We start from the raw sequence: 53,352 nt of genomic DNA on the forward strand, positions 1-53,352 counted from the left end.
AATTTACCTGACAAACAACTTCCCAGAGCAAAGCTTAAAAGCCAATTTTTACATTAAGTTTTTTCTTCATGTTTTTTGTAAGATGATATGAAGAAAACAAACAAACTGATTTTATCATCAGCTTTTGTAAGATTTCTTAAGACTGTTTAAAAACTAACATGTTCAACCAAACCAAACTATGTATTTGACTTTAGGGAGGTTGAATTGACTCAACCAGGATGTTAGTGGTGTCTAAAAGTTATTTTATCCTCACCCCAGAAAGAAACATGGTGTGTTTTTAGTTAATGTTTATTTTTTCATGGAAAAAAATAAGTTCCAAGAGCTCTACATACCAGATATATTAAAAACATAGTTTACAAGTTGTTGGTAAATCAGTTTGTCTCTGAAGAATTGCTTGTCTTTGGAAGGTATCTTTCTGTAACTCTTTCAGAGTGTTAACTAACCATGGGGTTGTTGAGCTTAGTTACCCTGAAAGTTACTTTTATGTTCTGAGCTGCAGAATAATTTGCAGAGGAAGCATATGAACAGTGGTGACTGCTGACATTTTGAACATGGTACATCATTTGTGCTAAGGCATTTCCCTGTTAGTTACCCCATTAGAAATGTTTAGTGTTGATAATCACAGTAGCATTCACTGACGGCAGGTTGGCTCATGGTGATGCCCTGTAACACACAGTTAGAACTGCTCAACAAAGACCTAGATGAGAATTTGTATTTTGGACTTCAAAATCTGGTTTTAATTTAGCCTATTTAGAAAGAGGTCAAGAGAATATTTTTCATTGCTCTCCATGGAGAAGAGGGATAGATCAACCAGTTCCTTAAAATGAACTAACAATGTGCTTTAACTGAGTCAGAAGTCACTGCCCATATTCTTCTGATTTGGCAATCCACCGTGCCCCATGGGCTTTCAGATCATGTACAAAGAATTATGAAACAAGAAAAACTGTGGGCACAGCTCCATGTTCTTCCTGGCATTCTTAGAGAGCAATGGGAGTGTCTAAGAGGATTCAGTAAATGCAGACTTTTCCACAGAAACAACACAGACAATTTCTCCATGCAGACAAGTCATAGCTTCTTTGCATGATACCTCACAGAGACATTTCCTCTGACTTTTGTCACAGCCCTCTTTCCTAGCACAATATATAGCACAGGAGCCCAACACCTCTCACTTTCTATGTCTCTCAGGAGGAAATCCACCTCAACCTGAGATCGATCAGGAAGACTGACTTGATAAGGAAGCTGACTCACACAAGACCAACACCTGGAGCTCGTACTGTGACCTGGTCTCTTATCACAACCACCAGTTTCAAAAAAGAGCTAAACAGGTGGCACCAGGTAATAAGGTGGGATGAATCCCAAACACTGATGGTCAGTCCCAGCAGTGCTGTTGCCCTTGTACTCTATCCAACCTGTACTTTGTTTACAAAAGCCTACATGTTGGCAAGTATTTTTATTTTTCAGATTCCCCACTAATTATTGGAAATTAGATATTAATGGGATGAATTTTGAGGAAACAAAGAAGATATTACTATACTTCCTTCTGTATGTCAGCTTAAAGCCTCAAAGTACATGCCACACATTAATCTTTTTACAAGTTTTATATGAGGAACAGAGACAAGTAAGCATTTATTGTAGTCTGTGAACTACATAGATACTGAATCCTTGTGTGGTTTACATGAAAAGAATTTGGAGCAACATTTTTAATGTTAAAAGCTACAAGGCAGTAAATCTGCTCATTCTTCCCCTTTATGGTATAAAAATCCAAAGCTCCATCCTAGCAGTTTACCTTATGCATCAGCTCAAGCATATAAAAAAATTTGATTCTGCTCTTTTTTCTGAGGTTCTATATCAGCAATTATCTTATGTGTGTTTATCTTATGCATTGTGTATCCCCTAGATAAATGAAAGGTGGCAGAAAGGTAGAAATTTTTTCAGCTACTCTGGAACTCTGCAAATGATAAAACAGGCAGGTCAAGCATTTTATCTCTTATCCTAGGATAAGAGTTAAGTAGTCTTCTGTCACTAATCAAATAATGATACTGATGAACAGTGATGAGCTGCTGCATCGTGCATCCAAAATAACAAAAGGTATAGGAACCAACCTATTACGATAATCACCTTATAGTCACTCAGTCATCATATTTCACAGCTAGGAAATTTAATACATGTAATTGCCTATGGGCTCCTGCAGTTGTTCTATATCTTCTGACTGCTCCCATAAATAGAAATGACCTGCAAGGCAGCTTCTCTGACATGAAAGTTTCTGAGCAGACCACATCCTCCATCATCTGCCTGTTGTCCTTTTAGCCATGCTGCCTTGCCCAGTCTCTGTATATGTTCCAACAAAAATTCATAGATCGTTTTCTTATGAGGAGTTGGAATAGGATTTTGGCAAAGCAAGCAAGGACAACAGCATGAGTTTTGGATGTGCTGAAGAGGAGAGTAATGGCAGAAATGCTGCACTGGAAAAAATTTCCTGCCCTCAGGGAATTTTTAGGACTTCAAAACCTCTCACATTCTGCACTAGGTCAGAGCCATCTTTCAGATGTGGGGACCCATCAGATAGAAAAACAACAAAACAAATAGTAGACTGGTTATTAAGACACTCACCCAAGTAGTACAAAATCTGGCATCAAGTTTATGCTTGCAAGCTGCTCCAGCTCTGGATTTTGTCACCTCAACAGGCCATGGAGCAATATGGCTGTTGGCCGGGATTCAGTGACTTCAGGTTGTTTGTCAGCTCTGGAGAAGCTTGAAAGAAAAAGTCATGGAGATGATGTGTTGGCATCTAACCTTGTTCTGAAAATTGTCTGGCTGACACAACTGTATTGAGACACCACTGAAAGCAAATTCAGACTCTGCAAAATTATTTAATTTCATGGATCTGACTAATTCATTAGAAAAAAAAAAAAGGAAAAGAAAGAAAAAGAAAAAAAAAGCCAACACCAAAAAAACCACCGAATCCGAAATAAGTTTTATTAATTTTTTTCTGACCAACTTTATCCATGCCCTTTTCCTCCTAGCTAGTCAAAAGCACTTTGTACAGACATTTTCTGGCCAGTATGACATCTCTTGTCATTCTTCCCAACCTCACAAACACAGCTGGAAGTAAAGCAAGTAGGGAATACGGTTTTCCTATCCACATGTTCAGGAATATGATTCACAAGCAACCAAAGCAGAGCATGAACTAGGACTGATGAAATGGCAACACCAGCAGTGCTCATACAAATCCTGGCCACACAGATGCTTTTTATTTAAATTGCAGTAAACCCAAGCAAGTTTCTCAGGTTACTGGTTGGCAAGGACTTGAGGTGTTAATTAATCTCTGTTAAACATCGTTAATCACTGTCTCAATCAAACAGGTCTTGGATTACATTTCTAAAGTAAAAATGCCTTTTTTTCTTTCACTTAATCATTATTCACTGAGGCAAATAACACAGGCTGAAGTGAGTCATTGAGGCAGTTGCCTGCTATCGTGGGCAACTGTATAATTCAGGCTGATTCAGAGGTTGACCAAGCTCTTTACTTTAAAGTATTTTTGTTCATCCCTTGCAATTTTCATAGAATAGCTGTTCCAGAGGCCTACTGGTGAAAATCTGTCTTCTGATTTCCAGCTAAATCTACAGCTAGCAAATTTATGTATCATTATTATTATTTGGTGCTAACATTTTTCTATATTATAAACTACTCTTTTTCTTTTTTTTTTTTCTTTCTCTGCTGTTAATCACTATTATCACTCCTAGCAGTACTAGAAAGAGTAGTTAACCTCCTCTTAGTTTCTGGGTTTGCTCTGCTAAGCAAGAAAAAAATTTAAAATCTCTTGTTGTTTGTGAAGAGATTAAAGTATGTAGGCATATAGGGATTTAATTTTCCATATGATATCAGAGCCTTCCTTTGCTTTTGCTCCAAAATGAAATCACCTCACACCTATATGGAATTACAGGGCTTCCTTACATTTTGGAGTCTCTTTCTTGTGCTAAAAAACAACAAAAATGTATAATCAGTATGTATTTGCTAGCCTTACATGAGCTCTACTCTGTTTCTACCTCCAACCACCACCTCTGAAAGCCATGTGGATCACTATTTGTCAAGCTGTTTAGTTACTGGCAATTGAGGACAGGAGGTTTCACCAATGGCAGTCACACCCTTATTCAATTTGAAGCAAGTTTTCTGTTCCATGAGAGCTTTCTGAAGCCCTGTGTGCACTCTGTACAGGCTTTGGGATGACTAAGACCACATTACTGGAAGTTTCACTGCCACTGATGGTCATCCTGGGCCTACACACAATCCTTGTGCCCCCTGGTCTGAGCTGACCAAACCCATAAGTAGCTACATGTGAAACCATTCAGAATTAATATCTGAAGAAGTAATTATGCCATTCTTTATTTTCTCTCCTCTACTTGGCCATTAGGGCATCATCACAGCTCCCCAGCACAGCCAAGCCCCTGTGGCCATATAAACACCAATACTCATGGAACACTTCATTTTGCATTCAAAGTAGTGAGTACAAGCTAACAGTAGCTCAAAAAGGACACTGAGCAGTTAAAAAGCATATGGACTATCAGAGACAAGGAGGAAATCACAGTTTTCTTCAGTTTAACCTCAAACCTCAGTACACAAACCAACATGCCACACAGGAAAAACCTTGAGCATAAACAGGACACTGATGTGTCATGTCCCATATGTCATTATCCCATGCTATAGCTGTCCAGAATAGCTGTGCAACTTGGTTGAACAAGAAGTAGACTGTGGATTCAGTGATTCATAAAGTAGAAGCTTCAGCCAGAACAAACTTTGTTCAGTACTATTTTACGGTGAAATTATTCTTCATTAACACAGTAGAAAGATATGTAATAGAAAATAGAAAATTAATTCCTATGAAAAAATATAATCTCTTTTACAGTGGGTTTCATAAAGTTCCTGAATTATTCAGACTTCCTTTTGATTTTATGTCATGTATCAATTGTGTTTCAAAAGGTGACATTTTTTGCAGCAATCAATTAGCAAATTTGTCAAATATTGCAGTATTATGCCCATGGTTGTATTAGGTTATTTATAGCTGAGAAATAGGGAACTTTCCCTAATTGCACTAACAGCAGGTAGCAATTTTTCCCTGCTGCTTTGAAATATATGCTGCTTATTATGCAAGATATAAAAATATTTTATTCTTTTTTTTTCTATATAAAGATTTCACATTGCTTTTATGCACTTTTTTGGTAATATTTGGTTGCTTTTAATAATGGATAGAACAGTTGGCAGTACCACTGACAACATTTCTTCTGGATAATTTCTCTTAAGCATTTTGCTTGTGAGGAAGACCTTAAAAGAAAAAAATCTATAAACTTCTGTAACACATACAGTTTTGCAGCATTTCTTGTGCCATTGTGTTTACTTAGAAGTTCTCAAACACAAGTCATTCAAATCAACAGAAATTTTCTGTCTAAGAGTCTTTATACAAGTACATTAAACTAAATCTGTACCTCAGAGAACAGTTATGATGTCATGCAAGTTATCATAAAATGTTAAAGATTTTTGTGATGGAAAAATGCTTATTTCTGGGTTTCCCATAGCTCATTCTATTCCTTTGTCAGAAACTGTGAGATTTTAATGACTGAATTCACTACTTCTACACTTAGCTTTCTGAAAATCCTGAGTTGCGGAAACAGTATGATTTCTGGTCCGAGAAAGCATGGGTGTCAGCGATCACAATCCCAAAGCATGAGCATGAAATTAGTTCACATACTGGCTTTATTCCAAATTAATGGTTTTGGAAATGTGGTTGGCACATGAGCCATGTGCTAAGGGCCAAGTTGGAGAAAGGAGTTGAGACTTCTTTCCTTGTAAGTGCCAACAGCTGGATAAGACAAAGATCACACTGAGACACAGATGATGGGGAGAAACATGACCAGCGCTGAGAAGAGACAAAGATGAACACTGGAGCAAGAAAAATGATGAGCAGGAACCATGGGAAAGATGTTAGACAGCAGACACAGCCAGTAACATGCCACACAAAAAACCCCAGGAACTTAGGTGGTTTCTTCTTCTACCCAATATTGTAGGTCAACTACAAAGAGAAGTCACTGACCAATCCTTGTGCCTACCACAGCCCATATTTTCCTAAGGAAACATTATTGGTTCTTTTAGAATCTTGCCTCCCTGTCATCACCCTTCCCATCAGACAGCATCCTGTTTGCTGTCACTGTCTGACACTACCTTTAGGAGTCAAGATTACAGAAAATTATTTGCTGCCAAACCCCCAAGAGCAAGTTTGATACACCGAACAGCACCTGAAAATTGTGGGAAATGTTCGCAAATTAAAATTTTCAGAAACAAAATTTAAATTTACTGAAACAAATATGAGCTTATATCATGTGTTTCCTCAGCCTATGTAGCTAAACTGTTTCCAAAACTTTGTACTACTCATAAGATTGAGTTGCATGCCACATAAAATGTGATCTAACTCATAACTGAGTAAAGGAAATGAGGCAAGATTTCTCATTCTGTGGAAAGAATTAGAGTGAGCAACAGCTTGAACTCACCTTTCCCATGGGTCTGCAGTTAAGCTTTTAAAAACACAAAGGAGCAAAAATTTCAATATTCTGGTTTTTTCTGCATTCAGACAGTGCTTTTTTTACTGATCTTCCTCCTCTTTGTAACTGAAGACTCATTTGTAATGCTTAATGGTGCTAGGAAGATATCCATAGTGGATAGGAGGGCTACAAACTAACCTCTTTGGAATATTCTACTTCATGAAAATGTGTTTGCAGATACAGAAAAGGCATCCTTTTGCCTAAAATGAAGGAAAAATTAATAATGAGAAATTAAAACTTACTATCATTTCTGAATCATGTTTTGCATTATTGGCTGATGGTGATATCCTTCAAATACTCTAGAGATTATAGAAATGGTATGCACAGATGTAGTTTTGGTAGCTAGACAAAATTCCATCAGCTTTTCCCCTGACAACAAATAGAAATGAGGAAAAGAGTCCAAAGCAGCACAGCTGAATAGATGGAAATTACATTCACTAGCTTGCCTGAAAAGTAAACAGAGCTTTCTTTTTCAAATGCTTTTTCTCAGCAATTCCCCATAAATCCTCCTTCTTCCCTGGGAGAGCTGGTCACTCCTGAGATTCAAGAGAGGATTCTGTGGTATGACCTGTATGTGATATGAAGAGAAGGACAGAAAAATTGTTAGTTCCCATAGTTGTTATGGCATTTTTTTTGATTGATCAAATTGAGTCTTTTATGCTTACAGTTGACTGACACAGGTTTCATCTGTGCTGAGTGTTAAGTGGCTCATACAAAAAAGTCTGACATATTTGAACTGCAGGACTACAAGAAAACTTTTATTCTGCCTACAGAATAACAGGCTTGTATTCGGCCACCAACAAAAAAATCAGAGCAATATATAAAATGCTTCAAACAGCATTCTGAAAAAGCACAAATCTTAGCCTTGGACCTTTGAGGCATTCCCATTGCTGAGTAGTCACTAGTGGTCTATACTGCCTCCACTAGTGTTCAACATATCCGATGGGTCAGAGGATACCCTCAGCAAGTTTGGGTGGGTTTTATCAAGGTGTACAAATACGTGAAGGAAGGGTGCAAAAAGGACAGACTTAGGCTATTTTCAGTGGTACCCAGTGACATGACAAGAGGCAGTGGACACAAACTGAAACACAAAAGGTTCAACTTAAACATAAGAAAAAACTTTGGTTTATTAAGATCCCTATGTTTGCAGTGACCTGTAAAATGAATCTAGACTAACCTTCTATTTACATACAGATCTTTTCAGGTTTTGCCTCCATCTTACCCTATAACTAGACCTTGTAGGCATTCAGAGATCCTCTTGAATTAATGAGGATATCCTTTCTGGAGCTGGCTTAGAAGAGCACTATTTACTGAAGAAGAGAATGAGGGAGAAAAAAAATGAGGATTTTGATTTAAGGAATTCACAGAACTTAGCTTTGGCTCATGCCCCCATCAAAATGTGGAGCCAGACCTGGAGCTCATTTTTATTTCAGCTATATGGCACCACAGATAGTCATGCGATTTTTTAAACTCAGCAGCCTTTTCCAAGAACAGCTGGATTTAGTATGGTTAGCAAATCTGTTTGTGAACTGTTGATCCCATTGAAAGCACAAAGTGGTCAAAATTCACTTGCCCAGCCATGGCTTTCCTGAGAGAGTAGTTTCTAAATCATCTCCTTCTGCCAGTGTAACTATGATTCTGGGACCTGTTGTTAAAGTGTGACCTGGCAGAGAAATGGCATTCTTACTGCCAAATATGAGTTGAGCCTCTTCTTTGGCAGGAAGGAAAGACGGTGCCCACCACCTGCCCATATGAGACTACCCTGCCTCTTGGCTTGTAACACCACTCTGTACAGTCCCTCGTCTTGTGCAAAATCACACATCCCTTTAGGGAATTGTTCCATCTGCAAGGCAGCAATCTGACACACTGATAAGAGGCAAGCTAGACACCAAACAAAGCTCTGCAATTTTATCTTTCCTTGGAAAGCCTCTGGAAAGCCAAACTCTTCCTCCCAGCCATGCTTCTCTCACACAGGGTAAGACCTGGAGAAATGCACTTTGCAGACAGTCTTAGGAACCACTCGCTCTCCTTCCAACTCCCAACCATTGCAGGCAAAGCAGGCTGTGGCTGATCTTCGTGGACAGTGGGCAGGTTGGTTTATGGGACACATCAGTTGCCAAGTCTCCTTAAAGTACATTAAGGCAATTGGTGTCCTTGGCACTTCTCCTGCTTTAAGTCTGGTTGATGTCAAACCCAAAGCTGTCCCAAGTCCTTACTCTGGCTAATACCAATTTGAATTCCACCCAGCACTTTTCATCCTTCAGAGGACACTCCTGCTCTTTGGTTCATGCCTCAGGGTCTGAGAAGGATTTGTATTTCCTGCCACTTTCAGACTATGGTAAGGAAAGTCATGCCAGTAGTCTTCACTTCTCCCTCCCCAGGGGGATTGTGGTGGGACAGGCAAGTGCTGCTCTAAGAAGACACTTCTGAGCCTCCGCTTTTATCAAGACTTTGGATCCAGAGGCATGATAGATTTGCTTTCCTTTCCTATTGACAGCCTTTCACCCAGAGGTATTAATTCCCTCACTGCACAGAAATGGCTCAGTAAGTATAGAAAAAAAAATCTGTACTTACAAACAATTGCACATGTTGCATATGAAAAATCCCATCATCCTATGTACAAATATTGCAGGACTTGTGCAGGAAGTAATTTTTAAAAACAGCCGTTCAATATATATCCATTGACACTATTTCCTTTAGAGGAGGATGTCCAAGGTAAAGGGTATTCTGTGCCACTTCAATGTCTGCACTCAGCTTTGAAGATACTTCAGGGAGGTACTGACAAAAAGCCAGCGGTCTCTATAATAAATATTAAGTGAACAAAAAAGGCTTGTTTTATATGGTGACAGTCTTACGGAGCCAGGGTGTGGTGTTAGGGAAACAGTAGCACTTACTAAAAAAACATCAGTTAAGCTTTGCCTTCCTCTGCCTTTCTTGGAGCAGGGTAGGCTGCTTCCCTTGCCTAATTTCTTTCATTATTACTCGACCTTGCTACAGATAAAAGACTAGATACAGGTAGTGCCAAATTTCTATACTTGCTTAGAGGTTTGGTTCTAATACTCTAGTACTTAAAAAGGACCCAAGCATAAAAGAGGAGAGCAGCAAGGTCCTCCAGAGTTCAGATTTTCAATGTCTACCGGAGCATTCAGTTTCTTAGCTTCAATAATGGCCAGTGGAAAATCATGTTTTACAGAATTTACATTTTTAATTCTCACATGGAAGGTGGCTCAGAGAGCTGACACTTGGCAACATCTGCTTTTGCAGTTAGAAGATTAATTTGTGGTTGTTCCACTTCAGCTTTGGGAGTTTCAGAACTGGCTGAAAAACACAGAAACAAAGGGCTTACCAATTTGGGAAAGCTATACTCACATTCCTTAGGGAACAGAAGTTTGAAATGTTCAGAAACAGCATAATTTCTTAAATTCCAGGACAAACAGAGGATTATGTTTTTAAATTAAATATGATGTGTTTATGTTGTCTATTTGTTGTTACTTTAACTTTTGAATTTCTCAGCATTTCAAAGTAAAATAAACCCAATCTATTTTATACATTTAGTCACTGTTCTTTTGTCCCGCTCTTCTACAGTAAGACTGTAGATTTTTTTACTTGAGTTAGTGTATGATTTACCACAAAGTGAAAAAACAGTCATGTTATTAATTGGGGCAGTTTAGCAGAAGTCTCTGATTTAGGTGAGCAGACTTAAGATGTCGAAAGATTGTAGGGTGGTGAACTGCAACTCCATGATGGTGTAATGGTTTCAGGGAGATAAAAATCTTTATGTTCAGCTTGGTCCCACATCATGATTTTAAGATCAATATTGCTAAACACTGTCTGGTGCGTAGGCATACACTGATCATCTTGGGGACTTTGGGAAAAATAAGAGTCTTGTGGTGGGTTTGGATTCTTTGTGCTGAAAAGTTTGGAAGTATAAAATTTCATTCTTTAAATAAACATAGCTCCTTCAGTCCACAGTTAATTTTATAGATTGAAACACACTTTGACATGTTTCTTTAAAATGCCGCCACTGTGCCTATAAATCAAATGATCAAATCAAATCAATTTTCTGCTGTTTTTCATTCGTGATTATTCATAAATGCACTTAGCAACATTTGTAGTGGAGTAGTTCATCTCAACACTCTATTATGGGTGACATTTTTGTATTAGCATAATCTGGAAATTTCCACTGTCTTGTCCTGCTTACCTGTCCTCAGCAATAATTTGTGTACAGCAGTGTTACACAGTATCTGTTTACAAAGTCCCTACAGAAAGATTGACTATTTGTTTTGGATGTTACTACTCATTTTGTGCTCTCATCTTACATTTAACTATTTAAAAACAGACACAAACATTTTGTTATCGCCAGGCATTTGGAAACCATTGCAAATACAGGTAAATATCAAGACAAAATTCTTCTGTGTAGAGCATTTCTTTTACCTCTTCATGTTCAGAATGTTTTAAGATTTCTGAAGGGTATAAGAATATAGATCATTCACTTCACTTCACTTGTTACTGGCATAATGAATTAACCCAAGTGGAAAACACACGTGATGATCACTTGCACTACATACAAACTTTTTGTGAGTCTGAATATTTTTCCATGTGAATTAATATCTGAGAAAGAGAAATTCAGAACATTTCAGGATGTGCTTGTGTTAGAGAAATATAACCTCTTTGATAAATACAAGGGAAAAAACACACACACTCCTCTCAAACTGTTTTATTTTTCAACTCCATTATAGAAGCATTTTATATACAATTTTCAGTACTGGTGTCTCTGTAGTATAAAATATGTTCCTTTTGTTTTTTTTTTCAATCATTACTACTGCTATTATATATATATATATATTATATCACATATATTTAATATATTTTATAGTAATATAATATATTCGTTTTTACATAACAAAAATATATTCTGTATTTTGAAAGCCTGGCTCAACAATGATGATTTAATTCACTTTAGAAAATTTTATGTATCATTTTTGTTCAAATTTTATTGGCACAAAGCACTTGACTGAAAAACACAAATCTGAAAAGCACTCCCATATACTTAAGCAAGGAAATAAGTGAAATCACTGAAATTTTCTTTCTTCCAAGCACTGACCCTTTTTCCAAAGATAATCAGTTACTTTCAGTCTCAAATATTGGCAAAAATGTCTTTAGCCGCAAGATCTCGGAGACAGATTCATTTCTTTCCTGGTAAAAGTCAAGCCCAGTTAGCAACTCCACATCCCGAACACGTGCAGAATGAGCCTGAACTCTTTCTTCAACCCATTCGGAAAGTGTCTTATTTTCCTGTCAAAACAAACAACAATGTTCAAACACATAAAAGTCCCTCTGTTGTTTGGTGGCAGTGTTAGGCAATTACCAGTGTTTGACCTGGTCTGACAGACTAATGGCCTCCAGTTGTTAAAACTTTCAGGCTTTCCTGGGCATCTTTACAGCCTTGCTCTTAAGGATCTCATTTAAACAGAATCAAGTGGATGTCTCTTCTACCCACCTCTCCACTTCCAAAGTGACAGAGAAGAAGAATTAAGCTGAAATGGCAATGGTGACTTTTAACTACAGAATGCATGAGTCACGTTTCAAACACACAGGTAAGGATAGTTTTAGTTACAGTGCAAATTAGCTGCACTGCTCAGGCCAGTCAAGAAACAGGCACCTGACAACTCACAAAAAGTCCTTACAGCAGTTCAGTCTTAATTGCTGGACAGCAAGAATAGTTGCTGGTTAGACAGGGAAAACAATGGAAATGTAACCACTAATCAATCCAAAATGTTATTTTCTGTTCTTTTACTACAAGGATTTTCTTGCAAACAGCTGGTAATTTGCTTTTTCATTCACAATATCTGCTTCTGAGGCAAATGATTCATTAAATTTATGTTACTGCCAAACGTGATTAATACAAAGTGAGAAGATTTGGGGTTTATTACTAAACTTTAGAAATTACAGTCAAATAATTTCTAAAGTATAACAACTAGTTCATTCTAATAATTAGTCAACCCTCAACTACTCAAAAGATGTCACTGGGAAGTTGAGGATTATCCACACATGGGGAGACACAGAAATTGTTTCCACGTAGGGCAAGCTTGCACCTGTCTGGAGTTATGAGTTCAAAGTTATAAATAAACTAAAAACTGTCTGTGAAGACCAGTTCAAGTCTGTGCAGCTGTACTTGTGCAACATATATACCCTGAGTTTAGGAACCTTCTGCAACCCAGCGTTTGTGGAATAGGCACTCAGCTGCCTCAACAATACATATTACACTCAGATTATGTATTTTGTTTGCTACAAGGCATAAGATTCACAGCGTTAGTGGTAAGCAGAGATTTAATTTAATTCAAGTACAAATTTTGACTGCAGGACCATGCATCCAAATGCCTGCTGTCTAATTTCTCATAGAGGTGGAATAAGCAACTGAAGGAATTTTCTAGCAACTGAAGGGAGTAACACTCAAAGTCCTCTGATACCTCTGAAGTTTATCCTGCAGTCTTCCATATCTCATCTCCCTGTTGCCTGTGCTGCTGTTCTCAGCCCTTCTCAGGTGACAGCATTTCCCAGTCCTCTTATCTTAGCTTCCTTTCTTCTTCCTTGCTTCCTAACAGCTCATTAGTTTCCAGCTGCCTGTCCTGGAGCTCCTTGCTCTTCTGGTGATTGCTTCTGGTGGAGCTTGACCTCATTGCCAGCTCATGGGGAATGAGTAAATTCCACAGACTGATCAAGATTCTCTGGATGACTAGATTCCAATGGGAATCAGTTCCCAAAGTTCATTGGCACACAGGAAAGTAGAACTATACTTACAGCACAGCTTTCAGTGTTGTCAGGTCGATGAGGAATGATAAAAGACAAAGCATCCAAGGACCCTGAACAGTTCAGTGGAGTATAAGATGTGTTCTTGCAGCTCGTCAGAACCACATAGTAATGGGTTGGGACAGGGATTTTTGTATTATTTACATACCTGCAAAACAAACATTAGTTAAGGCATTTATTGAGATATCAAGTATTAACACCACTGATGCAATTAGAAATTTATAGAATTTATCTCAGCATATATCTTTCAATAATATATGACTTAAATTTCTTTTGTAATTAAAAAAAAAAAAATACCTGATGGGATACACAGCCTCACCATTTATTTTATAAACAGCCAAACATACATGGATTACTCTGTGTGCTGCAGTAGTCCCACTGAAACAGGACTGCTTAATATGGTCAATACTCTATTTTGCCAGAGCCAGAGATCTCTACATCTGAAAGAGTCAGAATAGAGCATCATATTTGCCCTTCATTATACAAAGAACTTCAACCACGTAAATTGGAGGAGAGCGATGAGAAAATTAACTTCTGACTCCTTGCCATTGAGAAATGCCAGAACAGTGATTTGTGGCTGTGTGCTGTAGAAACCAGTTTAGGATACTCAGCTGAAAACCTCTTTTCTGCTCTTTTCTGACTATTCTGCAAACATGGTCACTCTTGTGTATAAAGAGCTGAATGTTTCCTAGGCTTTTTTGTTCAGTATTGAACAAAATGCTATCACTGAAATTATTATACTGCTTTGTATGACTGCCTAACCATGCTGACTAGAACATGCTTATTCCAAACTGGAGGCAGCATTATGTGGTCAACTGGCTATTACAGCATTCTGCTTGGAAGGAAGTTGTCTCTTCTCCCTTCCACCCTCCTGCTACGTGGCAGGCTGATTTTCCCCTTCTCAAACCATTTTTAACAGATGTGGTCAAGTCTAGCCTGAACAAAACATCTCCAGTGAGAGATTAATCTGTGCAGACTTCCCAGCACCTTTCTACTCTATAAATGCTCTTACCCCCACAAGGTATTTTTCCTAATCTAAGTTTTTCTAATTCTGTTTTTATTTCCTTGTATCCTTATTCATTGACATAAATAATTGGTCTTTATAATTTACATGTAAACATGTCTGATATTGCAGTAAGCTGTGTTAGCCATAGTTATTCACAGGTACCTCTCAGGTATGTTACATTTTGCATTTACAGTTATGTGATTCAGTGAAGGCAAACACACAAATCTGACCTTTGATGAAATACATCAGTTTGAGACAATAGGAAGAAACAACAAACAGGTGAGTGAACAAAACATCAAAGTGAGAAAATCATGCTTAAGCATGTCTTCTGCATTTTAAAATGTCATATATTCTCTCAGCATTTCTGATGCAGAGGCCCAAAATCTAAAATTTAGGCATCATCTTGGGAAACTAATTACTAGTCTGTACCTGTGTATGTGTATAGAGATACACATGTAACTGCACAGCTTTTTTACTCTTTACTTGAACGTCAACTTCCATGGTACTGTATCTCTTTGCAAGAGCATTTCTTGTTGTATGAGTAATAGTGGATGTAGGATCATAAAGAGAATACTGCATTCTCTATTATACTTGTTTCTTAGTCTTTTAAAATAATAGGGGTTTTTTGTGTGGAAACACAGTAGATGTCATATAGAGTTTGACTTCTGGCTTTTCCATGTACTTACTGTTTAATTTCATCAGGGCTATCAAAATGGCCATCATAATTGTAATCGAACACTGGTCCACTGATAATGTTTACCCCATTCCTTTCTCTAGCATACTTCCAAACAAGCACATTATGGAAATAGTCCCATATGTCTGTCATAAAAAGAAAATAAAAGCAAAATTAATAGAAATTTAAAGTCATTTCACCACTGAAAAAAAATAGCGTATTTGTGTTTTCACTATAGATTAATAAAAAAAAGTTCAGAACTAAACTGCCAATAAAATCAACTCTTTGTTACACAAAATTTGGATTTCATCAAAAGGGACATACTCCCACTTGCCTTTGAAAGAGGTGCTGTAAATGCTATTGTAGTCCTGCAAGGCAAATTGCACTACTGGAGGGTATATTGATTTGATCTAAAGTTGAAGATACAAACCTACAGCTGAGAGGTCATAAATTTCTGGCTGATCTGCCTGTACCTGCAGTGTTACAAATAGTAGGAACTGACATAATGATTTTGTGAGAGGAATACTCACCACCTGAGTGTTAGTTTAACTGTAAAGAACTCGTACCAAACATCGCTAGACAATTTGGCTTATTTCACAGATGTCAATCAAGAAAATACAATTTGTAGGATATAAGATAGTGAGATTATTCAAATATTTACAACTGGCATGGCAAAAAAACCTGACAGGTTTGGGGCATTGAGGGCATCTCCTATTGATTTACCTGTTGTTTATGGTCTATAGAAATTTCTTGTTGTTTTCCTTAAAAAATTGAATTTTTCACAGTCTGTGATTTACTTGGAAGATTAAAGACACTTAGGTCTTCTGGATCTCTTACTTTATATACGAATGATGAATAAATGAGATCTGAATGTATTAGAAAGGTAGTTAAATATTCGGGTTTTTCCTAACTTTTTCCTTTAAAAATTCCTCTTTTTATGCATTTTCTAAGAAAATGAGCCTAGGCATAAGAGTAAAACAGGATCATAAGCAGTTATAGAAAATTTCTTATCAATGATTACAAACAAATGTGAGTCAGGCTGGATGGGACGAGCTTACCACTCTTGCATAATAAAAACATCTATTATAGAGATAGTATTGCAAGATTAATATTGTTGAGGCCTTCTCTTCAGCTTTTGAAAAAAGAAAATGTGCCATTTTCATTCACCTTGAGCATATTCCCAAGGAAAATTTTTATGATAATTTCATAGCTAGCATTTCATGTTAGGACAGCCCAGAGGAGATGAAGAGCAAATTGAAAAGCAAACAGGTAAGCATAGAGAAGCAGAAATCAGATGGGACTATACAAACAAACAAGCAAGCAAACAAACAAACAAAAACAAACAAACAAAACAAAACAAAACAAAACAAAAAAACACAAAAAAAACCAAACCAAATCAAACCAAACCAAACCAAACCAAAACAAAAAAAAACCCCAAAGCCATATAATTGTGTTATAAATTTTCAAACATCTACTCCTAAAATGTTTTAAGTATATTTTCACAACATCTGGATATCCAGCAGGCCATGCATTAATGTTTTAAAATTTTGTGATAGCTTTATCAATCCAGAACAATAATTACAGAAAATTAATAATAATTAATCAAAATTTTGCCACCTACCTTTGAAAGCTTCATACATGGGAACAATATTGCTGGTGAGTAAGGCATCATACTGTTCAAGATCAGATGAATTGTAGTCTATATAAAAAGACCAAAATATAACTAAATGGAAAGATGAATACAAAGACCAATTGATTCATATGTCACTAGAATTTGTAGGTACATGTAATTCAATTACATGTTACATTTGAGCAGGAGTGTATGATCCTACTGCAAACATATCTCCAACTTTGTTCAAGAAATCTACTCAATAAATAATAATGATCAAATATGAAAATAGGAAATGAATATTTATGCAGAGGAAGAGGGACAGCCTTTCCTTCCAACCCTTTACATCATTCTAACCAGTTTTCATCACATTCAAGTTGTTCCATGTTTTAAAAAAAACCCTTAAATATTCTAAACCAAAAATATTTAGTAGCAGCTGTCCTACTTTTGGTCAGTCTGCAAACACTGAAAATCTTCTGCCCAACATGCTGATCCAAAGAAGTTTGTTTTGGTGTTTGGGTATATGTTTAAACATAAACCCACATCCAGCTGATTAAGACTTTCTAAGGTCTCTATAAAAAGAACTATGCTCACTGGGAGGATAGAGGAAACTGTGGGTCAAGGTCAGCCCTTCTGGGTAGTCAGAACAATTTTGGCTCCAAGCAGCAGGGATTCTAACATCAGGCCGCAGACAGTCTGAAACAGTGGGAGGAAAAGGAGATGTGTTTTCCTGTGAAAAGAAAAAAAAAAAATCTTACACCCACGGCTGTGGCTAAGCCAATGCTTTGTATGGTTTTAACTTTCTAGAATGGACTTCATTGAATCTTCTCCTATTTTCATAGTGAATCAGACCAATGCAAGTAATGGACACTAATGTTTTCTGGATAGTGTTTTTCTTCTACTTCTGGTTTTAGGTAATTCAGGGAAATCCGTATGCACTGTGTAAAACTGTAGCAGCAAAATAAGGTTACACCTTAGGCAAAAAGAGATTTCACATTTGACTCATTCATCACTTTTACATATTTCTGGAAACACAAACTTAAATGTCACATCCTCCTGGGAAGCAGTTAGTATGTAAAAATGACACTATCACCTCATCTTGGCATCTGAGCATGCAGTCTCCATGAGAAGCTGTGCTAATGAAGAGTTACAGATAAAGAAATCCACAGTAAATTTAGAACATTTTACTGGCCTTAGTAACTTCACCAAAATGTGTTAACATGCTAAGATCTGGCCAAAAGTGATTCTGATGACTATAACTCTTTCTATAACCTTCACTTTTTTTTCCTATAACCTTTTCTACACACTTTGTCATAATTTTACATGACATTAAATCATCTGAATATGCGTTTTTGTATTTAACTTTTTCTTTGTTCTCATTTACATTTTCATTTTGGCAAGACAGAAGTTAAACATCTAATTTGATTTTCGGTACGTTGTTTTGATCAATTAAAATCAAGAAAAATAAAGAACTGATATGTTCTTCTTGTGCCTCTTTGTACTCCTTAATTTAATTTCTGTAGTTACTTTTATCAGAATTCAAGTAGATGCCATATTATGGTCAGGTTGTATATTAATGGAAAATATATATCCCACATGGAATGAAATATAAAAGACAAAAGTCTTCCTTTGACTCCTGAGCAGATCATGTGTCAAAAAAAAAACAACCAAACAAAAAAACCAAAAAACATTCATCACCAATTTTGCTCCTTCTATTTCAAGTCAAAGAACCATAATGTCTCCTGAAGAAAGCAGTTAAAACTAAAAATTGGCTGTGCCTATCACATAATGAATTTTTTGTCCTTTTCAATGCGATTTATTACTTTTTGATCAGCCAGTAATTAATGTCAAGAAGCGAGAGTTATTTGCATTATATAACAGAATTTAAGCATCTGCTGTGGTCTCTTATGTCAAATTCAGCCCCCTTCAGGTATGTTTGTCTTTTTGCAAGAAAATGTGCCTTCCTCCCTGGCAGATGAGTATAAAACCTTGAGAAAACAAATGTCCTTCAATCTTAAATTTTCCTTATTCCTGAGAATACTAAGTAATCAAAATGCAGACATCTTTTATATAAGATCTGCGAGTGTATACTATTCACCAGTTTCAAAACTACCAAATCACATAAAACCAGCAAAATCCCAGCCTGCATTTCCTAGTTTAATATTGAAGACCTTTTTTATAGCTACCTAATGATGAGATATACCCCAGCTTACAAATTGTGTAAAGCACTGCACAGGCTGTATTCAAACATAATTAAGCCAGGATACAATAAAAATTCTGTAGAAAGGGCAACTTTCTGTCATTCCCAAGTATTGCAGCCAAATCTTATAATCAAAGGCATTAGCTCTGTCCCTCTGTCCTTCCACAGGTGTTATAATTTACAAAGCCAATTTCTCTCGATTAGCACATGTAATAAAAAATCATAATGTCAGCTTACTGACACTTATGAAAAAGAGTGTGTGAGCTCTTACACTCAGAGCCTTTCACTGTTGTATCTCTGACACTATTACAGATGTAATTTATTATTTCCTATTCTTTCTATTGAAAACATACATCATTGTATTAGTCTGCTGTGACCTATATCCTCCAATACTTCAGTCTCAGTCACTCACTGCTTCCCACAATGTTGCATAAACTGCTATAAGAAACTCCTGCAAAATATATATGTCTCTTAATTTAGATGTTAAGTTGAGCAAGAGCTTTCTTTATACACTTCCAATATCTGAAGGGGACCTACAGGAAAGCCAGAGAGGGACACTTTGTAAAGAACTGTAGTGATAAGACAAGGAGCAATGGGTACAAAGTGAAAGAGGGGAAATTTAGGTTAGAAATTAGGAAGAATTTTTTTCACATGAGGGTTGTGAGACACTGGAACAAGTTGCCCGGGGAGGTTGTGCACGGCCCAACCCTGGTAGTGTTCAAAACCAGGTTGGATAAGGCCTGGAGCAATCTGGCCTAGTGGGAGGTGTCCCTGCCCATGGCAGGGCTCGATTGGGATTAAATGGTCTTTAAGGTCCATTTCAACCCCTCAAAGTTCTATGATTCTATGATTCTTTGCTAACTGAGAATTTGTTTTTCAACAAAGGAAAATGTCTGAAAAGTTATTTGGGTTTTTGAGCTTCATTTAAGCTCAATATTAAGAAGACTGCAGCTCTGATGGGACTTTTCAATACTTTTAAAGCAGAATCAGACAAAAAATATGCCCACAATTAAAGTTTTCAATTGGGTAGTGCACTTTCATTGCAACGTTTAAGGGCAGATCTTCAACATGAAGTATAAACAGTCCTTGTTGAAATGGACATTTGTTTAAATGAGTTTTAGCCTTCTTATGATTGGATTCATGATTTTTCAACCAAGATAGTGAAGAATCAGTAGAAAGTATGGAGTGAAACTTTCTGAAATACTATCATTTTAGCAGCATTCATTTGATTAAAATAATTTCTTCATATTTGTACTGATGAAATAAGAAATCACATGGACATTAATAAAGTCCTCTTCAGACAGAAGAATCAACATAGAAACTACTTCCTCAAGGCAACTAAGAAAAAGGGTCTAATTATAAGGGCAAATAAGCCCATGAATGTCCATTAGTTTACTGACCCTGAAAACTCAAACAATTTATTCTGGATCCGCATACCCTTGAACACTCAGAGGTTCATTCAACTATAATTACATTTTTCAGAAATTATGTCATGTAACACAGAGCAAAGAACACACAGAAATATGCACTAGTGCAAACTGAATGTAGAGTTGCATAGAGGGTATTTAATAGGAAAAAAATCATGGTACTCATTGGAAAGCTTAAAACTTCTGATTTGGGAAATCACAGCCTGCTTTTCCACAGGAACTGAAAGGCGAGATGGAGAATTGTCTTGACAGTATATCCCTTTTACAGAACAGGCTTAACAGAACCAGCTCACCAGCACCTCTACTGTCCTATATCTTCTGTCCCTAACAAATGGTCATTCCCACTTCTCAAAACTTTATTTTAAGATAGCTGAATTTTAAATTATATCAAAGACACTTCTTCTGACACAAGTGCCTTAGTCACATGACATCCACCAGCCCTTAAACAGCGCTCCTGATGAATGGACCACATTTTCAATCCATTAGACCCCATATTTAAGAGTAGTAGAGATATTTGATAACCTACAGGCTTATTCACAGTGTATGCAGTCCACAGTGGCATCCAGATATCATAGCTGTATCCACTCACATACTGATGATGGGAAAGGAGGCAGTAGACCTTTTCCTTCTGAAGAACTTTGGGTCTCCCATATGGCAAATGAGATGAGCTTGCCTTCATTACTAAAATTTAAATAATAATTATTGATTCATTCTTCTATAATATTTTGGATGGCACAAGGGGTTAAGAGAGCAGACAAAAACAGTTAATTTAGACTTCACCAAATGTAAATAGATCCAACAGTAAACCTAGTCATGTGGTTCTTTAGGCTTAAAAGTAGAATAAAAATGTAGAAAATAGTTTTCATATTATGTTTAATGTACAAAAGTCAATATAATATATCAGATTTGCAAATTCTTGTTTCTTTGAAATTTCATACCAATGCAAATATTTTGAATTTATCTTGCCAGTGGAGTAAAATTTACATCTTATTTGACTAGGAGGCATTAAAATATTTCCCAAAAATTCCAGAAACCCCATTAAAAAAGTAGAAAGAAGTATCTATGGGAATTTTTGATCAGAGAAAGGTAAAGTTATGGATACAGGGCAAAGAACAAGCATTATCTCACACAGCCTGACAGTGCTCAGATGTTTTTTAAGATCATTGAAATCTTTATGGTTTTTTCCAAAAATTTAATGGAGTTCAGATTATATTCCTATATATACATGTTGCTATATAAGAGTCCCTTAGCATTTTTTAAAGAAATGAGAAGGAAAAAAATTTTTAAAATGTTTCTGACCTGATTTTGCTACTTCACTTTCAATTGTAATTAAATTGCAAAAAATCCCACTGAAACCAGTAACATAAAATATAAACTAGGTGTAGATTTAAAAATACTGCTGCTCTTTTCATTTTTTGCTACTTACTTTCTTCTGTGGTGAGATTTAACCTCTCATTTAGCTCTTCTAGTGACTCAACTAAAATCTGCAAAAAATAAGAGAATTGTTAAAATTATTCCATTGTTTAGAAAAAAATAAGAAAGCAGAACACACTTGACAAAGATGCCAGAAACCCCCATTTACTTGTTTGCATTCGCATCCCAGGTTATCTGTAGGAGTCAGACTGGAAACTGGACATGAAGAGGGAGATGAGACTTCCTTTGGATGTGAAGGATTGTAAAAAGGTTTCTTTAAGAGGTGATTCAAGCTGCCATGTGTTCCATTGTTTTCTGCTGGTACTATATGCAGCAGATCTGTTGAAACATTTGAAATTTGTAAACATATTTTAAACTAAAACGTATTTTAAAAAGTTATTCTCTTTCCAAATCTACTTGTTTCCTAGTCATTTTTTAAAGGTAGAAGAAATAGCTTATTCCATTATTTAAACTATTACAGTAAGTACCCCACCAACTTGTAATTTTCTAGGTCTGAAGATTCTTTGCTATCTTCCACTGCATCAAGATTTAGTAATTATAGATTTGAGTACTGTTGGTACATTTTTATACATTGTCACAACATTCACAAGATTAGACAGTTTACTGCAAAGTATAAATGTCATTGCAAGTGCATCACATTGTGAAACTTAGTAGCCTATTGCATTTTTGTGTGATGCTTTAATCCATATTTTCTGAGGCTCATGCTTCCTAATTCTGCACTGCTGGTCCATCCTAAGTTATGAGCAAGAGCAGATACTCTTTATAAGATTCTTATCTACAATTCCACAGGCATCAGCTTGACAGCAAACCCATGTGGCAGGTGTGGTTCTCTCTGATTATTAAGGAGTTCTTCTGCAATCAGAAATAACCTTCAAAGCAGAACAATTTCTGGAAGTCAGTTTCTTAGCAGTGTAAAGAAGACCTAAGAGCATGGCTTCAGTGCTTTGGCTTTGAATTAATTCACTCAATTTTTAGCTATGCTTCTTTTAGCTCTTACAACACCGGTATTTGAAAATACTAGAACTTTATAATCCAAAGTAGTGGGTTGTTTCTACTCACCACACATAAGGTTGTAAACTTCAATGTTTTCAAAAGCATCCACTTCTGTTTTCTCTTTAAAACTTGGGCCATATGCTAAGAATATAGCCTAGATTGTAATAGTAATAATAATAATAATTTTTAAAAATAGTTACCAAAAGGAATCCAAAGTCAAAACCAATTCAGTTGCACTTCATGAAAACTGGGATAATGAACGAAATACAGTCTTTTCACAGTCACAGAAGTTAAAAGTACAGGATTGTTCTGGTAAGGAAGGCAAATTTCTGCCATTGCACATAATTTGAAGAAAAATGCAAAGCAAAAATTCATGTTTTAAACTATATAATGAATCTTATTTGGTTTTGGAGTGGTTTTTTTTTAATACCTGTTGCACTCTGAAGTCTTTGGGTCACTTAAGAGTCTTTGGCCAGAGTTAAAGCAAGGAGCAGGGAACTGCAGAAGCCCATTGCAAGCTCAACAGAGACCTGCATCTATACCACCAGTGGCAAAATGCAGTGCTGGGCAGCCCTTCTGTAGCCTGCAAGTCTTGTTGCAGAACACTGATGCTATGTACAGTCTCACAGGAGTTTCTACTGCTTTATGAGCCTCCTGAACTGCCTGCCAGGAGATAGAGGAAACAGGACTAGCAGGACAATGATCTGCTTTAAAATAATATTATGTGTCCGTAACAGAAAAGGAATTTTCAATTTGTAATAGAAAGATTACATGTTGCTCCTTTCTTAAAAAAAAAAAAAAAAAAAAAAAAGTATCAGTTGTGGCACCTGTGCAAGGTTATCTATTATTAAGGTTTCCGTGGTAACCAGAATTTACCTTTTCTTTCCATACAAACATTCAGCATAATTCTGATCACTGACATTTGGTTTTAACATAGCTATAAAGATCTGGAAGGATCTGATTCTTAGGCACAGAATATGGGAGTTAAAAGTGGCATGCTTGACCTTAGTTAAAGGTTCAAATCACAGAAAGTTCATGAAACACCAAAAGCTCAAGACCTCAAAATATTTTCACTGTAACCAGAAGTGAAAATGAGATGAAACTGCAACACAGGCTATACTAACACACAGTATAGCTAATCAGTTTTTTGTTCTGGTGATATGACTAACTGTTGAAAGATAAGCAGAGACAATGTGATTTAGTTTATTTGAGCATACAGGCTTTCAGATGCTCAGATGAACTCCCAGGGCCGATGGAGATTTTTTGGTCATTGCCTCAGTGGAAGAATGAAAGAACAAAAGAATTCAGTAGCTAAACATGGTGCACTTGGTTTACTGCAGTCTACCTGTCTCCAAGCAGGAGAGGTAAGCCCAAACTGGTTTTACTACAGGACCCCAAAGAAACAGGCCTTGTACACATCGATGAAAGGCAATACAAATATTTGGACCTAGTATGTGTTTACAGTTTACATGTCTTGTGGCCAGAAAAGAAAAAGCACACTGCAAAAACTGTCATTGTTCTGTATTCTGGTGATTTACATGTCACATCATGATTTAGTATATAAGAAAGTGCAAGAATAGAATAGAATAGAAATCATCTTACCTCCATACTTTTAAATTCGTTGTTATAGCCATGGTTACCTCCATCACAAGATTTGAAACTTTTATCCCTAAGGAGAAACCACCACAGAATGTAAATAAGAATGACACAAATAGAAGCACTTAGTCATTGTGGCTCACAGACTCAATCATTCTTTGAGAACTGTTGCTGCCATCACATTGTAGTACTTAGAGTTCATCATAGTGTTCATTTCTATGAAGACTTCTTTCTCCTTTAACAGAAATTGCTATGGACAGTAATAAATTATCCTAGCTGGTTATGAGTGTACAGTGAAAGAATATTTTCAAAGCAAATTGAAAAAATGGCTATTTTTGAACTGGGGCCTTTACCTAGCTACAGGTTGCAGAATAAGCGTAATCTGTTTTGGAAGAATTCCTAGTTATATTCTTTGGTATTTAAACAGAAAACTTAAAATGGAAGAACTCTGCTGTTGGCCTCTGTGAAATAATATAAATAAGACTGCAAGGGGTATTGCCTTACAAGACAGTCTATTTTCATTATGGATTCTGAAGGGTGAAGAGATGTGGAAAATGTGGGAATGGGCTATAGAATTAACAACACAACTGAATACTCTGACATAGTGACTAATACTTACTTTTATCTACCCATTGCTAAGACACATGGAAAAATAAAGAGATAGTCACCCCATACCAATTCAATGCACAGTTGTCAAGTGCAAGTATCCTGTTTTCAGAGGCCCAAGAACATTTGAACACACTTTAAAATAGGGTGATTATAAGATTTTTTTTTTTTCAGCGCACATTTCTTTTTGTATGTCCTGGACAGTTATTTGATTTCACCAAAACAACCATGTTTCCTTTTTACACATAGTACGATTTCAACTGTAACAAACATGGAAATGTAACAAGTCTAAAGCAAAACAGGAAATTAAGCACCTGTGAAGGAAATTAAAGGGATGAGAGTGGGATGGAAAAAATAGAATAACAATCACACAAATTATGTTACCTCACAGCCAGCCACTGTCGATCCACCAAAAGATGAACTTTATCAATACGAATGTTGTTAGCATAGTGGAATCGTTTGGGCAAGTCAGGGGTCAGGTAGGGCTTGAAGTGCTGAGGGGATCTTCTGCACTGTGCAAGAGGAAAGAGTCCAGTCACAAGTTTTACTCAGTTTCGAAAAACCACCCATCATTCAAAATTATCACAAATATCTTAGTGATAGGAACACAAGCACAAAGCCCATTATTCACAGCTTCTCAGATGACCTGCAGATGTCATTTTTGGCCCCGGAAGCAACACAAGGAAAAGCGACACTATTTTGGAGCTCTTTGAAAATAGACTAAATACAATTTGTATATTGAATCCACAAGTACCATGTTAAAAGTACATCTAAGGCTTAAAGACACTCAACAGAATTGTTTAGTCTGTATTTCCGAACTAATGCCATTGGTATCTAGTTGGTAAGATTACACTTCACAAGAGAAAGCTCCCTGGCAGTTTATTTCTGCCACCTTCTGTCACTTTACCATTCAATAAATAACAAAGCAAGCCAAGCATACACAATGTAGACAGTCTAGTGCAAGCCTGAGCATGTAAATGTCCATTGCTCAGCTATTAGCTAAAGGTCTTAGCTTTTACACCCACGTTTAGTGTGTTCATATAACTGCTGCATTAGCAGGCATGCCATGGAAGAGCTTGGAATTGTGAGCCTAATGATAACCATATGACATACTGCAAAGAGTTAACTATATATGGCCATTAGAAGCCATTCCAGCTGGCTGCAAGCATCAAGGCAAAGTTTCAGCAGTGTTGCTCCTGATCACAAATCCAGCACTGGGATAACCCAGAATATCTAAAATGCTAAAGGAAGAGCTGCTAGGAAGCTGGGTAGGCTGCAGAAGTGGACCTGTTTTACCACACAGGCTGTCCAAACAATACCATGCTTGGAGTCTGGTCTGACATCTTCACTTCTAAGTACTAGAATTGTATGCTCTGCACAGGATACAGACTTTAACATGTGACATGAAAGTAACTGTGCCTCAGCAGTCACCAAAGAAGAACAGAGGAATCCAGGAACAGGAAAAATAAGGATTCAATGTGTTTGCTAGCCTGGAAGAAGAGGTCTAATTAAAAGGAAAAATAGAGGAAATCAGCATATGACTTATGTCTATTCATTAGTAATTAATATACAACATACAACTCCCTTCTCTGCAAAAACCCTTCAATCTAATAACTTGACAGGAACAAAATACACCAACCATTTATGAAGAGAAAAGGAAAGAGGACACATCCTGGTACCAGGCTATTCCCATAAGGCACAAGATGTCACATCTCTGTAACTATTAGCAGTAGCAGTTTCAACTGAGGTTGAGAACATGCAGACTGTGATATTCCCCTCATATCGATGCTCTTTGATGTGACAGACTCGCATCATACAGGAGGTGGGGGATGTAGCACTGAGAAAGCTCCTTCAGCTATTTCCAGCCATTGAGCCTACTCCTGCGTGTTCGACAGGTTAACGGGGGACCTCTAGTGGAGATTTATCGGAAACCTATCCACTTGGGAGCCCAGGATTTTGAAAAAACTGACAGCATTTTTTCTAAATGTACCACAACACCTGTCCACTGCTTAGCACAGGACAAGCCACAGAATAGAAAACAAACTGGCAATGAAGAAAAGAAGGGGAAGTTTTGACAGCACACTGAGAGCAAGCATTATTAATGTATATCTTGAACACTACCAAAAAAAAAAAAAAAAAAAAACAAAAAAAAAAAAACCACCAGAATTATCTGTCTAAAAAAGTATAAGGAAAGAACCATGCACTGTCACATCACCCCTTAGTAAAAGAAATAGGTTTGGTCTTCCTTAGGTTTGCACTCTGTTCTGCACTTCTTTGTTTGTATCCTTCAGAACTCAGCTGTCAAAGCTCCCATGTCTACCCACATGGGAGACACAGGCAAGCTTGGACCTGCCCTCAAGTGCTACATCCATTCAGCACGGTTCAGTTCCAAGCACAACTACCAGTACACAGGGCCCTATCGTGGTGTAGCATATGTAAAAGCACTGCAACTATTGCAGTGATATGTCAAAAGATCCTAAGAGAGTCATCCTGCCTGATGCCAAAGGCCCATCTTGCCTAGTACTCCGTTTCAAATCAGATCTCCAAAATTTCCAGAATCAGAAACTTAGAGATAAGAACACGCCAAGTATTGAATGAAGTTTCTTTCTCATACCTGTTTAGTTTCTTCTAGGCTTCAGGGACTTTTTAAGTCAGATGCTCCTTGTGGATCTAAAAGCCCTTACAGGGCTGTCCTGCATTAACACATCTAAAATCCCCCCCTCCTACCTGTATTTCCAGCCTCTACAACACTTTGTGGCAATGTGCTCTACAATGGCATTATCTCTTGTTTGGAAAAGTTACTTTAGCCTAGCCTGAGTGCAGCACTTGTGATCCACTGCTAACAGATGCATATTGTCAAAAGCATATCTGTGCTGTATTCTCTTCTATCATGAAGATATACTCTAGTTTCTGCCCCTGAAGTCAGCCTCTTCTCTTTCAAAGTGAAATAGAACAATTTTCTCTGAACAGAGATTCCCTATGGCAAACCTATGGAGTACACTATTTAAACTAGTGTACTCCACCACTGTAAACTACCACCATAGTCTCATTTTTTTACAAACTGTATTTTTTCTTCAGATTCCTATTAAGAGTAGCTATGAGTAAAAGTTATGAGAATATTTACTCACTGTGAGGTTTTTAACGATTCCTTCTGAGTCAACTGTTAAAAAGAAAAGATTAATTAATGTACATTCAAATGGCTGAAAGACAAAACCTCACGAGAAAAACTTAAACATGCTTTTTGTTTCTAAAGTTGGTTTTCTTTATTAGCTTGTGAAGATAGTGGCAACTATAGCCTTCCACAGGTAGGAATGTTGTGTTTCCAGTGGTAACTGCCTGTAAGTGTGCCTGTGGAAGTCACGAGAACACTAGAACTTTGGGTACATCAGGACAGACTGTAGAAAACTGCAGTGGTGATGACTCCCTACACCTAAATCTGACAGATCCTCAGACCTGAGGTTTTTTTCTTTTATCTAGCCCCTGTTTGAAGTACAACATTTTTTACATTGAACAGGACCTGGAGAACTTGTCTTGTATTTTTCTTCCAGCAATAGTCACAGAGGAAATTTCAGTCTATCGTGATATTTTCTCCTTGCACATTTTGAAAGAGTAGTTTAACCATTTGACATTACCTTTCTAAAAAGTAAATCTGAGCACTTCATGGAAGAAAAATTCCTACAGAAAATCTAGGACTATTAGAGGAAATGAGTCAACAATTTTATTGAGATTGAGACACAGAAAAACCATGAGTATTCTTTCCTCAGCTCATTACTCTGCTTTTATCTGACTTAGATCAATGAAAGTCTGCTTTATGTCATATAAATATTGTGCCTTCAAATATAAGTACAATTATAAAACATGAATAAAAAATACAATGGGATCCCAGCTCTTATTTTTGACCTGCAATAACTATGCCTTTTACAATACTTTACAAATTCTTTGAAGCCAATACATAGAGCTTTTCCATTATTTTATCTCCATTCTTTTCCCTGATACAGAAAGTTCTGGGATTTTTTTTTCCAGTCTCGTAGCATGGTATCTATTTCAAGTCAGAGTTAGCTCAAATGGTTTCAGTCTGTTCTTTTGAGATACTAGCTAAAGGGCTTAACCAAGGCTTAGATTACACTGTGCTAAGGTTCAGACTCTGTAACTTTGTACACACAGAAATATTCATTACTTCAAAAAGACTGACTCTGCCAATGTTGCACAAGAAATTTGTGAAGAACTTATGAAATATAAGCATTCATAAGCACTTATGAAACACCTGAATTCCAGTTTAAAAAAACATACTACCTTTACTTCATCTTTCCATGCCAAGAAAATACAAATTAGACTCTGCAACAATCTTTTCTAACCTTCAAATTCATCTAAAGTGCTCATTCTTAAAAAAAAATATCCCAAACAACTTCCATGGATGTTGAAGCCAAGTTAAGGGAAATAGAAAAGCTGCTTACACTGCTGATTACCTCTGATTATCCATTTCCTTATTTGTTTATTTGGTTTTGTTTGTTTATTTCCTGCTATATTGATTGCTCAATCCCAGGATTGGTCCACACTTACAGGTAAAGTAGTCCTTTGGAACATTCTTTGCTCGAATGCGAGCTGCAGGCCCAGCATAGAGGTAGAAATCCACCTTTTTGAAGTAATTAGTCATATATTCTAACTGCTTGCAGTAGGTCCTCTCCATCCCTAAAGGGCAACATAGAAACAGAACTTTTTCATATGGCAAGGAAGATAAAGTGATTTATAAAATGGATTAACACTACTAAGCCCACATATTTCACACAGGAAGAAAACAGTGACTCAGTAAAATTAACTTGAAAAAAGAAGTATATACATTACCATGGTCAGCTAAAACAATGAGGTTTACACACTTGTGCAGATTTCGTTGTTTAAGGCCATCCATGAGCATCCCCACTGCTTTATCTGCTGTCTGTAAGGCTTTGATTACCTGTGGGATAAACCAGTTACATCTAAGATAGGAATAAATAAAAGACAGCTCTGAGGATTTGCCAGGCCATGTGCTTCTAAATATGATATAATAATATCATTAAAGTTCAGTCTAAATATAAATATTAATACTTTTTCTATTCATGTGATATGAAATTTCAGTCTGATGGTTTATGGTTCTTTTGATTCACACACAGTGTGGGAATCATAACATTAGGCTCAATTACAAGCAAAAGTTCTTAACAAAAAGTCATAAAAGAGTCACGGCCATTTTTCATCTACTATCCTTCTCAGGTCTATAAATTGGTTAATTCATGGTACAACACCATTTTTAGAGCAATTAAGTATAAGAAAAATATAGAAACTACTTACACCAGCACTAACTGGTCCAAATGAATGTCCAGAAGAATCTGGTTCTTCAATATATAAAGTGTATATATCAGGCCTTGAGTTAGATATAAATAAGAATGGAACATTATGAGAATTTAGAGGCAGCACCTAAAGAGAACACTTTGATTTAGAAAGAAAAAAAAAAAAAAGCAGTATTAAATGGCATTTTAAATGGAATTATAAATAACTTCTTTAAACCTTGATAACAGTACATACAGCAAATACAATCATTCAACTTCCTCTGAGTTTTGTAATTAATCAACACAGACTCTTTGAAGTTACAATTTCAGGAACAATACCCAGTGTCTTTAACAGGTAACCAGAAATCACTTTGGAAAAATGCATGATCTCAGACACCAGAGCAAACAATCCTTTTTGAGATGTAAATGGAACTACCATCTGAAAGAGCTCTTCCTGACTAAGCAGTGAGACACTAGAGAGCATCTCCTAACTGCAAATACATTAGGATTTTATTAGCAAATTGTAATATAAAATATTTCATTTCTTTACACGTCACAAAGTTAATACCACGATCAGCACTGACATTTACTTTTCATCCTGAATTGCTTACTGCAATTACTTTCATGTATTTAACCTTTCTTGTGTAATAGCCTTCATATAAAATCTTTCATCCATACACTTAGACTAGAAACTGAATGTTCAATGTTTTCTACAGGACACACACCAAGAAAAAAGACACAACAATCAAATAAAACTCATACAACAGTACATCCTGTTCACTTTTTAATCTTTTGTACCTACAGTCTTATCATAGCTATGATAAGATACAGAACAGGCTTAAGTTCAGCAAATAATTGTTTAAAATGGTGAGGAAGATTCCATGTTTCATAAACACCAACATAAATTTCAATTGCTAAGCATTAAAACCTTTCTAAGCTATAGTCTCACAAAGCAGGTAGATATTACAAGGTGTTACCTCTCAGGTTGGGCATTATCAAGCCATTTCAGTATTCCTGAAATTCTCTCTTCATATGGAAATGAACTGAAAAGAAAAAAAAAAGTAAATAAAAAAAGATACGATGTTAACAAGACTTTCTGACTAGCACTTCTATTTCCTAGATACAGAGAAAGTGTCCATACTCTAGTCATATATCAAAGTCACAGATCTGGAACTAAGAATGATGTATTTTAACAAGGTATACCAATTAAATTTATTACTCTCATTTTTAATTGAATATAAATCACTTTAAGTGGCAAATTAGACAGACCCTGATTTTGCAAACACAAGCCTGTGTTGGTGGGACTACTCATATATTTTAAAATACATGCAAAAAAAAGATATTTTAAGTTCAGGAAATAAACCTGAAATACAAAGTAGAATAATTTTTATTCTTTTCAGCATGTATAAGCCTTGGACTTCCATATTTTAAACGTAAGTAATAATCCTTTTTTTTTTGAGATCATGCTTTCTTTCCTATGAAAGAATTCACCCATTAAGTAGCTCTGCTTTCCCTCAAAGTCATACACAAGTTCTATGTTAGTTACTTACAGTACCCAGGGGTTTTCCAAGTACCATGCCTATACATCACTGCAGAGTCTGTTATCTATAGATACTTATGGTTCTATGCTTGCTTTAGATTATCTTTCTAAAGAATCATGGGAAGTACACTGCAATCATCACAATCATCAAAAATCTAGAAATAATTTAGTAATGGCAATGCCTTCCATAGCAAAACAAACAAACAAACTCCAAGAAACACAAACAAAAAAAAAAACCCACAACAAAAATAATGCCACAAAAACTATGAAGGTAATTGGTACTTCACATGTGTAACCTTTGAATGAACTAGAAAAAAACATACAAGAACTATGATTCAACAGCTGTATGCATATTATCAAACATACAGAGGAAATTTAGAGCCCTTCTTCTTTCAGTAGCTTCCCTATCCAGCAGTCTCTCTCCAATAATTTCTGTCTCCCATAGCCTCTTGCTATGGCTTCCTAGATTGTGTTTGTTGTCTTAGGGTATAGGTTATCTGTAAGCTTATTCTCAAGTGCAAGTATTTTTAGAGTGATATATAATATCTGTTGATTTTATGCATAGAAATATGGCAATCATTGGTGAAGCTTAGCAGTGGCTACTAATCATTTCCATGATGCTCTCCTAGTGTTTTGCATTTGGCTGGGACTTCTACACTGTCTAGAAGAGCAGAATATACAGTACCCTTTGACTTTCTCATTGTGAATGGTTGTGAAAATTTCAAGTATTTTTGGTCATTCTATGTCATAACCAGGACAATGTGACATGGCACTGATCTGTCAGACTTGTTTAAAAATCTTGTCTTTCATTTCCTTCAACTGTCAAATAGCAGTTTGGGTTTTTGGAGTAATATGCAGGAGTTTAGTACAAGCCATATCAGATCTTACCCGTTGTATACGGTGTACAAGGTGGGGTATGTTCCCCCAATTGGAACATCAGAGCCTGGCCAAAAGAAGGTGCCTGCTTTCAAATTTTGGGACATTGCTGTCAGCCAGACCTTTGGGTAAAGATACAAACAAATGATTTTTTGTCACCACTGGAGGACTTCAGATCACAAAAATAGAAATATGTGCTGCAAGCACGCATTTTTCCTTCTCCTTTCACAGTTAGCTAATGGCCATATCTGATCTGAAGTTTTTTTCCTACATGCACATTCTGAAGAAAAACTAGTAGCATGGAAACCATGATGTTGAAATTTCCTGGATAGTCTCAGCATAGAAAAAAACACATAGGGATTTCCATAAATGGCAATGGGCAGTGATCCTTATTCCTGTGGCAAACCCCAGGACCAAGAAGATGGAAGAAGCTGCCTTAGGGATATTCAGAATTGGCATTAGGAAACATTTTATTACACATACAACACTGGAACAGGCTTCCTAAAGCTGGTTGTTGCTGCCCTGTGCCTGTCAGTGTTTACAAGGCATTTGGACAACACCCTTAAAAATGTGATCTAATGTTTGGGCAGCCCAGAGTTGGTCAGGCAGCTGGACTAGATGATATCTGTAAGTCCATTCCAACTGAAATATTCTATTGTATTAGTTTCATTTTGTTTTGTACCTATTTCTATTTCACATATAGATTCTAATTATATTATTTTATTATAAGAGGGCATATTTCCATTAATCCTAAGAAGTGCAGCTCTGGTTGTGTTACAAACCTGATGGAATCCTTCAGGAAAAAAAAAACAGCACCAAAATCTGGATGTTTGAGTATATTATAAATATTACCACACAGACACACAGACAGAGACAACATAAATATAAATGTATATTAAGTAAGTATACCCCATATTGCATATGTTTAGGGTCTTTTTCAGCACCATTATTAGAGCTTGATATTTCTAGGAAATTAGTAATTTTAATCATAACCATAGGTACAATTGAGGGTTGTTATGAAATGTGCCATATGTTATATATAATTGACATTTTTTCAGAAGTTAAGCTCTTTGCTATTCCCTTCCTTGCTTTTAAATGCCTAGATATTTGCAAATAGATATGTGTAAATAGATGTAATTTGAAAACCAATTTCATTTTGTAGCAAGTCATCAAAAGCCAAGCAAAAAAATACCCCAAAATCAAATCATACTGAAAATTTACTGCGGCTCCCTGTGGCAAGAAATCCATTCCAGTACTAGATGAAATATCTCAGTCTTTTTTTACTAACTGCCACATTAAGTGAAAATTTTGAGTCTCAGAATTAACATTTTAAGAGTTCTTTTACTTTCATAACAAGCAAACTACTTTGTAGGCAGCCTATAATATGAAGCCTACAGGTTATCTAGTACTTTCTGAGAATATATTGCACCATTTTTCATTTTATTCCCTTTTTGTGTTGTTTTATGATATGACACAAACCATTCTGGACATAAATACTGTAGGATGAACAAACCTACTGGTTGCCCTTTCCACCACGCAGGTTTGAATTTTTCCTCCCCTGAAAGTGAGAAATGCGCATTCAAGCCTACATCATACATGTTGTTATCAATGATACCATGAGATTCTGGATACAATCCCTGTAAAATGAGAATAAACAAAATAAAATGCTTAGTCCTGAAATCAAATGGACCCTAAACTATGTTTCAATGCACACTGCTACAATGCTGCAATTTTTAAAGAACTTTTTTTATCCTAGAAACAGAACACTTTCCCAATTCACACTGATCATCTTCCTGCCAATGAATTCAGTGTGCCCATCAAATTCCCTTTTCCATATTTCCTTCCCAGCCCAATTAAAACCTGATGTGCTATAGATTAAGTACCCTGTATGTCACGTGACTGCATGTCAGCTGCCAAACCCACCCTAACAAATACTATCATCAAAAGGCTGTGTCCTCACCCATGCTCACCCATATCCAATTAAACTGACAAGGATCAGGAATAACCAGCTAACAGGCCAGGGACAGATAGCACAAGATGTATAGCCACACAGATCATGCCCATATGTACCATCTCAGCATCTCTATCTCTCTCTGATATCTATAGCATGAGTTCCTGTATCCCTCTAAAAGACAGGCACCACAAAATCCTTTCTGTGTTACCCAGGCAATGAAAAGGAAAAACAAAAATTCTCACTTACTGTGACAATAGTATAGTGGTTTGGAAAGGTTTTTGTGGGGTAAACAGCTCTCATGTATTTTGAATGTGTGCCACATGTTTCTGCAACAGATTAGGATATTAATATGCATTTTCTTATCTTTTTTTAAATTGAAAACTAACAGTCTTAAACAAAAATCACTGCTATCAGTTGCTGCAATTTAGATGGTGAAACGTCGCTCCAAAACAAGACATACAATCCTGATGTCTCCCTGTGAGCCAAGCTAACTGTCCCCTTGCAGCCAGTGGACCTGGATGCCCAATTCAGCTGCCTAAAGCCTAGAAGCCTAAGGTCCTTTGAGAAACCTTTAATGATCCTGTCTGCCTTTCAGATGCTCCTCCTCCATCCTGTCTGCCAATCCAAATAAATTTCTCAGATACTTCTGAGATCTAAAATGGCCTAGCTATACATATTTATGCAATGAGACTGAAGCCTCAGGTCAGACCAAACAAGAGCTGCAGAGCTGATTGGTGACAAGCAGGACTCAGGACTCAGTTGCTTAAGCACTGGAGCCAGGTGCCATTTGAGAAACCCTCTGTTGTCCAAGACATCTGCATGAAAGTTGACAGTTTTGATGCAAATCACTTTGAGATCTGTGTTCTCCTGACACAGCTGCTGAAGGCCATGGTGCTCTGAAGTATACCAAAAACACAGATTAGGGCAACAATTTGTCCTGTGGCACCCTCTGTCTGTTGATTGAGCTGACTTGTCCTCTAGGCTCCTACACTGCACTGTGCAAACTATATTAAACATAAAGGCACTGATTCAATGAGCATATAATCATCTCACATGCAGACATCTCCAAGAATATGTCTAAATGCAAATGTTCTGCCCTGGAGTGAATCCCACCCCGGGTGTCCTACCCGTATCTCCAAACATTGCATTATTTTTCATCAGTCAAAGGTTCTCGGCACACAAACATCTGTAATGTCTAAATCCACTGTAGCATTCAACTATCTTACCCACAAATCAAATACATGAAGACTGGAAGATGTCTTAATGACATTTTTACATCTAACTCACATGGACAAAATTCTATATTAAGCTGTAACCAGATGATTATTTCATTCATGCTCAAACACAATTTTTTTATTGATGTAGAACATTTCAGTCAAAGAACAGAAGCTGATTTTGACTAAGCAACCAAAACAATGTGTGAAATTTTCCAACAAAACTGTTCCAATGTGATACAGAAAAAAAATAAAAGGCTTAAAGAGTGTTTGAAGAACAGCTGAATAATTGAAAGATATGACAAAATCAGCAAAATTTTCTATGGATTTCTCTTGCACAATAAAGGATCTGTATTCATAGTGTACATATTCTATAAGCTTGATTACCCTTACTGAAAGTTCTAAGTTAAAGGAGTTAATAGAGAGGAAAGATTTTATGCTACAAATCAACATTACATTTTTTCTTTTGCAAAGAAATTTCTTTCCTGTAGATTTCTGAGAAATATAAGCATGAGTGTGCATAAACAATTGCTCAAGTTGACCACAAATATGAGCAATGCTGACTTAGATTGGTTCATGTTTCAAAAGATTTCTTGGAAACATAGACAAAGAATGGTAGTCGTTCCTTTTGCCAGTTTGGCATTCCTTTTTCACCTTGTTTCAAAAGACTGGAACTGACTACTGACTTCAGCATTCATGACTCCTTCACTGATTTAAGTTCTTTCCAGTCAGAATGACATCAGAGAATAAACAATTAGCCCAAGAAGTCAGGTATGCACATTAGTTCAAGTTCAGGTTTCTGGATACTCTCATTATCCACAAACAAGATTGTTAACTATTCCATAAAATGTAGTACTTCATAACATACATGTGAAACTTTCAAATGAGCGCAATAGAAACGTAATGTAACATACTCAGGAGTGATACAAATACTGTTGATTTAGACTATTGCTGCTGAGATGAAATTACTAAATATGGAGACATTTTGTCCAGATACAAAGTCTCTGGAGATCTGAGCTCTAAAATCTTCAGGAATTTTAACCAAGTGTGCACTAATGGTCTCACTTTTTAGAGCGCTTTAAAGCACAAGCTAAAGATCTTCAACCTGCTCTTCCTCACAGTATTCAGAAATGCTGGGAAATGGTTACTTGAGCCTTACTGCAATAATATCAACATACTAACATCTTAAAATATCTGATTTGAAAAAAAAAAAAAAAAAAAGAAAAATTTCCCAATAACTCAATGTATTATACTGTAATGTCCTACTCCTTATCAGCTATTTAGCTATTTTTTTAACGCAGTACTGAAGGTGCAGGAAATGCTTATCTGGAACTCTTTATCAGTTTTAAACTGCATTTTAATGTATATTTCAAACTGTGTACTTAATAAAAAGCTGCTGACCAATATTAGAGGCCTCATTAAAAAAAAAAGTCATGTTTGCTGTGCAAATACATGAAGCAAGGCAGAATATATACAATAATGAAAAGATTCAGCTGATGAGAGAGGCCTGATTTGTGATTTTTTTTTATTGCTGAGCAACACATATGCATGACAGTAGCAAAAGGGACCAGAGAGGTTGCATGCAGACTCTTAAAGAAAATAGACAAAGCATCCTTGGTAACTTACTGAGTTTTTCAATATTTGGCAGCAAAGAACTCCAAGTTTCCAAATATTCTGCTCTAAACCCATCCATTGAAAAAAGGATAAGTGGTGGGAGAGTAAATCTACAAGAAAATATAAGTTTATTGTCATAAAGAAGGTGGAAAGTTGGTGACTTATTAAGATTTCTAACAATATAAATTTGGCTTTTATAAGCAGGATCTGGAGTATTCATGTGCATCCCACAATTAATAACACAGTGTTTATTAATTTAATTTACTAATTTAATAACACAGAGATAAAGAAATAGCTCAATATTGAGAGCAAATAATAATAATACTCCTTCTGGTAAGAAACCAGAGGAGGAATAAAATACAAGTAATCATTTCAGCCGTAATATTTTTAAAAATTACATATTGACATCAGGCAGTAATCACTATCCTTGTTTGTTCTTATTAACAGTGGTCTTTCCAAAACACAGAAGCACACTAGCATCAATAGTTTGATTAAAGCCAGTCTGCATAAAACAGCTTGCTGATTTGAATCTGAAATTAAATGGATCTTTATATTGCAATGCAGTGTATAGCACTTAAAGAAGCTCCCTCTGTTACTTTCTAAGCTTTAGCCTATGAAACTCAGTTAACTCAGCAAGTTATTTGTTAACCTAAAAAGTGTACTTTGATACCTATTTTGGGAGGTATATGCAGGAACCCATAAAGAAGTCACAATGCTAATGGTCTTACTGTTATAATTAAACTAAATTGGCAGTAAAATAAAAGAAAATCATGGATAATGACACAAATACCATAACTGAACCAGAAATTAATTAATCTTTCTTTGCGGATGACTTTTAAATGGTGTTTCTGCCTAGCCTCTAACTATGGTTCTGAAATCCTGCACATATAGCAAAATTTTTTCAGCATTTGTAGATATACCGCTACTTCATAGCTATCTTTTAAATACACCTTTCTTCCTGCAAATAATTGGACCAAAAAAGTCCCCAAACAACCGTATTGCCTAAAGAATTGCAGTCACAGATTCTAGCTGTTATTACAGACTGCATAAGGTGACTTATCTGAATTGTCAAAGATACAATATGGTAAAATAAAATGGACTATGAACAATGATGGACTAAAATGGACTATGAACTGCTCTAAACTGTAAATGATCAATGAATGACAAAGGTTTTAAAAAGAACAAACACTCCTAGTCACAAACCATTTCTACAGAATATTCCTCAGGGCAGGGACTTTACTCTCCATAAATATGAAAACCTGTTTCAGAACACTGGAGTATTTCTGACCATCACAAAAATTTTATTTGCTAAGAAGACAAATTCCTTTATCCTACCCATCTGGACACTGAGGAGTTTCAATTGACACACATGGTTCTTCTACCCAAGATGTTTCACCTAAAAGGAAAAAAAAATACTGAGTTAGCACTGAACCCCACCACCACCACCAAAAAAGCAGCTGCCTACATGATCTTTTTAAAGCTCTTCCTGTAACATTTTTTCAACAGAAATCTAGGGCTAAAGACACCTTTACTTTAGAAACAATTTGGTGCAACCTATTAGGCCCTCAAACCTTGAAAGGACTAGTATTCACAAGTCAAAAACAAAGAACATATGCCACACAGAAAAGCAAAGAAACAAAATTAAGAAGAAAACACTACAAAAGCTTAGACTTTTATTGAGTTTTAAATTAAAAATATTCAAATTGTATCCTGTCCACACTGGGCTACTTATTCATTTTTTCTTTTCTGGGTACTACTGACACACTTAGAGACAAGCCCAGGGCTCCCTTTAGTACTTCTTTTCTTTTTGTATGTTGTGGTTTAACTCCTTTTAGCTTTAATCTGCATTTAGTTAACAAATACAATGTTGCAGGAGTTGCCTTCAATTTATCCCCTTCCACAACGCAAAAGAATTCTGATAACAGATACCATGTCACCATCATACTCCTCAAGTGTCATTCCTGTAACTGAATTATAGCTGCACTATTCTTTAATGTGTTTAGCTGGAGCCAGTATGAAAAAATTAGCCATCAACAAAGATATTCAAAAATAAGTAAAACATAAGAAATCCAGTCTAAAACCAGATTTGCAATCAAAAGCATGGGAAAATTTAAATTAGAGATGACTACTACAATATATACTTCAGATTGTCTCCATCTATCTTTGGGGAGAAAAGGAGAAAAAAAGAAAAAAAAGGGAACATCCAAAGCCCCCACATGGTATACTTCTGCAATATCCAAATCATTCTGTCTTTCTTATGAATGACACAATTCACAGTGTTCTGCAGAAAAAGTGCTTTTCACAGTCAAAAATACCAAAAGCTTCACCTCAAAACATATTAATTTTTCAAAATGCCAGTCAGACTCTGGTCTGGAGAAGCAAATTCATCTGCCTTTATATTTTCAATGTTTGCCCATCTATTTCATACTAAAATTTATATGTAAAACTTTTGATTTTGATTTACCTTTACAAATGCTGTAGTAATTTACACAGCAGTCTTTTCTCTGCAAGCAGTCATCAGAACAAGAACAGTAACTTCCAGGTACTCTTGTCTCACCACAACGGAAATTAGTGCACTTCCAAGATCGGGCTGAAAATTCAAAGGAAAAAAAACTGTGATTCAGTTCACAGAACCTCATGTGAATTTCTTTGCATGGAAATCTTTCAAACAAGTAAAGATAAAAACTGTTATTTATATGTACTGTTTGAGCTGCTTTAGAAGTTTGCTCTGGAAAGAAAACTCAAGATTTAATTTAATTCAAAAAGCCTCTTTCTTTGGCCATTCAACACCAACACAGAGTCATAAAAAAATTTATTTTACAAAGGTATTCCCAAAGTCATCTCCCTCAAAGCCTTCCATCTTTCCAAAAAGATCTACGGAAAAACACAATCAAAACAAATAAACAAAAAACCACTCCATATTTCTTTTACAGAGGAGAAAGAGAAGCAAACTGATCTTTTTTATGCTCTTGCACATGAGTTCCAGCAGAAAGCAAAAAAAAAAAAAAAAAAGAGAAGTAAGGACTGAAGTGGGCAGAAAAAGCAATAAGGATGAAGAAATACATGAGCAGCTGCTGAGAAAGCAGAGACAGTAACTGGAGAGGAGCCTGGCCTCAATGCAGAACCAGGCTGTCCACCGGAAAACAAGTGGACTCCTCCAGTCCCAAGCACCCACCAAGGTCTGCATGAGGCTGGAGAGCACAACTGACTGGGAAACACAGCCTTATTTTCAAATGTGCAAGAGGTACTGGCACAACAGGGTTGCTTCAAGGGCCCTGCTTAAGGATAACCCATTATTCCCGCTCATGCTCATCTTCAGCTTTGTATGCGCCATGAAATATACGTGGCAAATGCTTTAGTTATCCATAAGGGACAAAAATACAGGAGTCTGATTTGAGAAAGATGCAGGAAGATTTGTGTCCTGCCAGGTCACCAAGCCACCTGATTACAGAGGCAGCTTGACTCTGCCACATCCACCTGAGCAGGAAGAATAACATTACTGTGAGGGTGATGGAGCACTGGAAAGGTTGCCCAGAGAGGTTGTGGAATCTTCTTTCCTGGAGACATTTAAAAGCCACTGGGACACAAGCCTCAGGAGTGTGCTCTAGGATCTTACTTGAGCAGGGAGGCTTGACTAGATTACCTCCAGTGGTCCATTCCAACCTTATAACTATTCAGTGATTTTGTGATTTTTTTTGTCACATTTCCCTCCCTAGGAAGGAAGGAAACATGACATGACTTCTGTGTATCTGCATAAACATGACAATTACCCATTTTCTGTTACAGTCATGTGAAGAAAAAAATTCAAAATAAAATGGACACCAGTGAGCACTGCCTGGAGGGGAACTTACTTGGCTCCACACAAGTGTCCTCATAGTCCCAGCAGCAGTCCTGACGCTCCTTGCAGACGCTGTCACACTGGCAGCCAGGCACATCTTTCCTGTGTGGCTCATTGCACTTGTGTCTGCAGCTGACTGTAGGGAGAAGGCAGCGAGGCTGAATGCTCACATAACCCTGTGCCAGGTAGGTCAGTTAAAAAGATCATGGATATGGGCTGCAGGGAGAGATGTGCTGAATAATTTCCCAAATCTGATTCCCTAGCCATTTTCCAATATGGTCACTAGCACGCGGGCCAACACGGTGGAAGCAAGGCTGTAGGAATCCCTCTGGGAGCTGAAGGTCTGAAAGCTGCTGGCACCACAGCCTGGGACAGAGCTGTCTCTGCAACAGGTCTCTGCAGGACAGGACCTGGGTGGCAAAGCCAGGGTGTCCCACTCTGCCAGCATAAGAAAGGGGAGACTGGCATCTCTCCTGCTCATTTCTCAGTCTGAAATAAAAGAGGAAGAGTGATTCCCACTTTGGATGTTCTGTAATACATCTGCATGGGACAGAATCTCCCTCAGGGCAGGGTACCGAGCCATAGAGGTCCCCAGGGGCAGCTGGGCAGGGACCAGCAATCAGGAGCCATCCCACCACTCCATCCTGGAGCAGCACAGCTGAGGTAGCACCACGGCAGCCCCACACCAGGAACTGGCACTTCCCTGACAACAGGGACAGTTTATGGCCAGGTTGTTGGCCTGTGGGTGGGTCTGGCTCAGTTGGACCCACGTCTGGGCAGGGCAAGGCTGTGGTGAGCTGGAGGCCATCCTTGCTGGGTCAGTGCTGGGACAGGGGCCGTGGCTCCTGGGCCCTGGGTAGGGTGGAGACAGCCTGGGGGAATCTCCTTTCCTGGAGACATTCAAAAGCCGTCTGGACACAATCCACAAAGTTTATTGGAGCACTCAGAACTCTGGCAATATCTCTGCTACTTTATTGATACCATGTCCCTTAAAAGTCTGTAGGTTGGGCTATTTTAATTACAACAAAGAAAAGGATCCAAATGAAAGTTGAGACAAGCGTTCCCCAGCACAGCTCTGACACCTTCAAGCAAGGTGAAGGGACAGGTCTGGGTCTCCTGAGGACACCTGAAGACAATCCCAAATCTCCAAAGATCACTCGCAGTTCCACAACAGCCTCCACATGGACAAGCCTTGTATGCACGTTCTCTGTACTCCAGAAATACTTATTGAACCCTGCTGAGCTCCTGCATTTCCAGCTTTCTTCTCCAGTCACACAGTTAAACAGGAATAGGTATAACTACTCAGTTTTGATAGGGCAATTCTATTATAATTACCACAATGTTCATGCTTTTGCAGGATGCACTGCCTACAAATTTGGCTTTAATATCCACTTTGTAGAGCCTATGCAGAGCTAAAATTATTTTCAAATGACCAAAAACCAACTACGGTTCTATTTCATCTTATTTGCTATTGAAAGTCTTCAGAAGGATCTAAGACTTGATGAGCTACTAGGTAAACAAGTACTGTATGTGTTGATTAGCAATGAGAAATGTGTAAAGAAAATGTGCTTCCTTGAACTCCTCCAGAAGGGATTACTGTTGTTTTGATTCTAAAGGAAGTGTTTTATTTAATTCACAGTGTGTTGCGTTTGCTTGTTCTCACCTAGACTGACTTGTTCCCCCGACATCAAAACATTACTTTGTTTTTCTAACTAAAAAATACCATTCCACTGAATCAAGCAACTATCCCCTTTTTACTGTAGCTTTACAGAAACTCAAGTTTTCAAAGAATATTCATAATCAGTTTTAGCATCAGCCTCCTGAACTATGCCAAATATACTGAAGATTATCCAATGATATTTCTTTCACAAAATATTGTTTAACTAATTGAAATAACTATATATAATAGGATAACATATCTCAAATTTTCTAGAAGTGTTAGTGCAATAAAACTTCCAATGTGCCATGAACTAGGTTTCACACTTTTGGGAAGATTCAGCAAGACACTTAGTGGTTTAGGATATGTTTTTCAAGTATAGATTGTGAGTGTTCAATTTTTATACAATCAAACTTGAGAAATGTAAGAACTTCATTTTCTCAAGTGCTGACTTTTCACAGATCATTTACATTACGCTATAAAAAAGCCTTTGCTGAAAGCCTTTGCCAGATCCAGATCGTTGGCAATTATGCTGAAAGTATTGTAAACATACCTTGCTCCTGGTTTCCACGGTTGAGTCCTAGTCCTAAACCTAGTCCGAGGGCTACAACCACCAAAGCACACAGCAGAACCTGTCACACAGACACAGGGAACCAATGTTCACAACTGTGGTAAATTGTTGTGTTTATTAGAAATTAACTCATTAATATTTCTATGAACGCATGATTTCTTAAGAACTAATAATTTCTCTGAAGTTCTTCATCAAAAAATTGAACCTGAAGATAGGAGAGGCGCAATAGTTATAACCTTACGGCCAGTTGTGATGTTGTAATTGGGGAAATCTTTGCTGGAGAAAAGATAGTAGGAAGTAATCAGTATATTTATCTGTTTTGCATAGGCTCTGCCTGTACAAATAAAGGCAATTACTTTTATTTAACTTCTGTACTAACTTGATATGATCACAAGGATTTCTTAAGAAATTTAGCTGGATTGAGGTAGTAAACTTTTCACCCACATGCCAGTTTCTTATAATAAGTCACCCTGTTAGTAAGGTTAGAGGAAATTGGAAGGAGACTAAGAGCCCAAGGAAACTCCCTAACATAAAACAGCATACCTTTCGGGAGACTGGGGGAGAGCTGAGGAAGCCTCTATTAGCTCAACAGACACAAAGCTCAATAGACCAAAGACAAATGGCAATTCATGCTGGCTAAAAGGTGCAGTGAAAAGGGACAACCTTCTCAGAGTAATTTGTGATATATGCACTTCCCTCTTCACTAAGATAATCATGGGAAAGAAGATGCATATCACACAAAAAATCACCATGAAACAGCCCAGTTTATGTCCCATTTTTGCCTCAGAGCTTTCTTTTGTCTTCTGCCATTTCCAGGATTCAGTCAGCTGATTCCTGGAAGTACTAAGGTTAAAAATAAAGTAGAAATGAGAGAGGATTACTCTCAAGCTCAGTATAACTGTAATGGAGCCTCTTATCTGAGACTACAGCAATCTTAAGGAACTGAGAACAACTGCACGTGCATCCTCTGATCTTTGTGGCTGCCTGTCCTGCCTTGCAGGTGCTGGGCAAAAGTGTGGCAGCAGGGAGGGCTGCTCAGTTCTCAGATGTGGGTGTAGAACTGATTTATTTATCTGGCAACACCAAACACTAGCAATGCCATAGTTACTTCCTTCATACTTTCTCCTTCTCTACTTTACTTTCTTCCTGCTACTTACTCGCAGCTTTTTTGTACAGATATACCTCAAAAGGAGTGGAAATAGGATTGGTGAGAGAACTGGATGAGGGAGACAGATGGGAGTAAAGATGTGTGGAAAGATTGCCCAAACTGGCAGAAATGCTGAAGCCCCTTGAAGAGAGACTGTAGGTGTGAAGGCAGCAGTTTAATCATACATCCAGTCAGCAGGCTCTGAGAATAAGGGTGTTAGGGTTTTCGTTTGGGCTAGACCAGCAGCCACTCTTTCTGGGCAGGGAGGATAACACTGCCAAGTGTTTCACTGAGCACAGATAAGCCTAATCACCAGGGCATGTACTTTTCACCTTGAAGATACTATGATTTTACCCTTCATTTTGATTAAAACTCACATTTGTAATTGAAATAAATAGATCCTACTAAATTGAAGTACGAATTAAAATACAGCTACTACAGCAACAAACATCTCCACTCCTTCAAGTAATAAGACAGCTGAAGTAAAAACCAAAAATTCCTATCAGGTATACAGATAAGATGATCCATTTTTTACAACATCTACACAAACACCCTTGATTTTGGGACATTCATTCTTAAGGTGAAATAACATTGGTAGCACCTATTCAAATCCTCAGGCTTTCCACAGCTAACTTCTATGACTAAATTCAGAATTACAACTACTTATTCTTAGAAAAGTTGTTCCTAGTGCATCTGCTGTGTTTGCTGGAGGACTTACTAACAGTGTGACTCCTATTCTCTGCCTACACTTTCAGGAAGAAATTGCCAAGAAAGTATTTCATGCATTAGATTTAGCAAAAACATAAATTGTGTGGAATATTAACAGTTTACACCTCCAATATGTAGATTGTGAGTTTTGTATAGGCAGGCATTTGAAAACTAGTACATCTGAAAGAATGAATATGTTTTAGTAGACTTAAATTTCTCACTTTACTCTTCCATGTACCTCTTGAAGGTATAATTTACCTTTCTTTATAGTTATGCAGTTTTCCCACATTCTTTCTCATGACTCATTTTTAACTGATGACTTTAGAAAAAAATATGTCTGTTATTTCATCTTCTTTTTTTCAGTTTCCAGTATTTCCCTCACATTTTATGCAATCCTTGCACAATGCAGCATTAAATAGGAAATTGTACTATGTGAAATTGTTCTGATGACATAGAGCTGAAAAGTATAGTAGCTTGACTCTCTTTTCTATAGGGCTATTTTCAAAATTAAGTTTCAAGCTTTTCTAAAATTAGTACCTGTAGTTTTCTCTAAATTTCAGTTTACAAATGCAAGAGCTTGTGTAAACATATATACATATTTAATGTTTGTTTCTAATGTGGTCACCAACAGAAGATACAAGAAAAGATTTTAAAAACTTAACAAAAAGCCTATACTTTATTATTTACAAGGCAGCTGCATAGTTCTTAAAGCCTCAGGAAAGAGGTAAAGAGCTGACACGATATTTGAGATGTGGGACTGACAATACTGTACAAAACGTTTCATTAGGCTTTCCCTATGCCTTACTTCCTGAGTGGTTTTTGCCAACGACTTGCCTATAGGTTCTCTTTTGTTAATTACAAATATAAAGATACAAAAGTAAGGAAAAAGAAAGTGTGGTTGCACATCTGTTTTGAGACACTGTCTAAAACAACGTATCGAAGCAACGTCTTCACTATGTAAAAGAACTGTCAGGTTAATGAAGTACAACAAAAACTGCCAGTAAAAAAAATTGCTTCATAGGTACTAGAAGAACTTTAGAAATGTGCCAGTGAAGCTAGTGCAGTTTCAGTGACACACTCATGTAGTAAAATTTTAACTACCAATTACTAAGCTACCCTGAATGATTATACTGATACAATAAAACTTTAAAAAATCCTTCAGATTTGAGAATTGTAAAAGTAGCAGCCCTGAAAATCAGCCCCTACTTACAGCACAGATGACTTTGTATTTTAAGACGGTTTTTTTCTTCACATACTCTTCTGATTTTAAAGACATCTCCTCTGAATATCTTCTGTGATCCTTAGTTATATCATCCTCAAGCTCCATTTTGTCGAGATCTGCCACTCGTCTGCGTCTTCTGCCTTCCTCAGCCTCCCCAGCTGTTTTCTGCGAGTGAGATGCTACTCCTTCTTCAAGACTTCTAGTACTTTGCTCATAGATCTTTTAATGAGATCTCAGCTCTTGCATCCGTGTTAGGTTTGCAGGAAGCCAAAGCAAGCAGGAAAACTACTCTGAAAGGTCAAAGGCTGAAAAACATTTATCTGTGTTCTGGGAACCTGACTGTTCAAGATAAGAACGGCATTAGGCAAACACTTAAGTGAAGATTAGAATTAAAGTGTTGCTAAGCAATAAAATGCTAAAATATTCAAGTACTCAACTATTTGGTTAAAAGCTTGTTATCCAGAGACTATATCCTCAAAGAAAGTGCTAAGTATACGAAACCAGTATGAAAGGAGACGGTTTCTTATTTCGTGTTCTGTGTCACGCCTATGTATTCAGATCCCTTTCCTTATTTAGCATCAGAGGATTCCTCCCTGTTAGTTTCAATCCATTTTTGTCTCAACTTCTTACCCCTTCTTACACCGTTTTCTTTTTTGCAGTACTTATAACTGTGCTGATTAAAAACAAATCGTATACAGCCAAGTCAAATTCAATAAAAAATAAAAGGTTTTGTTTAAAAGGTTTTGTTTGTTAAAGGTTTTGTTACAATTTAAAATCTATTTGTTTTTCAACTTGGTGGTTACTGGAAGGATTGGCTACTATGAAAATGTACCTTCATAGCCTACTAGGACTATGATGAATTTGTAACTATTCAGATTGTAATATATGATTTATAATAAATTCGTGCTCAGGACTAAAAAATACAGTATCCTTTTGAATGGAACCAAATATACACAGGATGAATTCCTGTCTCAGAAGATGGTTATTCTGAAGGATTATTCTGTCTAGAAGATATGCCTTGAATTTAGAAGCACCACAAGAAAAGAGCATGCATGAATATATGAAAAAGGATAAAAAGAAACAGGAGGATCCCCCCAGAATCCTGCTAAGTCTGGAAACAGTATAAAAAAGACCCTGTGAAATCAGTACCCTGTGAACTGCTAGAGTACGGTGCTGCATTAGTCTGGACGCAGTTCACCCAGCACCCACCCAGTTCATCCACCTGGCTCGGTGCTGATTTGCTTGTGGCTTTTCCAATTTTACTTTGATTTATTTTAATAAATTCCTTTAATTATTAAATTGACTGATTCATTTATAACAAGATGTTGATCTGACTCTAAATTTGAACATTGCATGAGCTACAACTTATAACAATTAAATTTATAATATTTATAATTATGTTTAAAAAATCCTAAGCATTATACTATACCAGCTGGTATGAAGAAAATTAACTTCACTGCAACCCAAATTAGTACAATCTCCTTATTCTATACAATTTGAGTCATGCTTAAGTCCCACATTATCCAGCACATCCCCAGTAATCACACACACACACACAAACACACACACACACACACACACACACACACATCATCATCATCATCATCATCATCTTTTAATTTACAGACAGATATCTCTCCCTTACTCTACGAGACATTTTACCCCTGTAAAATGCCCATTGAGTTCCCTTCTTCTATGACCAGGGTTCCATCTCTTGTGGTGATTGCTCAGGTGTTTTGCATGGAGGTACTGGTAGCCAAAACATAATCAGGTTGTGTCAAACCTGTAGGGATTCTTGCGAGGCTTGCCCTCTGCTCAGGTGGCTTCTGTTATAGTACGCATACAACACGCAACTCAAACAATGAGTTACAACACTTAAAAATGGTATCTACTTCAATTTCCACACCTGGGGCCCTTGAAGGATGCTATAAAGTTCCTTAATTAAGTCTTCCTCTTACCATGCTGGTATGGACTTACTCCCAAGTTGCAGGCTTTCCCTTGGTTGGAAAGCTGCTCTGCAGAAAGGACCTTAGAGTGTTGGTCAACAGCAGCTGGACATGAGCCAGCGTGTGCCCAGGTAGCCAAGAAGGCCAGTGGCATCCTACCAAGGATCAGCAATAGAATGGCCAGCAGGAGCAGGGCAGTGACCATCCCCCTGTACTCAGCACTGGTGAGGGCACACCTCCATTGCCATGTCCAGTTTTGGGCCCCTCATTGCAAGAAAGACATCGAGGTGCTGGAGCATGTCCAGAGAAGGGCCGTGGAACTGGGGAAGGGTCTGGAACACAAGTCTTATGAGAAATGGCTGAGGGAGCTGGAGGTGTTTAACTTGGAGAGAAGGAGGCTTAGGAAGGAAATGTATCCCTCTGTAACTACTGAAAGGAGGCTGTAACCAGGTGGGTCTCTTCTTCCAGGTAACAAGTAACAGGACAAGAGAAAAAGGCCTCAAGTTACTCTTAGGAAAAATTTATTCCTCTAAAGTACTGTCAAGTATTGGGGCATGGCATAGTCACCATCCTTGCAAGATGGTGGCAAGATTGGAAGGGCCTGATATGTTAAAAATACTTATTTTCATCCCTACCAAAAGAAAATCCACATTAAAAAAAAATCAATATGATCAATATATAAGACTAAAAAAGAAAAAACAATAAGGAAGAAGGATATAATTATCCTTTCTGCTCTCAATTACTAAATCATAACTTTGAGTGACTGTTCTGCATACAGACTGACACTATACCAATGCAGGGTGAGGGTATAAAAAAACCCATTCCCCCACAGTTACACTGCAGTCCTCAGTTCATCTGGCACTTTCAGGAAGAAGAAGGTGTTTTCAAAGAACACAGGCAGGACATCTCTGCCATATACATGTTAACAAGCATGTCAGGAAAATGGGGAGGATAATTTCTGAATAGCACTGTGTTGTAGACACTTTCAATTTTCACTGCTAAGAAGCCAGAAGTCCTCTAAGGTCATGAAGAACTAGACAGACCCTACACACCATGCATTCTAAGATGCTTTTGTACTCATTTGTCATCTATCTTCTAAAATGAATGGCACTCACTCAAGAAAAAACATTTCAAAGTTTAACCATTTTTCTCATAAATGTTTCTTGTCACCCACAAGCATTAAAACAGTCATTTTGATGAAGGTGTTTTTGCTAGAGTAATATAATATTTACAATCATTTTGAAAAGTGCATTTCTTTTTCTGTGTCTGGGGGTGTGAAGAGGGTCATTTCATCCTCACCTCTTCTGCCTTGTTTAGTGGGGTGTGTGGCTCTGTTACTCAGTACAGGGTCTCATAGTGGTTCATGCCTTGGCAGACAGACCCAGGTGCAGTCGCTCCAGGGTTAATAGCTGTACTGTTTCTCCTCCTGGATACTTGGCTGCCTTAGGCAAAGCAGGATGAGCTTTGCTTAAGCCTGACTTGCCCCAGCACCCCTTGCTCCCAGTTCCATCCCAATGAGATTCTCTGCTAAAGTGTGACTGAGATAAGTTCATCAGGTCCTCAAGTGTGCCCTTCCCCATACACACCCCTCTCCTTTACAATTGTGTCCAATGGGAAATATGATTTGTCCTGAAATAAGAAAACCAAGTGAGAATGGTGCTAAGATAAGAACATCCAGTGATCATTCCAGGAGGAACAGTCTGGATGTTCCCATGATGACAAATTTCAGAGACAGGGAGGTCTAATGATTTCAACTGACTTTGGCACACATCAGTCTGCAAAAGTGTTTACAATACTTCTGGAGACTGGGCCAACTGGGCAAACTGGTCTCCCAGGCTGCAAGCAACTTCCAGGCAGATCCCCCTGTCCTGGAAGGGATGCCTGCAGGGTACATCCAGCCCAAAGACAGGGAACACTCACTTTTGGGCAGGTGAGTAAAAGCACCAAAATCCAGTCAGGTAAAGTGATAAAATCCTAAAGCAGCTCCACAGGTGCTTTGATGCTTTGCCATTGTGAATTCTGTAAGGCCAAAGACTGTAAACTTGTATATTTCTAGCTGGTTATAATATAAGCTGGTTATAGTACGTTTATGTATTATTACATGCTTATATTGTATATTGCTTTGGCAATATTTAGATACTGTATTAGCAATAAATCTAATAATAATAATCTACATAATGTGTCATACTTCTTGTGCCTGACCAAGAGCCTTCTTTCTACTACTCTTCTACACAAAGGTAGGATTATAGGTACTTCCGTTTTGTTAAAATGAGATCTGGTTAGACAAGATGTTCATTCAGGACAGAAATCACCATTTGAACCTCTTTGAGGGTTCAAGGCTATTACATGGTTGAGTGCTTCAGTTTTAAAATTTGGAATTTGGTACAGTATTTGGGACAAGTGGTGAACCAGGACCCTAACTAGGATTAGACCAAGTCTGTCTACTAAATATGACCATCTAGATTTAGGCTTGCATGCTAAGTTCTCTTTAGAATGTATGTTGGCTAATGACTTAAAATCAAGGTAAAGTTGTATTAGGCAACTAATACAAGTTGTATTAGTTGCCTAATACAACTGTACCTTGATTTTTTAAACCAAAGTAGTGGACAGATTGTATGTTGTACATATTAGGGTTGGATAGGAATGGCTGTTAGCCCAGAAGTGTGACAGAGCAGTAAGGCAGAAAAAAAGTAAGAATAGTAGACTGGTCCTCAAAATAATAATAAGACATTATGATGAGTAAAACAACTCCTTTTTGGCTCATTTCTAGTCCTCTTATGAGTCACTGTGGAAATGGATTAGGAACTTGGCACAGAATTTGAGTAGACACCTACCCTGTGCATTGTCATTTGATATATGAGGTGGTCTGTCCTGGATGGACAAGTACTGACACTGGGTCTTGATGGGATGCACATGGGCATTTCAGATTGTTGTGCAACACTCTTTAAATAAATACACAATGAAGAGTATAAAGAACAATTCTTACAGAATAAATAACTTCATGTTAAGACTGAGGGCAACCCAATTCTAAGAGCAAGACAAGCAAGCACAAGCAGACCTTCAATTGCATCCCCTCTGTTTTCAATGATCATCTGTTATGTATATTTAGGTAAATAATACACATGTAAGCATTATTTGTTTCCTAACCTGGTATTTCCCATTGCTGAAAAGAAAGCACAGACTTCAAAGCATCCTGTGCCTGTTGGCTATAACACACATCTCTGGTAGCTGTCCAAGCACTGATGCCTCATGTATCACTGTTCTCTGTTGTACTCCTTAAATTTACTTATAACATTTCTCATTGTTTATGTCATGTATTCTTCCAGGCCTATTTACACAAAAGCTGTTTACCTTTAAAACAAGTAGTTGTCTATCCAATTCCATGTGAGCGTTTCCCCCACTCTGCTATTTTCCACTCAACTCCAAGCCTGAAAATGTTAATTTTTCACTGCTCTGAGGCCTCTAGTTATCAGCTTGATAGTTGATCAGACAGGGAGTTGATCATCTTTATTTTTCTGTTGAAGACATAAGTTTGTACGTGTTTACCAGCACTAGCTGGATGTTTGCAGCCAAACATCCACAGACAGCTCAGAAAATAGTGTCAGCATCAAACACACACAACATTTTAGAACTGTCTTGATTTGGCATTTTACATTTCTTTCTAGTATAAAAATATCTGCATATATATATACATACATATATATATATATATGTGTGTGTGTATGTATACACAAATATATATATATATATATATATATATATAATGCTCTCTACCAGATAGGAGGCTGTGCACAGGTGGAGGTCAGCCACATCTCCCAGGTAGCAAGCTATAGGACAAAAGGAAATGGCCTCAAGTAGCACCAGGGGAGGTTTAGATTGGATATTGGGAAAAAAAATTGTCACTGAAAGGGCATTTAGGCATTGAAACAGACTGCTCAGGAAAGTGGTAGAATCAACATCCCTGGAAGTGGTGAAAAAATGGGTAGATGTAGCCCTTGGGGACATGGTTTGGAGATGGGCTTGGCAGTTGAATTCAATGTTCTTAGAGGTCTTTTCATAACTTAATGATTCTGTGATTCTAACTCATTTTTAAATGTAATACTATTGCATTTTACTGTGGCCAGTTCTGCCAAGAGCGACACGGAGCTGCTGGAGTGGATCCAGTGGAGGCCTAAGAGGATGACTGGGGGACTGGAGCACCTTTCTTATGAGGAAAGGCTGAGGGAGCCTTTTCAGCTTCCAGAGGAGATGACTGAGAGGGGACCTCATGAATGTCTATCAGTATCTGAAGGGAGGGTGCCAAGGAGATGGAGTTAGGCTCTTCTCAGTGGCGCCAAGCAAAAGGACAAGAGGACATGGGCAGAACTGATGCTCAGGAAGTTCCAGCTGAACGTGAGGAAGAGCTTTACTGTGTGGGTGATCAAGCACCAGAATAGATTGTCCAGAGAGGTTCTGGAGTCTCCCTCACTGGAGGTACTCATGAACTATCTGGATACAATTTTGTGCCATGTGCTCTGGGATGACCCTGCTTGAGCAGGGAGGCTGGAGCAGATCATCCACTGTGATTCCTTCCAACCTGACCCATTCTGCAGTGCTGTGATTCTGTATTCCTGGATGTCTTTTCAGATTGTTCTATGACTTACTACAGGAATTAGTAACTCCACAGTAATTACACCAAACTGGGCTCCAGTAGAAATAGGGAGAGAAGTGGCTGGAGATCAGCCCTGCAGAGAGGGATCTCATAATAATGAGATCCTTATACCTAATACAGCTCCTTGCCATAAGAATCAGAAGCAGCATTTCGCCAAAATATTCAAAGAA

At 37.3% G+C, this 53,352-nt stretch overlaps 1 protein-coding gene across 1 annotated transcript; it reads right to left on the reverse strand.

The window, feature by feature from the left end:
• Positions 1-11,361: 11,361 nt before the first annotated feature.
• Positions 11,362-46,846, reverse strand: ENPP3 (ectonucleotide pyrophosphatase/phosphodiesterase 3). The gene is made up of 25 exons (XM_053972232.1): positions 46,574-46,846; positions 43,491-43,569; positions 41,294-41,416; positions 39,907-40,032; positions 38,778-38,838; positions 37,455-37,552; positions 34,861-34,940; positions 34,178-34,297; positions 32,673-32,782; positions 31,222-31,287; positions 30,267-30,339; positions 29,787-29,895; positions 29,505-29,633; positions 28,073-28,104; positions 25,329-25,456; positions 24,345-24,411; positions 22,809-22,896; positions 21,898-22,067; positions 21,742-21,799; positions 20,842-20,996; positions 17,283-17,418; positions 16,701-16,778; positions 15,093-15,225; positions 13,392-13,548; positions 11,362-11,885 (listed from the first exon to the last, which is right to left on the reverse strand). Exons 1-25 carry the CDS (start codon positions 46,688-46,690, stop codon positions 11,712-11,714), a joined length of 2,667 nt encoding a protein of 888 aa, XP_053828207.1. The 5' UTR covers positions 46,691-46,846; the 3' UTR covers positions 11,362-11,711.
• Positions 46,847-53,352: the final 6,506 nt, after the last annotated feature.

Source organism: Vidua macroura, chromosome 3 (genome assembly GCF_024509145.1).
Source record: "Vidua macroura isolate BioBank_ID:100142 chromosome 3, ASM2450914v1, whole genome shotgun sequence".
Taxonomy (NCBI): domain Eukaryota; kingdom Metazoa; phylum Chordata; class Aves; order Passeriformes; family Viduidae; genus Vidua; species Vidua macroura.

What these genes read in the sequence shown, in the direction of transcription:
- ENPP3 (XM_053972232.1), bottom strand. Translation starts at nt 46,690, where the DNA reads ATGGAGCTTGAGGATGATATAACTAAGGATCACAGAAGATATTCAGAG. An exon ending in AGTTTACAACCTTATGTGTG is followed by an intron (nt 22,068 to 22,808) that starts GTGAGTAGAAAC and finishes ATGTTTCAACAG; the next exon opens with ATCTGCTGCATATAGTACCA. An exon ending in CATGTATGAAGCTTTCAAAG is followed by an intron (nt 15,226 to 16,700) that starts GTAGGTGGCAAA and finishes TTTTTATGACAG; the next exon opens with ACATATGGGACTATTTCCAT.